Below are 72089 nucleotides of genomic sequence, written 5' to 3'. Positions count from 1 at the left end.
GAAAAATAAGGTAGCACCTATAAATCTTTTTTTTGTTGGACTAGATAATATAAAGTTCAAAAACGTCTGTTATGACATCAGACTGACACTGCAATATGTGTTTTGTTTCTATTAGGAATATTTGATATTTTAAAATAATCACACAAAACAGGTAATCACACATTACGAGATATGACCATTACATTACCATTACAGAAAGACCATTACCAGTTCATGTGTAAAATGACATTTAGACAAAATATTCTGTGTAATTTTTTTTGTCTGTTTTTCCTTTGCAAACGAAAATGGTTTTAAAGGAAGCCACAGCTGAATGAACTGCTCCTGAACGAATCAGTGTTTTTGAACGAATAGGTTGAGTGAATTAATCAGTGACTCACTCACTTAACTTGTCGCTATACCTGAACTTGTCGTAACTTTCAGAACGATGCACAGAAAAATACAAAACACTAATATAATATGTGTAAATCCTGATACCAACTGTCTCAGAACCCAATGAGATATTTTATTATTATCAGCAGAAAAAACCCTATAAAATTTATAAAAGCTAATACGACAGTGAAAAATCAATATAATATGAGTTATAATTCTGTACAGATAGAAATAAAGATTATTTGGAGAGATCAAATGAAGTTTACGGTCTCATCCTATGCTATCTGTTTGTGGTTTGAGCTGCACTGTATGAGTCTAGGCGCAAGGCATGGCATGAAGCCGAGATCTACCATGCTGCTTAAAGAGACTGTTTTCGGGGGATGGCCCGCCGCTCAGGGGCCTCCCTGTCTGAGAAAGCGGCTACGAGGCACCAGTCTCTGCAGGGGAGACATAAGCTCCAATCAAAACAGGATTATATAGACCCTAGTTTAAAAGAGAATAGTGCCCACACACAAAGACAGTTACACTGAGGCAGATGACATGTTGAGGACAGCTTTCCTTCACACCACACACTGGTTAAAGCTACAACAAACCAGTTTAGTCTCAGACTACCCCGGAAACGGCAAAGTCATTATACAAAATTTGTTCATTCTTAATCCTATTCCTCATTAACTAGCTCCCCAAACATTAGCATAACGTCCAATAAATACAAAGCAAAACTTCCCGCACCAACAAGTGACGCACTAACACTTATAAAGCAAAAAAAAAAAAAAAGGTGCGGAAGGCCATTTGAGACTTTTGTTAGTTAAACCACATCCCGCCAAAGTTTCTTCCCAGTGGCACGGTGCTGAATAAAACGACATTGTGACAGGACATGGGAACTCCGCCAACGCATCTGTAACACAGGAAGAAAATTCAACGGGAGCCTGCTGTAATTAGACTAATAAATGTTTTACCATGGATGTATTGGAAACAAAGCAGGGCTTATTGCAGCGTGCATGGCTTTCATTGCGAGACCTTGTAAGCGAATGATGTCTTCTACTCTGAGTCAAAGGGCGTCCTTAGTTTAGCAATGAAACAATTTAACGGGAGCTCAACCTCTTAACAATAAAAAGAAAAAGAAAAAGGTTTTGCTACTAAGTAAGGAGGAAATGTGGAACTGCTTTCCTTGTTGTATAATTGACGGATGTTTGACAATTTGTATGAGGATTTTGTTTAATTCAAACCCGTTTTATGAGCATATAAATCCCGATTAAAGATATGAATGAGGCCCTGAGTGAATGTCACTGCTAAAGCCTGTCGATTTGGCAATGTTATGATAATGTGTGAAACGTTGTGTGCCACGTCCATTAAAAACACGCCTGCTGCTGTTGAATAATCTGGTAGAGAAGGTGGTGTGTTTTTGGTTTGATGTGGTGCTGAGGAGTCTGGCTCATTATTGTATAGGACCGGTTTGGCCTTAACCACAGAATATGACCTTTTTAGACCCGATTAGCCCTCTTTAATGACCCAGGGGCCACCATCACATTCCCCCAACCTTTTATTTTATTTTATTAAAGATGTGGTTATTCAAAGAGTGTTGGGGAAATAAAAAGTGGCATAGACTGGGTCAGGAATTCATACACCACTGGTTGCTGGCAGACCAAATCATAGCCACATGAATGATGCTTACAGGTAGGTAGGCTGAAGTTCGGGTTAGGCCCCAGAAAGAGTGAATAAGATTAAATAGGAGAGCCAGACAGGTAACCTTGATGTTTGCATTAGCAGTGCATTATGGCCTCCATGTGTATACTGTACAGTATATCCAACCTCCTACTGAAGCGTACATTGCTCTGTAATTTGCACAAACTGTGTCCTGGGCTGGTTAATTAATCTCAGACCAAACCAGAAACGACTGCCTGGTGATTTTGATTGGGACGGTTATATTTAGCTGTCTGACATGCCACTCTGAGGTGGCTGAGAACCTTGGCCTGCTGGGTTACTGACGGTCAGTGCTGTAAAAATATCCATTTGTCAAGTGAAAATGCACGTGAGGTGATTCATATCTCTCCCAAAATTATTCTTCACTTAGACACAAACCATAATAAGCGCTGAATTGGACAATTTCCACTTATTAAAGACCTGTACAAAAAAAAAAAAAAAAAAAAAAAAAATTGGATAGCAATGTAACCTCCTAATACTGTCTGATATTTTTCAGGATTTCTCATTATTGCAAAGCCAAGCATCAGTAATGCATTAATGTGCTTTTTTTTAAGAGTTAACATTTTGTTATTTTTTAAATGTTTGCCATGACACTCTTTTATTCTATCTAAAACATGATTCTATATTCTGAATATATAACCAGCTAACTTAAAATGTCTGTATAATCATTAGCAGTTGATCCATCCTAAAACCTGTATGACTTTCTTACTTCTTTGGAACACAAAAGAATATATTTTTGGAGAAAAATATATTTATTTAATTTTTTACACATGCAATTAAAAGCCAATTGGTCCAGTCAGTGTTGTTTGGACCATCTGGCGTTCTTCACAATATCTTATTTTTGTTCGGAAGAAAGAAAGTGAGAATAAATATAGGTTTGGAATGAGGGTGAGTAAATGATGATAGAGTTTTTCATTTTTGGGTGAACTGTCCTTTACCATGCAATCACATTAACCATTTTTTAGACAGCAAATACAGTATTTCATCTTCACCTTTCATACAAGACCCCCCTCTAGCAAGCTTAAATAGACATACTGGAAATTTTGCATGTTTTATCCATCCTGCTTGACAACCAGCTTTCATAATTTAACATGGCACCTTTTACACATTGAGCATCTAATATATTTTCTCAGCTGGAAGTCTGGAATAGCATTGTGAGCTTTGTTGAAGTGTTGAGTTGCAGAGAATCCACATCCACCTCACAGGAGGGGGTCTCTGAATAATGAATCTATAGAGGAAATACATGTCCTGCCAATGAAACATTCACAAAAACCTAGACTTTGCCCTTCTAACCGTAGAGAAATATTCATTTTTAATGCTGGGGAAAGTAGGTCTGGACAGACGATTTCATCTCTTGGTTAGTGGAAACTCGACAGTCCATGGTCCCTCCAAAACGGAGCCACAGCTGTCAAATCAACCTGTCAGGAAATGCTAAGCAATTGCCAGAGATGAAACTATTTGCCAGGTTATACAGATGAAACCTGCTATACAAACACATTTAGGTGAAGGGACCTTTCAGCAGTAACATGTGCAGAGCAAACTTCTCTCCATGAATTGTGTCTTAAAATAATACCAATGTTGCACATCAGTATATTGATGATCCTATTCCCCAGTTTAAGTTTAAGGACAGCCTCATTTTTCTCACTCTAAACATAGTGGCTTTGGCTAAACTCAGAGGTTGTCAGGATATTTTTAATACGTTTAGCATACTGTTTTAGACATAAGTTAGATCTATAAATTTGTAAAGTTTTGAGAAAGTGCAACGCACAGTATGGCAGAATAAGTCCTTCTAAATAAAAGAGCCAATCAAACTGTGTTCTGAGGCACGTCTGTTTTAGGGCTTTGTCATAAATTGTTTGTGTGCTTCATTCATTAAATAATTGTGATGAATTTAATGCTTTGTAAGTTATCATTTTTACAGTTAACACCTTTAAATATGAAATAAATATATTCAATAGCTACGACAATTTTTTTTTGTTAAACTATAAATCAGCAGCAAAAAGTAATTCTTGAAAAAATCTGCACAGTAATTTGATAAAAATCTAAACATGATTTAAAAAACAAATGACAAATTACTATTAGTACTCTTATAAAATTCAAAATGTAAACATACATTTAACAATTTTATATTTATATATGAAAGTAAAGAATTATATATATATATTATATACTACACACAAATAATAAAATATGCTTACTTTAAATGTATTTAATAATCGCGGTTAGATCAAATAATCGCGATCAGACGGTTATTTAATTATCGCGACAGGCCACAGCATTAGAAACTGCATTTATGGGACAGTCCATGTCTGATTTTGTTGCTGATTTGAAATATGTTATTTAATCAGTGAGTTTGGCAAACAGTTTTTGAGATTCCAGGGGCCTCATTTATAACCGTTGCGTACGCACAAAACAGGCCCTGAAAGAGGCGCACGCCACTTCCGACGCATAAGTTGTGATTTATAAAAACAAACTTGACGGAAAAATGTGCGCACCTGCACGCAAACTCTTGACCCATGCGTACGAACGTTTTGGAGACGGAGCAGTTTGGCGACACCGATGGTGAGCTGGAGTTAAATGTCTTTTTGGTCACTTTTAGACAGAAAATCTAAAGAAAATTATACATAGGCTATACAGAAAGATAATACAAATATAATTTCACTCACCAAGCATATCACTTGAGGCAAATATTCATCCCTTCTTAAATGTCCGCGCCAGCGAGCGCATTGGGCCGTTTAGTGAAACTAACGCCTATCTAACGACAGAGTCCTAATCATAAAAACAGTGCATGTTCACAATAACAGTTTAAATAAATAAAAGAATGATTTAAACTGTTTTACTTCTGATATAAACATTTAGATTAAATATGCCATTGTCATTGATGGAGTTAAACACTTAAACATGAAATCATTACTGAGAAGTTACAACATTTTTTATATTTAATAAATATAAATATTTCTTGTGGATGCAATGCTTTTGAACACTTTTCCTCTGGCATGCTGTGTTTTAATATTTTAACTAAAGAGATAATTGCTTATAGCAGATTGTCTGAGAAAATAGTTTCGTGCAAATAATGCACAACAGTCTGTTTCCATTAAAAATATAAATCAATAAAAAATACTATTTGGTCAGTGGAAAAGATTGTGAAAACTTTCTCTGAAATGTATTTTACACTATTTGATTTATTTATTCAAAAACAAGGCAAGGATAGGCTACTAAATTATTTTTATTAATGTAGGCTAATGTGACGGCACATCCGTATTAGGCTATTTCATATTTTCCTAATGTCTATACCGTTAAACATGTTATCACGTGGATGAATAATCATATGCAAATGATATGCAGATGAGGATATGCATAGTGAAACTAGGCGTTGTAAGCTCATATATGGTTATGTCGGGGAGGAGACGCGTGTGCGCACAATCTTCCGCTGACTGAGATTTATCGGGATTTATAAAGTGAATTCTGCGCAGGTTCTGGCGTACGCACGGTTTTATAAATCTGAATATTTTTTTGCGTACGCCATTTTTGGCTTTCGGGCGCACGTACACTTTTAGTAAGGATCCTACGCACAGTTTTATAAATGAGGCCCCAGGAGATACAGAAACGTGTATTTGGCTGCGTTGTGAGTATTTGCACCGCATTTCTGTATTTAGTTGGGTTTTGAGTACTTGCAGCATGTGTTGTCAAACTGAAGAAGATGTTTTCCTAATTTGAATGTTTTATTTTATTAAGATTTGCATGTTTTCTTCAGTCGCAGTGAGTTGAGCCATCTTGCAGCGCAGTGAGCTCTCTTGGCCACCGTACAAATAGCTGCCCGGAGGTGTTGCAAATATGCAACATGACATCATGACTTTGCGTAAACATACACGCCACTTTCAAGTCAAGTGGCGTGTTATCTACACGCATTTTGAGCTATCCGCGTGTATGTCCACGCCGAAATCTTTTGCGTGTATGTCTACGCCATTAAACGTCCGAGTGATTCCGCGTGTATGTGTACGCCGTTAAATGTCCGAGCGAAACGAAGCAAAATCTAGATCTACATCTGTGGAGCGATATTTCTTTTCCTAGGATGGTAGGGGAAGACTCATAAATGGTATTAACCCCAGTGACGGGTAGGTTTAGGGACGGGGTTGGGGTAGGTCATATATTTATATATACATAATACAGTAATATAACGTTAAGTCAAAGGCGTTGATAAACACGCTGAAAAGCGATTATGCGTGTTGATAGCACGCCAAAAAATATGGCCGCAGAGTGAACAGACTTTTCTTGAGAACTAGAAATAAACAAACCTAAATCTCAATGCTAAAATAAAACAAACCTCACACGCACTGTGAGAAATGACTGTCAATTATAATGCAAATATTGACCAAAAACTACAATAATAAAAAAATCAAATAAATACTTTTATTTATAAAATGTAATTTTCCACCTGCGAGAAGTTTTTCTCTGAATTCTGTTACGTGGGTGGGTCACCAGAATTTTGAAACTCTAGAAAATGGGTTGTGTGCCAATTTAAAAAAAAAAAAACCCTGGACAAATGGCTTGCACAAGAGCATCTAGTATCCTACATGATATTAAGCACATTAAACAAGCTGACAGAAAGAAAGACAGTTAATGTAAATCATATTATATAACTGAACATCATAATTCTCTTTATGATAAAGCCTAACACATAAGCAGACGCATAATCATATTCACAGATCTTGCTCATTTAGAGAGTATGTCGTAACATGGTCAGGCTCCACCAAGTGCAAATTACTCCAAGTTATAGACTTTAAAGTGATCCCTTCCTTTTCTTCATTCATGGAGCTGAGAGGGGCCACGAACAGATGAACTTTGTATGTGTAGTGTTTCTTATATTTAAATGTTCAAGAGGACCACATTACCTTTTTTATGATTTTGATTGTAATAGGGTCTTATCAAAACCAGATGTATGCAGTAATAATAGGCAGCTGCATAACTCTGCCTCAGGGCTTTTCCTTACATTAAAAAAAAAAGAAAAGAAAAAATGAGCAAAAGGAAAACTTCCACATGCTAACATTTACACAGTGATTTCTTTTAATTGCACTCTGCTTTTTAATTTGCCTCGGACTAATGCTTTTAAAAATGTGCAGAAGGTATTTTATTGAAGTTTTGCCTAACGCTGGACCTTGTTTCCGTGCGTGTTCTTCTCTTTGGTGCATACCTGGCAACCTGCATTCCTTGTTTCATTCCCAGAGTCAAACGTGTCACACGGCATGTCGAATGAGCTGACTTCCATCAGTTCTTTGCTTCAAAGGTTTACTGTAAATTAACATTCCTTATGTTGGGCTGTATGGACAAGTCCCAGTGAAGCATGTTCGGGGCTCTGGTTGCAGCTTTGACCAAAAAACAGAGGTTTAAATCTACATGACTTGCTATTGCTTACTGAAAGGAGCATTGTGTGGAACGCAATGTTTCTATAAACTTCCAGTGATGATAAAGCTTCTGAAGCAAGTCTTCAGAAACTTGACAGCTTAAAAAAAGTTTTGATATGTATTTTGACTTTTTTGGATGACTTTTGTTACCTGGCTTGCAAAAGAAAGCGAGAGTTTTCATGGACCATGACCAGAATTGCATCGTCATCATCATGTTGTTATAGAGTCTTCAATTTTGGCTATTATAATAATTATTTTTATTAGGACCATCTGTTTGACATAGTTTATTTATACCATCATGGTGTAGTAGTCATTGATAAAATCTGGGAGGTAAAAGATTGTTCCAAATTTTGTACTTTCCTTGACAGAACACTGTAACCTCAACCTCTCTTGATTAAAAAAAAAAAAAAAAAATTGATGAGAAAAGCAACAACATAAATATTGTGGGAGTATTTATGGTTATGAGCTTCCAGTGGCAGTTCCTTCCAGATCTATATTTCTTGCTTTCAGCTTGTAGAAATGAGGGATTGAAGGCTTGAGGAAGAGCCCAGACCCCCGACCTGCAATAAAGCAGCTTTGCCGGATGACAGCCACGGCACCATCCACAGCCGTCCTCCTAAAGGAAAAAAGTGGACAGAGAAGTGTGTAGAGGGGAGATGTGCATGAGGAGAAGAAAACCCAAGCAAAACAAACATTTATCTGAAAAATTATGGTGCAGGTTTAATCTGAGAGTCACAGCGCTACTGTAGTTAGCCCTACTGAACCTCAACTTTCCATGTGAAGAAAGTGCTAGTCAGTGAATGGGTTTAAAGCACTTATTCTGATCATGCTTATAGGTGTTTGTATGAGAAATAAGCTTTAATTGGTACTCAAAATGACTTAAATAATTAAAAAACGAATAAAAAGTTATTCAAACTTAAACAATCACCATCATGTCGTTGCATATCGCATGACGCATATAGCTCTCAAAACTAATTTGCATGTAAACTTTTAAATCAAAAACAAGACTTTCCAAGTGATTGATGTGAAATGTAGCGCGGAAATGTCTAATTCGACATATCTCGTCAGTCTCGTGTTCTAGGTCTAGTTAATAAGTAGAAATGTAATGTTACACTCTAAAAAACGATTCGTTGGCTGAACAACCATTACTTATAAAAGTTATTAGATTTAACACAAAAAATTAAGTATTCATAACTTTTCAACCTCTACTTAACATATTTAGTGTGTGTAACACAAAAATATAAGTAACTAGGTGAACTTAAATGTATGCATAAATAAAATGAAAAAACATAAGTCATGTCAACTACTATAATAATTGCTTCAAAATTAAGTAAATCGAGCATAACATTTTAAGTAACTATACGAGCCACGTGATATGCAATTTCCCGTGATGCCTTTCCAGCCAAAAATTGGAGCCATTTTGTGAAGCACATATGTGAAGACGCTGAAAAGAGGTAAGCTTAACTTTTTTTAACTTAAGGTACACTCAATCGTTTATTGCATTTTAAACTGAATTTCAGAATTGCTACGAATTTTGCATCAACAATTAGAAACGTGGTATGAACACCTATGTAGTCTATAAGTTAATGTATGAAATGAGTGACTTTACACGAGAGTAGCCTATATTTGAATTATTAAGCGAGTGTGCTTCCATCGAATAGGCTATGTCAAGTGTTTATAGTAGTCAGAGTATTTATTGTGTTTTTCGAAATATATGACCATGACGTTGGCACGTATGCATTAATGGTGTGTTCACACCGAACGCGAATTTAATAATTTGCGCGAGTAGATTACAAAGTCAATGCAAAGACACGAATAGACGCATCATTCGCGCCGGGCGTCGCGAATGACGCGAATTGGGTGACGCGTTTGCCGCGAACGTCTTCCACGCAAGTTGAAAAATTTGAACTCGAGCAGATTCAAGCGTCTAACTAGACGCGATAGACGCGTATTTGACGCTCTATTCGCGTTCGGTTTGAACACACCATAAGAGGACAATTCGGACGGCGCTTTCCCCCACGGATAAATTCGTAGGCCTACTTATGTAGTTGTCATAAATGTAGTTGTCATTTATTATATGCAGGCTATGATTATTTTTTTTTTACTTTGCATATTTACAAATTCCCATTTATTCTGTTCTCTAATATCTATGGATCGCGGGAAAGGGGGGCGGCCAGGCCTTGGGCGCGGGTTAGCCTACTGGTAACGTTCGTTAACATACAAATATTAAATTCGAAAACACATTGGCTACAGCTCCGTGTGCACGATTTATCATTAAATAATGGCGATCTTGATTCAAACACAATATTATTCCTAAATGACAGCTGTCTATTAAACCTTCAAAATTATTATCAAAATAAGTAAATACCCTTTAAGCAAAAGTTTGGCTTCAAACAAAGATTGTAGATCTTTATTTACTGTTTGGCTATTCCAGTAGTGACTGACTGACTGACTGTTAAAATGTTTTGAAGAGATTCGTTCAAAACCTCTGGACAAAAGTCTTCATTAATTAACTTGTTTTGTTTAAATTAATAGATATTGTTTAATAGACTCATTTTTATATTTATAGGCATTTAATAATGGACTAATTTGTAACATTTAATTTTTTTTTTTTTTTTTTTTTTTAGATATATTTTTGATAACCAGAAAAAAATGTGTGTATATATACACACACAAGATTGTTTAATATTTTTAAAATAAGTCTCTTCTGCCCACCAAGCCTTCATTTATTTGATCCAAAATACAGCAAAAACTGTAATATTGTGATTATTATGATTATTATTTTTACAATTTAAAACAACTGTTTTCCATTTGAATATATTTTAAGATGCAATTTAAAAGTTTTGGGTCAATTAGAACTTATTTTTTTTAAAGAAATAAAATAAATGAATACTTTTATCCAGCAAGTATAAATTGATAAAAACGTGACAGTATAGACATTTATAATGTTGCAAATGTAAGAGGCTGTAAGAGATTTATTTTATTTTAAAATATAAAGGTACATTTCTTTCTCATTCTGTGTTTCAATGCAATTGATTTTTTGAAACAGTCTGAACAATAACAAGTGATGTTGCAAGTAAATGCAGATTTCCTGTTTTTTTTTAATGTTTTTTTTTATATACTCATAGGAACGAAGAGGAACTGGAACATCTCACATTGAGGATCATCACGAAAGGTGGCTCAGCAGATGATCCTTCACAGACTGGGGTAACGCTGGAAGGCATAGAGGTGATGAGTCACGAACGCTGTGCTAAGTGAGCTGGTCGATAGGAATTACGTTTGTGAAACTAATTACATGGAAATGCATGAATTATATCTGTTTATTAAAATAGTTTCTTCCGGAAACAACGGACCATATGAGATTCCAAGTCACAGTTCATCTCACTTAGCATGGCGTTCGTGGCTCGACTGGTCGAGACTGTTTTCCAAGATGGCTCCTGCCTGTATACGCATAATGTACTGTCTATATTAATTATCTTCTTATTAAACTGTTTGTACACTTACAAAGTTCTCAATGCTTCGGTTTGCATGTAGAGACCCTCATTATGCTACCGTGTTAGTGTGGGGCTATTTTGAGCCTTGTTAGTGGTATTAACTAGCGATTTTCTTTTGCTTATTCTATGCCCCATATACTAGCGTTATAAGCTAAACAGTTTTTAGAGATAAAACTCTACGTACATTCAATTATCATGAAAACGCATCCCAGAGAACAATCAACTCGGTAACCATGTGTTAATTACCCCTAGGTTCATTTTTCACCGGAATTGTCCTTTAAGAGGTTTTTTGTATGTTGCAAAAGTAAATATTGGAAAAATGTAAATCTTTTGAGAAGTGTTGCAAAGGTGTAAAAGTGACCTGTTAAAAGTGATTTTCCATTTGTCGATTTGCCACATTTTGTTACATTTCATGTGTGGTTTCAGGCTTTCAAGCCTTTGGCAAAAAATAAAAAATAATAAAGTTAAATGCTTTATTGTGTGTGATTTGCATGTTTAATTTATTTTAAGACATTGAATGTGGAGCAGTGCAGTTAGCAGACCAATAGCTGAAGATCTAAAATAAGTTAAAATGGTTGGTTCAGCTCATTTAATTGTCTTATTTTTATATACAAATGGGCTTAAATGTTAAGTTAACAGAACTAAGATTTGTTTTGATCTCACATGGCCTGCACTGTGTTGGATTTACTTAAAATGTATATGCACCATTTTTGCATCATACTTTTTAAGTAATCCCAACTTGGAATTATTTTACATAAAATAAACAAGAAAACCTTTGTTATATGTACTTAAATATTTGAGTTCACATAACATTCTTTACCTAAAAATATATGTAACGTGATGCATATATTTTTAAGTAAAGAATGTTGCGTGAACTCAAATATTTAAGTACATATAACAACGGTTTTCTTGTTAATTTTAAGTAAAATTATTCCAAGTTGGGATTACTTAAAAAGTATGATGCAAAAATGGTGCATATATATTTTAAGTAAATCCAACACATCATTTTTTAGAGTGTAGGCCTAATATGTATGTTTGTGAGAAAAAGGTGGATGTGTGCTGCCGGAAGAAGCAAGGTAAGAGTATGTTTTGCGATGACGTCAACAGAAGAAACTTTTAATATAGCCTACCAATAACAGAGATTCTGACAATTACTAGGCTACTAAAATATCCAGACTGTGACAGCTTTAACTGAACTCATATTTTCTTCATGGGGACGGCTGTTCAGATGTTTCTGTCAGTTGTTTTTTGTCTTGTTCTAAGATAATCACCTATAAATTGCCCCCTCATCATGACCGACTTTCATGAGGGCCTCATGAAAGAGAATCAAAGCTGATGTGTTTTAAGTCGCCTTTGCGTGTTCTCAACACTAGCATCATGGCCTCGTTTCATTCGTCTATCTTGTCAAACTAAACAGACAGCACCATCTAGTGGTGAAATGAGGTCAACCATTCTGCCAAGTGGAGAAACTCATTATTGATAAGCCTTCTCCAAATTTTTTTTTTTTGAGTGAGTGAGTGAGTTATTGAACTGCATTTTTACCTGGCAGATGATAATGTAAAGTAGCCAAAAAGTTCTATACAGACGTAGACGAGAATGGAAGACCATTTCCTCCACTCCACATACGGAAATAAACATGCCGTAAATCTTAATTAAAACTTAAGCCAAATTATGACACAAAAAGTCGAAGTTCTGACTTAAAAAGGCAGAATTATAACTTTATCACTTAGTTATGACATAAGTCGAAATTGACAAAATTGCATAATTTTGACTTTTATTTTCATAATTGACTGACTCACCCAGAACACATCTAGCAACACAAAAATCGAAACACCTTAACTTCCAAATAAAAACATGGCATCCAAAGAACTTTAGCGTCCAAAAAAACTCAAAACCTGTGTATCAGAGCGGTAAACAGCGGTATTTCATGGTTTAAAAATAGTAATAGAAGCCCGCGGTCACACATCTCAAGTATTTGTGAGTGAAAGCCTTGAATGTTCCGCAGATGGACACCTTTATTCTCTCGCAGTCTGAGCTGGAGCGTCGTCGTTGGACTGTGGTCCTGCTAAAATTCACGGTGGTTAATTAGTGTCCTGTGGGAGCCTGGCAAATCCTCTGTTTAATGAAACCTCTTCAACCAAAGCCACAGTGTCTCCACCGCATTAGAGCTTCAGTAGCAGACTCACAATAACATCTCAACGTTATTATGCCTTCTCAGTAAGTAGAAAACCACATTGCTGTCTCTCACTGGTCGGTCAAACACAGGACCCTCTGTCATTGCCAACCTAAGGGAGAGACAGCTGCCTAGTCATAGTAACTGCAGTATCCAGGGATTACACCCAGACTGCTCCTCACACAATGGTGGGCTTCTTCTGGCTTAATGAAGCAGATGATGTTTAATCCGGAGGTGGATGTGGAAAGTTTCATCACAGAGCTCTTACGTATGGAAGCCCATTTCCGCCACATAAGAAAAGAAAATCATGCTTTGGTAAATCTTAATTGAGATAAAAAGTCATAATTATGAGATAATAGGTTGAAATTATGACATACTAAGTCATAATTATGACATACCAAGTCATTTTGATGACATAAAAAGTCATTTTGATGACATAAAAAGTCATTATGGCATACTAAGTCATGGGCCTAATAATGACATAATTAGTGACTTAGTATGTCATAATTATGACTTTATTTTGGTGTATAAGTCATAATTATGCAGTCATAATTATGCGATTAAAAGTAAAAATTAAGACAGTCTACCAAGTCATATTTATGAGATTAAAAAGTCAAAATATGTGTCTACTTTAAAACAGTATCGCGAAGTACAACATCACTTTTAGGAATACTGCAGTGTGACATTTCTGAAATGTAACTGTTTTGTCATCTTTTTTTGTTGCCATTTATTTCCAACAGAAATATGTATTTCCTGCATGTGTACCCGGTCCTATTCGACCCGCTTCGAGCGGGATTTGAACAGGTGTCTCCGGCATGGGAGGCCGTCTAGCATCAATAGTGTGCCTCTTGAGACCAGGGTAGTGAGGTTTACACAGCTCTTATTAGCTTGCTTCCGTTACACTCACCCCCCTAAACCTCATTCCAATCTGGGTCACGGCACCAAATGTAACTCCTCCGGTCCTACACGACCCTCTCTGAGCGGCATTTGAACCGGAGTCTCTGGCATGGGAGACGGGTGCGCTAACAAGGATGCTAAAGACTGCAGTCTCTAGCATCTGTCGCTAGTGCGCCTCTTCAGATCAGGGGAGTGAGGTTTACCTGCACAGCTCTTACTAGCTCACCTCATTTACTCACGCAACCTCAAACAATGAACACAGCTGGAGACGTGCTGTCCGAATCGTGAACAATGTTTCGTTTTTTTTTTTTTTTTTTTTTTTTACAAGGCAGTCAAAAAGATTCACAAAACAGCCTAGAACATGTTCGTGATTTAGCGGTTTGAATCAAACTCACTGTATCATCGTTCTAAACCAAGAGACGTTTCTCCGTTATGTCTGATATCTATTTACTGACTCGCTCGTTGTTCATACTGTATGACATTAAAGATACATATTCACAACATAGTTTTATAATAGTAATAGATTAGCAATGTTTTTCTTAAAAAGCATTCAAATAGTTTACAAGGTTGACAAAATACCATTGATTAATTATTGTTTAGATCCATTTGTAAGGGAAAGATTGTTTGGGTGACCTGTTGAAAGCATTAATCCACTCAATGTTTTTTTTTTTTTTCAAACAGAAATATCCTTTCAAAACGTTAAATTGTTGTGTATTGAAATGTCCATTCATTTCAGCAGTTGTGATATTTGACTTTTTAGCTGAATTGGAAACCATGCACTCACTGAAACACTTCTGAACAACCATTTTTATCAGGCAATTATATATTTTTTTTTACAAGCGTGTTTTAGAGTTGAGTTCTAAATGACGCACTATGCACTTGTATCCTATTTTATGGAAACTTATTTCCGCCACTGAATAAAACAAAAGGACAATTATCTGACTTTTTTCTCAGAAATGCATTATATAAACTCGCAATTGCGAGTTATAAAGTCAGAATTCCATGATATAAACTCGCAATTGCGACTTATAAAGTCATTCATGAGTTTGCACTTGCATCAAATTAAACAGAGTAAAGATTATGCATAGTTGGCGTGCTATCCTGGGGAGGAATTTTGGCCCAAACCCAGTGTATTTCCCCGTTTTAGTAGTTAGGACTATAGAAGTGAGGAGATGGGGTGGTGGAGGGATGCTGTTAAACTGTCAACGAACGGAAGTAAGTCTGCTGTATATATATACCTCTTAACTCGTTGATTGGGTTGATAAACGGAATATGCTCCACTCTTGTTTAATTAGGTTTAATTATCTGAACGTGCTCCTTCCGAACTTTGTTAATAAATCATCATGAAGTGTGAGATATAAACTCGCAATTGTGAGTTATAAAATCAGAATTGTGTGATACACTCACCTAAAGGATTATTAGGAACACCATACTAATACTGTGTTCGACCCCTTTTCGCCTTCAGAACTGCCTTAATTCTACATGGCATTGATTCAACAAGGTGCTGAAAGCATTCTTTAGAAATGTTGGCCCATATTGATAGGATAGCATCTTGCAGTTGATGGAGATTTGTGGGATGCACATCCAGGGCACGAAGCTCCCGTTCCACCACATCCCAAAGATGCTCTATTGGGTTGAGATCTGGTGACTGTGGGGGCCATTTTAGTACAGTGAACTCATTGTCATGTTCAAGAAACCAATTTGAAATGATTCGAGCTTTGTGACATGGTGCATTATCCTGCTGGAAGTAGCCATCAGAGGATGGTTATAATTCAAGGTTAATGTAAATCAGGGGGAGTTCATTTAGCATTTTCCTTACTGCCAGGTTTCCATTGGAGCATTATATAAAATGCGGTTTGGTTCGTGTTACTGTTCTATAAAATTATGTCAGACCCAACACAAGTTTAAAAATGAAACACTCCATTTGAGCTTGATAAAATAAGATCTCGAATGCTAATTGAGTGTTTGAGGTGAAAGTAATTTCTTATGTTGTCGGTCAGTGGTTGTGGCAAAGCAGTTTGTCTATTTTTCATGTTCAAGCATGCTTACTAAAGTCAGATGGCTGAGGAACCCCGTCATCACCACCATCAATAACATCCACAAGTTTTGTGTTCGAATCATTTATAATAACGAAATGTCAGACAGGTTTGTGAGCACATTAGCGAGCTTGATAAATGGGCAGGCAGGTCTGGTTATGCTCAAGACAATTTAAAATGATTGAATTTACAGCTCCATTGAAGTATATGATTGTGTCATGATCAATCAGGAAAATAAATAATACATATTCCAACTAATTAGAAATGAGGATCACAAAAATAAAAAAAGACTATATTTAAACATCTCACAAGTGAGCATTTTTCTTGGGACCCCTAGAAAATGTGTACATTAAATACAAAGAATTGAGAGTTGTTTTTAAATGTTCCAGTGCACAGGTGTAGGCTATGAACACTATAAATTCTCAACTTCTTCTTCATAAAAAAGGATAGTAGTGCTCATTGGTTTGGCAGCCACTAGAGAGCGCCATGGATCTTGTATCCTTGTTGTCTTTATTGATTGCACAGCATTTTACTTCCGGGGTTATTTCGTCATGTCGTTAAATTCTGCTTTTTATCATAGAAATGAAACACTAACCCGACGTGAGGATGATCCTTCTAAAGAGTTAGTTACATAATCTTAACACCAAAACATACAGCATTCTTGATTCCTCAGGTGCCTAAATTAATCCCAAAGGATGATTTAAAAGAATATTATTAGGCTATTTTAAAAATAGGTGATATTCATGAGGATAGACAAAAAAAGAAATAAAATAAAAAATTGCAACTCACCTATACATGGAAAAAAAACAAGAAACTAAAAGTAACGGTCAAACCAGTGAACATGAACTTCACAACATATTTCAATGTAGTATGACAAAATATTGAAGAGTCTGTTTCAATGAGAATTAATGAGGTTACATTATTAATGCAAGGGTCTGTCACCTGTCTTGTTCTTTATGCTGCCTCTATTGGAAATGTCCTGCTTCCCACTTCTGAAGTTGTGATTACGACCTTGTCACATTCAAGTGCTTTGTTGTCGGAAAGAACAGGAATGATGGAGGACACCTGGTTTATTCTTGCCTATTTATGGGGAAAATCTTATTAGAGCCAAAAAATGACATTTAGAGTCCAATTCACTGACAACCGTATAAACATTAACTTGCTGACTATTCTGGAATTTTGGTCAAATACAGGCAATTTTGTGTATAAAACATACAATACATTTCAAAAAGATTATTTATATATGTAAATATGCACTACTTTAACGACAAGTCAAGGCAATGTAGCTGTTGTAGAAAAAAACTAACAAAGGATACAAGTCACAGCAGCAATCGTTCTCCCCTCTGCCGTGTTTAAAGTTTATGCCACGCCTAACTCGAGACTTGCATGGGTATCAAAATTATCCTGAGCTTCCCAGTGGGAAATACAACTGCAGAGGGTGTTCATGTCCAATTTTTAATAATTTCGAAAGCAGCGTTAGTTTGGTGACAGGATCCTGACACTAATGTGTTTGGCTTGTTCTTGTGTGAGCGTATGGCTTTGGGGGTGTTCACTGGGTTCTGCACTCTTATGTCTGTGTTTTGAGTGTTTGGGGAATGGTGTCTGGATCCTGATACATCGGTCTAGTCTTGGTTCAGTTTCGGGGTCCTGACATCCATGCTCCATGCATTTCTGTCTGTCTTGTGTCTTGTTTTCTGTTTGGGCACACGGCAGATGAGAGTGTCTGTCATGAGCTCTTCTGTCGTTTTCTGTTGGAGCACATGACTTGTAGTACCGTTGGTTTGTCATGTGCTCTTCTGTCCTGTATGTTGTTTTCTGTTGGAGCACATGACTTGTAGTACCGTTGGTTTGTCATGTGCTCTTCTGTCCTGTATGTTGTTTTCTGTTGGAGCACATGACTTGTAGTACCGTTGGTTTGTCATGTGCTCTTCTGTCCTGTATGTTGTTTTCTGTTGGAGCACATGACTTGTAATGCCGTTGGTTTGTCATGTGCTCTTCTGTCTTGTCTCAGCTTTTGTTTGTTTCTGTATGTGTGCCATGTGCTTTTCTGTGTCTCTAGTCTTGGCGCCACTCTCTTCTTACCTGATTATTGGTTTATTTGCCCCACCCGCTCTCCCTTGTTACCCTCCTGATTTCCTTCCGTGTTTATTCTCCCTTTGTCCTCTGTCCTGTGCTAGTTTGTTGTGGACGTTTCCCCATTAGGTGTTGCTGTCCAGCCCTACCTTACTGGGGCCTGTACCATGATGGTAGTTGAACAAACTCAGGGTTGCTGGATTAGTTTCGAGTTGACAAACCCAAACCAATCCAACCAGGCTTTGTTGGTACCATGATGCTGATCATCAACTTTCTCTGTCAACTCAGGCTTTGATCTTGAGTTTAGGAGTTTAGGTGTGACATCAGTAGCGATTTCACTTACTAAATAAAAATATTAAAATATTAAGAATTTAAACAAATTTACACAGCAAGAAGAAAATAGCTGTCTATGAAAGATGACAACTAAAATAAAAAAGTCTCGCTGCTGTATATCAGTGCAAGTAAAAGTTGTGAAGTTAGTTTAGTTGATAAAGGTATAGAGAGAATTGAACATTTAAGCTCACATGTAGTCATTTTATAGCTTCATCTATTGATTCTAAAGTGTATTTATATTACCTTTATATATTTATTCATTTAAAATCAGTGTAATAATAATTGATTAACTAAAATTGTACATGTGTGATCGATTAAGGGTATAATAATTACATAAGCATTACTAGAAGCCAGACGATTTTGTCTTTAAAAATCATTTGCTATGTAGTGACCTTTAATTTGGAGTAGAAACAGGTGGAGTGACTTTATCGCGCCAGACATGTGTCACTTTGCTCACAGCTGATTGGTCCAAGTTCGTTTTGCAACCTCTTACCTGGAACATAACCTGCCCAGGTTAGCCGTGGAGCGCAAGTTTCTATGGCGATGAACACTGCTAAAAGCCAAACCACTTTCATGGTGCCTAAAACCCAGGGTTGGCGCAAACTAAACTGAAACATATCGGGCTAGCCACCTAAATCGGCTTTCCCCCACAGGGTTGTTTTTGTTATGTTTTAATTTATTAGTAATAAAAAGCCCATTGAAAACTCAAGAGCAGAGTCCTCACCTGACAATTAAAGTACTTTATTTCGATTTTGACTTCATAGATGAACGATCTTAACAGAACTTTAACAAAAAGAGGAGTAATAACTTTTATAATTTTTCACACACTTTATTCAACACACATTAACATACAATAACTTCCATAACATACAATAAAGAAAATGAATTTATAAATAAATCCAAAGAGGTAGTTTTTTTTCTTCTATAGGAATGAAGCATTGAAAACATGATTTCAAATATCATTTCACAAGCTCACACTTACATACAATTAGAGGGAGTAAAGTATAATGCGTATTTGGTGTGCTGTCCAGGGGGAGGGCTCCGAGCTCGGAGTTTGCCCGAACCCAGAGTACTCCCCCCATATGTCAATGGTTAACGTGTGGAGAAGGGGTCAAGTCAAGTCATCTTCATTTATATAGCGCTTTTAACAATGGATTGTTTCAAAGCAGCTTTACAGAGATAAACATATAATTTAAGGTAACAGATTGTTTTGGCTTTATAGCGGTTCTTGAATAATGTTACTTCCAGCTAAAGTTAACTTCGATTGATTCACCTCCGTCGAAATGATCAGACTTTAAACGCGAGCCTGTGATTAACGCTGACGGCGTTCACATGCTCATTCAGAATTCTATAGTTATGTGCTTTTTAAAATATGTGCGCAGGTTTGTAATTCAAACAAACTACTTTTCTTGCCTATAATACATGGTCGTCATAGCGACGCCACAGGAAACTTCCGTGATTCTCGCTGCTCTCGCTGGATCCTCTCTTCGGCAACCAAACAAAGGAAAGTCTGCACCTCCTCGTTTGACCACGGAGTATTCTTACGAGTTGCCATAATAGTAGTATATCATGCAATCTCTGGTCAAACTATTCAAAAATGGCGGGGTTATTCAGGATTCTCCGTCTGGCGCGTGCAATGATGACACAGTGAATAGTGACGATTCTCTCTGACCAATCAGCAGTCGGCAGTGTTTTTACATCACATTTTAGTATAGAGGGTATGCGCATGACGTCACCGTCGGCCGGAGTGAATGCGGTCACGCCCACAAGTGGCAAAAAGACTGAGCGGCAGCATTTGTTTTCAGCGTGAATGCCGTGAAAAAACACACAAAACACATCCAAAACGGGAAAGAGCTTTGCGATTGACTGTACAACTAGATTTGACCAGAAATCTGAGGTACTGTATATTTTTACAGACTGCAAAAAGCTACAGAACAGACTATATTCTGCATAATTGGATGTTTTTAAATAAACACTGACAAAAAACTATACAAGTTTTAGGGCTGGACGATATGATGATATACAGTATAACATTAATGTAAGTGATCACTCGGATTTAGACATATCTATATTGTATTTATATAAAAGGTTTACAGGCAAATTTTCTTAATTTATTTCCCCGGCGTCGAAATCAGGCACATATAAATGTCAGGAAACACGATTCCTGGCTGCATGTCAATATCCATGGATCACTGGATCTTTGATAAGATGTAAGGAACACTATATCGAGTCCAACTTTTAGTTTAAACTGATAATAGTTTGTTTTACTCCCGTTTTCGCAGTTTCCCCTATTAGCTCCAGTCACGAAGCAGCTCTTTTGCCACTCAGTCCGGCTGAGGGGGGCGTGTTCCGGCGGGAAAGTGACGTTAATGCATTCCCTCTATTGCCTCAGCTCGCTCAGAACCTCGCCAGAGGTGATACAAAAAAAGCAGTGACGTGCGGTCTGGTTAGGCAAACTAGGCACTGCCTACCCTGCCAAAATTCAAAAATAAAAATGTTTATTAAATAATAAACTTGTATTTGTATTTTTACTGTTTATTCTTGTGATTTATATATGCAATATGGGTGTTATTCCAATTGTTTAGACGTTACGATGACAAATGTAGCAGTTACGCATAATCAAATAAAAAACAAATGGTAGAATAAGCAGTGCTTTTACGATCCATTCATTGCAGACGACAAGCGAAAAACCCATGTTGCGCATGCGCACTTCAGTCCTGTATTCTTTAACATGTACGGCGAAAAGCACAACTCTGCTGTGCCTTTGGACGTAAATATGCTATGCCCGTAACCATCTACGTTACATATCGGACATGGACCAATTAAAATCGAGATATTACTGGGCATTTGCGTAGCTAACGTCATTACACCACAGCTAGCCTATGCCTAATCCCCGCCAAATTCAAAGACAAAATGACAGCACCGGCCATGATCATAGAGTTAAGACATTTTTCCAAGCTCGATTTTAATTCCAAATCTGAGTTAATAGCAAGAGGGAGGTCTACGCCAGCCTTAGATGGACTAGTGCAGCAACTGAAGGCCCGTAAAGACGAGTTTTACAAAGTTGTGATCGACGTCTTTACGAGGAAAGAGCGGCGGATGGATTTTAGGCAAAAACTATTTTGGGCTTAATATTGAATTGATAAATGTGGTTGAATTAATGCAAGCCATTTGCCTTCATATTCAATTGAGCAGTGTGTGATTTTACTTTTGCTGACAGACATAATTAACCGCTGTGCAAAAATTAAGGATTAAGAATGGTTGCATTCTGATGCTGGAGTGGACATACTGGTGTGTGGCTGTGCCGCGCTTGCGTGCGTGCGTGTATGTGAGCCCGCTCTCATCCCAAGGCTTCATAAACTGACGCTTTTGACATTTCGTCTAAATCCAACGCACATGGCACCCTTTAGCGTCAATATGAGACGCAGATATATATGGGCCAGAAGGCACCTCCTAGTGGTCTAACCCTAACCCAGACCTAAACCTACCCATAACTATATTGACGCTAAAGGGTGCCATGTGCATTGGATTTAGACTAAATGTCAAAAGCGTCAGTTTATGACGCCTTGGGATGAGAATGCGTTGTGTATGTATGTATGTCTGTGTGTGTGTGTGTGTGTGTGTGCGAGAGAGAGACTGTGAGAGTACACGATATACATCCTGATTTGTACATTTCTTGTTAATACCATTTTCTTCATAAATGCTGCGCTTGTGCGTAACGTTTACTGTTATTACGTATTATTAGCCTAAACAACAAATCAGGTAATCTGGCTTTCATAACTCAGTGCCTAGCCTCTTTAAGACATCACTGCACGTCACTGGAAAAAAGTACCCGAAAGCAGGTACAGGTACAACTTTTACACAGTGGAAATCCAAACAAAGGCGAGTCGAGTCGAGCCGGTACTGTGTAGTGGAAAAGCACCGTAAGTGACTACTTCGTTTAGAGATGCAGTTTTCAAAAGATGTTGATGCTGAAACCTTTGTCCTTGCATTTGTCTCTCTTTGACCATCTACCAGCTTAGCAAGCAAGTTTCTATAAAACCAACATGCAATTCCTGTGCTCCTCCCAGTGGTCTTCTTCAGCACGAGCTCTATCGACTGTCGGCATCCTGTGCGCAGAGCTTTGTTTGACTTCTACTGAGCACTGCCCCATGTACTCTGGTTTACCATCACACAAACACTTCAGGCAAAGTCTTGCAATCCAAATGCTTGGTGACAATCAAGTTCTTGCCTTGATGTGGCATTTTCAGCAAAGAGTCTTTTGAGAGCTTCTTGTTGCTTTGGAACACATTCCTTAAACAAACCTGTGGTAAACATGTATTTGGTAAATACCTTAAAAATACATGCCTCAAAGACAAAGTATATACTTTATATAGGCTATTAAATTAATAAATTACTTACATAGCTTAAGCAAAGCATCAGGAGTGCCACACCGAGGACTGTGACGGCCACGACTACATAAATTGTATCACTTTTATTAAATTCCATTTGCTCAACTGTAAGATGCTCTAAAAATACAAAACACATCAACATCAGATTGTTAGTTTGCCCACTTTTATCATTCATTTGCTATTGCTGTTATTATTGCTTTTAGATGAATTACAGCATTAATTAATGTGCTAGATCACCCCAGGGAACTTAATTTTGATTAAAAAAGCAACAAATTTGTGTTTTTAAGCTTAAGAGTATAAATTTATTTTTGTGGCCATTCAAAATCCCCACACTTACCATAGACCTTCAGAACGATTTCGCCTTCCTGGTTCTGATGGCCAAGAGGAGCAGACAGAAAGCAGTTGTATATCCCACTGTCTTGTGCAGTTACATTAGACAGAAGAAGGCTCTGTGTTCTCTCAAGCAGGTCAACCTCTCGTTCGACACCATTGTATTTCTCCACTTTGCCATTGTTTTCAGTTAGTCTTACAAGACCAGTTATCGTTCGGGGAGGCCCTTCAACAATCTGTAAAACAGAAGTTTAATTCATTAAGTTAAACGACATCTTCATTTAAAACAACACTGAACATCTCGCTATAACATTAGGGACTAGCCTAATTTGTATGAAGTACCCTGACAAAAATGTAAAAGCAACAAGTAGGCTACTGAATTACTTTCATTGCACCTTGAATAGGCCTACCTGCCTACATATCACATTGACCTTTATTTGGCAGAAAATTTAAATATTAATATTAATCTGCTTCACTGTTTAATACTTTTTAAAAATGTCAAATTAAATGTAGGCTACTTAGACATTTTTTTTAATATCTGAATAGATCGTTTTAGTGGTTATTGAAGCAAAACGAACATCTAGTAAAGAAAAGATGATAGGGAAAAAACACAAGGTTCTCAGTAAAGTATACAAATGTTGAACTTTACCTTGTACCATGTCACCGAGCGGTACCGGATACCCGCCTTTGATTTCGCAGCACAAGGCAACTCGACGTCCTCGCCAATGACAGTGCGAATCTCATGCCTTACACCCTCCGCCACAGCTGCAAATAAAACACCTCATGTCAACCTGGATCAACAGAGTCTGCGTGAAAATACTCGCAGGAATACGGGTGGAGTCTTACCTAAAGTTACAAGACAAACGATGAATTCCGAGAAGTAATGCATGGTTCTGGCTATCTTGGTCGGTGTCGACATGGTTTATATATCATCGCGCTTGCTCACTTGGCTTTTGGGGAAGTTGGAAAATCCCACACGCGAGTGACTGAACTGAAGAGAAAGTATAGGTATAACCCGGAACCGGTGTGATGGTGTGATGTGATAGTAGTTTACTTTCATTGTTGCAGTGACACCTGATAGGGACTCAAACAAGCGATGAGTTGGATCAAAGAAGTTTTCGTGGGTTTGATATCGCTATCGTTCTTTTGTTGGCCTGGTAAGATCTAATTCAAATACAAAAAGCCATCGCTTCACATTCATTCTCGATAAAATTGCTGAGGCTTGAAGTTATGCAAAACATAGTGCGATGCATGACGTCCGCAGCGTTTAATTAACGTTACAGTCCGTTGCAGTCAGCCTGATAGGCACGAACGGACAATGCTTGGTGTTATTCATATTTTATTATTATTATTATTATTATTATTATACTTGCACGCGTAATGTTTTCTGAATTGTAGCCTATGTGCTTTGCGGCAGTTCTGTGAGAAACGCTGGATAAGCTTCTTCAAAAGGTTTATTTAACAATGCATCTTAATCTTGTTAAAAATGTGTGTTTATATATATGCAGTTAATAAAAAAAATTTAAAAAAGGTTTGCGAGATTTAAAGATTCACTTGGAAAATCCCCCTGGGATTCCCCCCATATTACGCAATTACGCACGCGGCAGTTTCAAATCAGCCCTCACTGCCACTCTCAATCAAGTAAACGTGGTAGCCTACTGTACACCACAGAAACGTATTTCACATATAAGAATAAGTTGATTCGGTTTAAATGTCTATCTATCTATCTATCTTTAGTCTGGACTATAGTCACAGAGACAACACAAAGGTACACCTGCACGGAAGATTTACACCATGCAGAATCTGAATATGCGATGAAGCACCCAGACTGTGATCAGTATTGGTCTGCACAGGAACTTGTGAGTATAATAAAGAATTGATTGAAGTTAAGTAATAGATTCTATATATAGAATACTTAGAATACTCTGCAACTTACTGACTTTCATGCTGTTTACCTTAGTCCATTGGAACGTTTTTGAGATTCACCCCGGAGTGTCACAGTCCATGCAAAGAGTTGTTCGTTGGTAGGATCACATTGACTGAATGTGTCAATATCACCCTGGCTGTAGTATGCACACAAGTGAGTCATTTTCTGTGCACTACAGGGCATGTATTTTAAGAATCCGCATTTGAATAGCACATTAACCTGCATCTGTCTCTTTAAATTGTAAAGGATGATTTGTCTGAACACCGTGTGCATTTCTATGGTAAGTTTATGTTCTACCAATAATATATTGTTATAACAAGTATATGACAAGTTAATGCTTTTACACATTTGTCGTTGTTGTTTCGTTTTAGGCAAAAGGGTCCCTCAATCACTGCACAAACCTGCGAAGAGAGGTCGCATTGGTAAGAAAAAACAAAATGTGTGTGTGGGTGGAGGGGTACTACAATCAATAGTTCTGTTAAGTACAGAAATATTTTTGGTTTCATTTCAGAGGATTTCTCTGTTTGTTTATCTCTTCTTTTTTTTTTAGGTATTTTCCTGTCCATTGCCTTGCTGGTCATAACCATTGCATGTCTACTGCTGAATGCAATCAAGCCACTCGCTAAGATATTGGAGGAAGAGAGCCTTCAATAGAGATTCACATTTTTACAGTTTTTACATTTTATTTTTGTTAGCTTCATCACTTATAGCATAGGAATTAGAGATGCACCGACCAATACTAAATTTCCTCTACCGATTATTCAGAATGATATCTGCCAATACGGATATAGTTTTATTTTCTATAGGAAAGAAATTATCTCCCAAATAATAATGTAAACTGTACAGGGAACCCTCTCATTTGGGACATTAATATAATACTAGAGGTTAGAATTTACAACAGAGCTATTATATTCAACAGCTATTTATTTTCAGATATAATAGTTACACTCAATTAAAAACTGAAATGTTTGTATAACACATTTGCACATAAGGTATAAACACTTGTCCTAATGGCATAAACACTTGTCCTAACGGCAAATTTATTCAAACATGCATAAATAATTAACAGTAAATAAGCTTCTCTCCCAATTATTTTTTTTATTATTCATTGCTTACTAACAAACTGTAATCACAGTAACTTTAATAACTTTCCTAAGGTAAATGCAACGTTAAGTGACATTTTACTCACATGCTGGTTTATTGAAGTCTTTCCGTGGTTGAAACACAGATTGAGTGATGACATTTCAACAATGAAGCCGTGAACTTCACATACTTTTTAAAATCCAGAATTTAGTGGATCCTGGAAAGCGCTCATTGTCACAATTGTAAACACCATGGCGTTCTTCTTCCATGAGGGGTTTTGGCATTACAGCATGTTTTTTTTTACACATTTTTTTTTTTTTACATCATTTCAGCTAGTTGCCTAGGCTTCATTTCTCATTTTCATTTAGTTTAACTTGAGGTACTAAAATAAAATTATAAAAAACTAGACATATTTAAAAAAAAATTTTTTTTTATAAAACTTTAAAATAAAAATTTAAATAAACACTGATTCAAAATATTTATAAAGCCATTATCTAGGCAATAGTTAGATATGTGTACATAAAAGTTTAAGTGTAAATGGAGAGACATGAAAACACTTCACTTGTGTTTGATGTCTCCCCAAGGTGCAAAATTATATATTATGCTGCCCATAAAAAAATGACAGTATAGTAGCCTGCAGTATTAATATAACTAAATACTTTATGTACTATTTTTTTTTGTACACATAGCTGTGTAAATGGCGACATGAAAACACTTCATTTGGGTTTGATGTCTCCCCAAGGAGCAAAATTATATATTATGCTGCCCATAAAAAAATGACACAGCATTATATATATATATATAATATTGTTAATTCAACTATTTTTGGATTTTCTTTGCTTCATATCTACCTCTGACGATTGTATGTTTTACTGCTAGTACTGTTTTTTTTAAATAAATGCTGCTTGTTTTAAAAACGTTTAAAACTGAAAATTCATTTAAATGTTTTTAATTGTGTTTAAAGTGTACAAATCATATTTAAGGCCACTGTAGTAAAAACAAGACCTTAAGAACCAAATCAAACACAATGGTAAGTTACATGTAGCAATACTACTTTAATGTATGTTTAGGAATTTAAAACGCCCCTTTTTACATTGAACATTATAGAATTTGCAGGTTATTAAATGTTTAGTGATGTGAAAATACATTATTGCCCTGTTATAAGCAAATGCATTCACATAAGATAAAGCATTTTCCTAAATAGATTTTACAGTCATTCAAAAATGTTTGATAATGACCTGAACACAGATCAGAAAATGTTGTGGTTACGCTGTAGTCATGACACACAATCATACACAGTTTACAAAAAAATTGTCTTTAATTCAACTTAATGCATCAAAAGGGAAATACATATTTCCCTGAAACTACTGGGCAAAAGAACTGCATTGTCTCTAAATAATTTAAGACTTGTTTTTAGAGAAAATAAAACATGATATTTCAGGACACAGTAGATGTATATTTAAGATGCTTTACAAAATTATTTACATGTCTGTACTGTATACATGAAACCAAAACATTGTTGATGAATGAAAGCAAAAGTGCTGGCAGTATTCATTTGTGTAGTTTCATTTGACGCCTTCAAAGAATCAAACTAGTAAAACAAAACCCGTAGAGACTTGGGGCCTCATTTATAAAGTGTGCGTACGCACAGATTTGATCTTCGAGTGCGTGTACGCTAAAATCCACGCCAACGTTCAGAAGAAACAGTCTTTGACGTGGAAAAGTGCTTAGCGCTACGTCAGGGTCTGAGCAGACGTCAGAGAACTCTTTGGCCTCGTTTACACTGCAGGTCTTGATGCCCAATTCTGATTTGTTGCCTATATCCTATTTTTTTGACCGTCCGTTTACACATTCTTTAAATTGTGACCCATATCCGAGTCATGTGTTTACACTTGACATAGATCCGAAACATCGCGCATGTTTAAAGGGGTCTTCTTGCACAGATGGACGAACGCGCAGCGAGATCTCAGGACTGGTGAGAACATAGCCTACAACACGATCTCATGAAAGTGAGTGTCTATAGCACGAATTTGATTTCACGTGCCATTTATACGCCAAAAATAGTTTTTGCTTGCATATGACACGCACTGTATACGTGTGTATTAAACGCCATAAAGTGCGTATCATACACGCAAAAACTATTTTTGTCGTAAATGGCACGTGAAAAGAAAAAAATCCGTGCAATAAACGCACTTTCATGAGATCGTGGCAGGCTTTAACGAGGAGCAGTGGGTCCGAAATTTTAGGATGAGCAAGCCAACCTTTGATATGTTGTGTCAACGTGTGTCCACATTCCTCTCCTATACGACGACACAATGTTTCGTCGGGCCATCCGTCCCTTCGCAGATGCGAGTCGGGGTTTCTCTCGTCATTAAACCGCGGAGACGAAGCCTAATGCCTCAGAAAATCCGATCTGCCTGTTTACATGACAGTCGCACTGGCACATATCTGATTTATTTCCACATATGAACGAGGCCTGAAACCGATCTCAAAATATCCGAATGCATGCGTTTTTTTCCTGTTTACACTGTCATAGAACACATCCGATCTGTGTCGCATATGAGTAAAAAATCGGAATTGGGTCACATTTCACTGACAGTGTAAACGAGGCCTTTGTCTAAATCACACGTACGCACATTTGAGAAATGATCGTAAGATCAAATGTAGGATGGTTTCTACGCAACAATTTATAAATGAGACTCTTGATCTCCAGGTTTTGACTCCAGTCTGTCTTGATTCCAGTCTGCACCCAACAGCACAATATTCATGGTCTCTGCTAGAAAGGCCCTTCTGTCCCAGGTCAATCACAATCCTCCCTGTTCTCAGGCCTGGCTGAGGGGGCCTTTGACCAATCCCATCTCTTTGCGCACTACAGGTGCATGAATGCTGCAGTCTCGCGCCTCGCACACACCAGGTATTCCTGCACCACCAGCCATGCCAGGCTGACCCACACGCCCAGGAAACCCACGAGGTCCCTGTGGGCCCTCAATGCCATCTTTAGGTTCTGCTGGATGGCCTGGCAGTCCTGTTTGGGGAAATACACCAGAGTTACTGTAACTACATCTAATCCACAGTTATTGAGGGAGATTTCAGACCTGTAGATCGTTTATGGAACAATGTTTCAGTTCACTTTTACAAGGCAACATTGCAAAGAGTACCAGAGTGTACATACGTACACCAATGAGCCAAAGCATTATGACCACCTGTCTAATGCTGCTGGTCCTTCGTGTGCCAACAGAACATAGCAGACTCGCCAAACCATGGATTCAACTAGACCTCTGAAGGTGTCCTGTGGTATCTGGCATCAAGACATTAGCAACAGATCCTTCAAGTCCCGTAAGTTGTGAGGTGGAGTTGCAGTGGATCGGACTTGTTGAGATCAGATTTAGATCTGGGGAATTTGGAGGCCAGGGAAACACCTTGAACTCATGTTCCTCAAGCCATTCCTGTACAATGTGGAAGGGTGCATTATTCTGCTGAAAGAGGCTATTGCAATCATCAGGGAATACCATTGCCATAAAGGAGTGCACCTAAGTTAGCAATGTTCAGATAAGTGGCAAGTGTCAAATTGATGTCCACATGAATGGCCGGACCCACGGTTACCTGGCAGAACATTGCCCAGAGCATCACACTTCACCCACCAACTGTCATCTTCCCGCATCTTGTCCAGTTCCAACACTTGTGTACCCATTGTAGGGGCTTTCAACAGTGGACAGTGGTCATCCCTTATACCGGTCTGCTGCTACGCAGCACCATATGCAACAGTGCGATGAGATGTGATGTGATGTGACACATTCCTCCCATAAGCATCATTAAAATGTAGTGTGACTTGTGCCACAGTAGACCTTCAGCTGGTTCAGACCAGACAGGATAGCCTTTGTTGCCCTCACATCAATGAGCCTTGGGCGCCCAACACCCTGTTGCCGGTTTGTGGTTTGTCCCTCTGGACCACTGTTGGTAAATTCTCACCACTGCTAACCAGGAGCAACCCACAAGCCTTGGCGTTTCAGATATGCTCTGACGGATTCGTCTGGCCATAACATTGTGGCCCTTGTCAAAGTCTCTCAGGTCTTTACTCCTGCCCATTTCTCCTGTCTCCATCACATTGACTACGAGAACTGATTGTTTGCTTACCATCTAATCAACCCAGACCTTGACATGTCACATTGTTAGGGTATGATCAGCATTTTTCATGACACTTGTTTTGCCCCCAGTTTGGTTAGTCTTTTATGAACATATCAATCACACTCAAATCAACACCAACAGTTCTGAGATCCCCTGAACAAGGTGGTCTAAACCTGCCTTATTTGGTGCGGATCCGAGCGTGATTGCCGTATTCATATAAGCCTAAATGAACTGAACCAAGGGTGAAAACGCCAGTCTCCAAAACAAACCTTCTAAGTGAACCAGGTGTGAAAACGCCCCAAAATTACCTCTGAGGCCTTGGTGACCATCATGCCCAGGAAGACCTTTGCCAGCATCACCTCTCTGTCCTTTCTGACCTTTTGTACCTTTAGAAAAACACAGTGAGCTCATCTGTATGCATAAACAGCTTTTTTGTTTAGTTAAAACTTTTAATAGTGATGTCGGCACAGTACCTCTGTCCCCTGGAGCTCCTTTCTGGCCCTCTAGACCTTTCATGCCTTGGGGGCCTCTTTCTCCTTTAGCACCTGCCTTTCCTGCTTTACCCTGAATGAAATACAATGTGTTAAAAAAAGTAAGAGTGCTGTTATATGACAGATTTGTGTCAACTCATATTTCAGCTCACTGTTTTTCCTGAACTTCCTGGGGGTCCTGTGACACCTGGGGGTCCGATGAGGGTACGGTTGTTGATGGGACAGCCCTGTACGCATTTGGCACGTATAGATGCAGCATACTGGGAGATCTGAGCAGTGACCACACCTTGACACAGCTGCAATATCTGGTCATCCGTCAGTCCTGGACCCTGCACAGAGCGAGTTGTACAAATGTTTTCTGCGTTCTGGCCTAAAATTCTTTCATACACCCAAAATTAATTTATTTCTCATAATAATCATGATGATACTCACATGTGCACCTGGCTCTCCTTTCGGGCCACTCTGTCCTTTCCCTCCCAGGTCTCCGCTAGGTCCTCCTTCTCCTCTGGGACCTGGAAGACCTGGAGGTCCAATAGGACCAACAAGCCCATCGCGGCCAAAACGACCCTTCACTCCACGCTACACATAAAAATAAACTTTTACTTGTGATAAACAACAGGATTTATTTTGTACTTTTTACTACAATAAATTGATCAAAAGTGACAATAAAAGTTTTTAAATTGTGACAAAAAAATCAATTTAAAATAAGTTTTGAACTTTCTATTCATCGAAGAATCCTGAATTTTTTTTATTATGTTTCCGCAAAAAAATATTAAGCTACTGTTTTTAACATTGATATAATAGGAAATGTTTCTTTAGCACCAAATCAGCATATTAGAATGATTTCTGAAGGATCATGTGACACTGAAGACTGGAGTAATGATGCTGAAAATTCAGCTTTGATCACAGGAATAAATTACATTTAGAAAACAGTTATTTTAAATTCTAATACTATTTCACACTATTACTGTTTTATAAGAAAATTTCAAAAACATTATATAAAATTATATTATTGTTATTGGAATTTTTGTCTTTTATTTAAATAGGACAATGAAAAGTGAGAAGAAATACTATGGAGAAACAGTGTAGTCCGGATTCAAACCTGCATCCTTGTACGTCATGAGCTTGTGGACTACCACTGTTCCACGGCTCTGACGTAAAATAGTTTCACTCAATGATGACAAACCTGGCCTTTGTCACCACGAGATCCAGCGTCTCCCTAAAACAATGACGAAATTGTGGTTAAAATAAAAAACTGTGGCTAGTGTAATGGAAACAGGAAGAGAAACTGTGATGGCTGGTACCTTATCTGCTTTAGCACCCTTCCCTCCTTTTCGTCCTTGTGTCCCCTGAGAGAGTCATGAATTCAATTAAATCAATTCATATATCCAAATAGATCATTTTAATGGTGACACCATAATTTTATCTAATGCCTATAAAAAGTTTGGGGCTAATATTATACTGATGTTAAATGCTTTTTATATTACCTTCTCACCATCTGGGCCTGTTTCCCCTTTGGCACCCTGTACATCAGAACAACAAATAGTGAAACTAAGCATTTGATTAATAGACAGGTGGTTAATCAATCAGAAACTAAAATTAGTTGCATACTGTGGGCCCAGGCAAGCCTTTTGGCCCAGGTTTCCCTGGAACTCCTGCATCCCCACTGTCTCCTTGTGGACCCTATGGAAAGAAAATAAAGAAAAAGTCAAATAAAATCTCAAGCTTGCTCTTTTTATTATGGGGGGAAAAATCAAGGTGGATGTTCTTGATATTGCAAAACAGTATTGAACAATGTTAACAGTTCTGCTTGAAGAATAATTGTGTTAGTCACATATACTGTAAATGAGTAATCGTTTATTGCCTTTTATGATGTAGAATAAACTACATGTTTAGACTACACTATGCATAGTACTGTACAGTCTCATTTCCTTTTGGGGGAAACATTTAAGGGGAAATCCGGATAATCTGCACGCCTACACTGCAAAGTTACATGTAATGAAACTGCTGAAGGTAAAAATAGAACCTAGTTTCACTTTCAGTCTCGGGACTGTCTGGTGAATCCCCCACCATTCAGGGGCATTCCTCTGGATTACCAACAGTAACAAGATAATATATCAGATTTCTGGTGATTTCCAACTTCCAAAAATATGGTGCACTCCCACAGAATAATAATGTGGCTTTTGTTTTAATCTAGAAGAGATCACATGTCAGTCAACAGATTAACCCTGTGTGGTTTCTGATTGTGTCACGCACATTTGAAATATTTGAGAAGTGTAATATCGCCACAAAGGGCCAAAATCTTACCACACTTCCTACTCTTCCAGATGGCCCCCTCAGACCACGATCACCTTTCAAACCCTGAGGAAAAGAGGAAGACGGAAATTTACAAACTTTTTTGCAAACTCAAAATTTTGGAAAAAGAATTCCTTATTCTTTACAAAGAAATGGCAAGTGGATAGTGGAAACTGAATTATGACATTTTTAAGTAGAAAAATGAAATAGTATTTTCTACTCCTATAATCTTTGATTTATTTACAACTATATATAAATGTGTGTGTGTGTGTGTGTGTGTGTGTGTATTGTATTTTCTCTGACCTTGGGTCCAAAAAACCCAGGCACCCCCTCAACTCCTGGAACACCCAGAGGACCCTGGAAGATATATTATTATTATTATTATTAGGAGCCAAGTACTGAAGGTGCTATTGTATCTGTTGGCATTCTTCTTCATCTTCCGTTTCTTCTTCTTCCGCTCTGGAAGTCTATGGCAGCCCATAGAACGGTATGGTAAATACCGGTTTCGGTTTTGAAATTTTTGCACACTGATAGAGGACAGTCAGTCTGAACTGTCACCATGGTCTTTAACTCAAACCTTCAAGCGCCACCAACTTTCCAAATTTTCACTTGTGTTTATGCAAATAACTTTTTAACCGTAAGGGCTAGAAACATTTCCTCTGATTCTGTGTCTCACAAATATTCGATGCAATTGATTGCAACTAGGGTTGTAACGGTATGAGATTTTCACAGCATGATAATCGTCTCATAAAATATCACGGTTTCACGGTATACGGTATTAAACAATCATTATTATTATAATCATCAGCTACAATGACCCTTAAATGAATGAAAACATCTCGGTTACATATGGTAACCCTCGTTCCCTGAAGGAGGGAACGGAGACGCCACGTCAAGACCGACGAATAGGAATCTCGCTAAAGAGGCCAATCTACTTTGAGTGAAACTAAACAAGCCAATATACATTGGTGTGCAAACATTTGCATAAGCTGTGCAGCCTCGCAGCGCAGGTATCTAACGAGCAGCTGGTTTGATTGCACTTCAGTTTTTTGCTGAGGAGCCAAGCCTGAAAAAGCTGGCCGCCCTGGCGGACAGCAGCAGATGTGGCGACAGGACTTGGCGTCTCCGTTCCCTCCTTCAGGGAACGAGGTTTACCATATGTAACCGAGACGTTCCTCTTCAGTCGGTCAGTCGACGCCACGTCGAGACCGACGAATAGGAATCCCTACCAAAGGGCCACAGCTGCTTCACCCCATTCAGCGCCATGTGCAAGCCTCTACCCCTTCTTGCCTGGAAGGACGATAGGAGGAGGCTTACACAGAGTGTACCTGTCACTGTTGTTCCGTGAAATAGTGAGTGACTTAGCCCAAGGGAAAGACACGGGCTTCCATTAGGAGCAGCCGTGGAGAATATACACATATGGGATCCCCGTAGGGTCACACATATGGAACCCAGCCTTGATTCGGTTCTCAAGGATTCAGCGGATAAAGGCCTGGCGCCGGACTATCCGCCATGTCCGGGCCGAGGGTGTTTGGAGGACTCAACAGGTTTTTCACTCTGGAGCAATAAGAGGGCACAGTAGGGTGCAGCAAGCCGACAGAGCGGGGCCTCTCAGTGTTTCTACCCGTCTAGGATGAGAACACAGGAGGAGACCGGCTCTAAACGTAGGCTACAGTATCTAGCGAACGTGTTAGGTGTTGCCCAGCCCGCAGCTCTACAGTTATCTGTTAGCGGGGAGCCACGTGCCAGTGCCCAAGAGGATGCAACGCCTCTCGTGGAGTGTGCATGCAACCTGAGCGGGCAGGGCACGCCTTGTGCTTGGTAAGCCAAGTTCTGTCCACGTACATATGCAGAGCGCGAATGGGACAGAGCAAAGCCAGGGCTGGGTCTGCCTCCTCCAGGGGCAGCGCTTGCAGGTTCACTACCTGGTCCCTGAACAGAGTGGTAGGAACCTTGGGCACATAGCCAGGCCGGGGTCTCAGTACCACGTGGTTGTCACCTGGCCCGAACTCTAGGCACGATTCGTCGGCCGGAAATGCCTGCAGGTCCCCTACCCTCTTGATAGAGGCCAGTGCAACCAGCAGCAAAGTCTTCATGGAAAGAAGCTTTAAGTCTGCTGATTGCAAAGGCTCAAAGGGAGCATCCTGAAGTGCTCGAAGCACCAGGGAAAGGTCCCAAAAGGGTATGGAGGGGGGTCGAGGAGGATTTAATCATCTCACCCCCCTAAGAAACCTGACAACCAGGTCGTGCTTTCCAACTATGTGGTTGTGATATGCTGAAATAGCTGCAGCATGTACTTTGAGGGTGGAGGGCTCCAACCCTTGCTGCAAGAAGGAAAGCACAGACCCTATCGAACATCTTCGGGGGTCTTCTCAGTGAGAAGAACACCACTCGACGAACAGGTTCCACTTCAGGGTGTAAACACATCTCGTGGATGGCGCCAGTGCTGAAGTGATGGTGTTAAGTACCTCTGGGGGAAAGTCACCTAGAACCTCAGCGTCCCGTCCAGGGACCAGACATGGAGTTTCCAGAGGTCTGGACGTGGGTGCCATAGGGTGCCCCCTCTCTGAGTCAGAAGATCCTTCCTTAGAGGAATGGGCCAGGGAGGGACTGTCATGAGGAGCATGAGTTCTGGGAACCAAGTCTGGGTGGGCCAATAGGGAGCCACTAGAAGGACCTGCTCCTCGTTCTCCCTGAGTCAAGTCAAGTCAAGTCACCTTTATTTATATAGCGCTTTTTACAATACAGATTGTATCAAAGCGCTTCACAGTGATAACATAACATGAAAACAATATAACAAAGCTTGTTTCTAAAAGAAAATTGCGTCAGCGTCCACCTTAAGTAAGGCAGATCAATAACATTATTGAATATTAAATGTCCCCAACTAAGCAAGCCAAAAGCCAAGGCAACAGTGGCAAGGAACCAAAACTCCATCAGGTGACAGAATGGAGAAAAAAACCTTGGGAGAAACCAGACTCAGTCGGGGGGCCAGTTCTCCTCTGGCCAATGAAGGAACAGTGCATGATTCGGGCAGCATTACAAGTCAGATTGGATCGGAACATTTAGAGTATTTATCCATTTCCATCTTTTGGAAGTCCAAGTAATCACGCCGGTATTAAGACGAGTTGTTGAGGATCAGTGCCGTCCACCATAGAGAGTCCATATCGCCGGTGTTGAGTCGTCTCTTCACAGGCTTTGTGATTGGAGCATCTGAAGTCTCCGTGAGAGGCTGGATACAAACTGGAGCTGACGAACGCCATTTTCTCGGGACTCGCGTCCCGAGATAACAGCAGAAAAGCAAAAAGGGAAAATAATTAGCGTAGCTGCTGTTCATAATGATGATTTCCATAACACAGGCGTAAATGATAAAACATGAAGACAGTGACTCTTGCGTCCCAAAATCACCCCCCTCCGTCCCCCACTCAACTCAGCCTTGCTTACTGACCTCTACGTCCCTCCTGCTGCTGAGACCTAACCACAATCTCACAATCTCTCCGCAACCCAACCATACGCGCCAACCCTGTTGACTAAGGCTGTCGAGCCCCACTGGTGCGTTAATATGCAGTTTCAGTGGACAACGGTTCCGTATGGCATACCACCTACCGCAAAACACAATATCTGCCCAACCACCCGTCATTCACGCAATATACACAGGAACGTAATGACTGTAAATACTATGCAACCTATAAAAATAACCTACAGTCTCTTCAAGTTTTATAGTATTAAATGCATTTGATCTGATTCAGCAGTGGTATAAAAGGTAAGCATTATGTAAATGCTTGGCTAAAGAGATGCGTCTTTAATCTAGTTTTAAACTGGGACAGCGAGTCAGAGCCTCGAACAATATCAGGAAGGCTATTCCAGAGTTTAGGAGCTAAATGTGAGAACGCCCTCCCTCCTTTAGTGGACTTAGATATCCTAGGAATGACCAGAAGCCTCGAATTTAGTGATCTTAAAGAACGCGATGGATTGAAGGTCCATTAAATACACAGGAGCTAAACCATTTAGGGCTTTATAGGTCAGTAATAGTACTTTGTAATTGATACAGAACTTGATAGGTAACCAGTGTAGAGATGATAAAATTGGTGTTATATGATCATATTTTCTTGACCTAGTAAGAACTCTAGCGGCTGCATTTTGCACTAACTGTAGCTTGTTTATTGAGGATGCAGGACAACCAGCTAATAAAGCATTACAGTAATCTAGTCTCGAGGTCATGAATGCATGAACTAACTTTTCTGCATCAGAAACAGATAGCATGTTACGTAATTTAGCAATGTTTCTAAGGTGGAAAAAGGCTGTTCTTGTAACATATGAAATATGATTTTCGAAAGACAAGTTGCGGTCTAGTATAACTCCCAGGTCTTTTACCGTAGAGGATAAAGTAACAGGACATCCTTCTATATTAAAGTTGTATTGTAAGTGGTTTTGTGGGTAGTAGTTTTTTGGACCAATAATACCTCCGTTTTATCTGGATTTAGTAGCAGGAAATTACGCGTCATCCAGCATTTTATATCTTTAAGACACTCTGTCAATTTTGATGAGTTAGTGTTTTCATCTGGCCGTGATGAAATATATAATTGAGTGTCATCAGCATAACAGTGGAAATTAATTCCATGTTTTCTTATAATATTACCAAGTGGCAGCATATATATTGAGAATAGCAGAGGGCCTAACACCGATCCTTGCGGCACTCCATATTCTACTGACGTTATCTTCGATTTTTCCCCATTTAAACAAACAAAATGGTAACGGTCCGATAAGTACGATCTGAACCAGCTTAATGCCTGTCCCTGAACTTTGCAGTGTCTGCGCAAGTAGGCTCACTGAGGGAAACGCATATTTGAAAATTTTGAAGTATATTCCTGGCACGGCGGGATGATTGCCACCCAGTGAGTGCCGTGATGCCACACCCATCTCGGGACTCGGCCGTGAAGCCAGTGCTGAAGCGGTCTCATATGAAGCAGGCCGAGCGGGGTTACCACTGCAGCCGCTGCCAAATGCCCCAGGAGCCTCTGAAAGAATTTCAGTGGGACCGCCGTCCTGCCTTTGAACGTGTTCAAGCAGTTCAGCACCGACTGAGCGCGTTCCTCTATGAGGCGTGCTGTCTGTGCGACCGAATCCAACTCCATACCGAGAAAAGAGATCCTCTGCACAGGGGAGAATTTGCTCTTTTCCCAGTTGACCCGAAGACCCAACTGGCTGAGGTGCCTGAGCACGAGGTCCCTGTGTTCGCATAGCTGATCTCGAGAGTGTGCTAGTTTGTGTCAGTCACAGAGATAGTTGAGGATGCGGACGCCCTGTTCTCTCATGGGAACAAGGGCCCCCTCCGTGACTTTCGTGAAGACACAGGGAGACAGGGACAGCACGAAGGGCAGGACCTTGTACTGATTAGCGGAGAAACGGCCTGTGTCGAGGAAGAATCGAGACATGAAAGTACGCGTCCTTCAGGTCGATTGCTGCAAATCAATCTCGGGGACGGATGCATTCGAAAATGCGTCTCTCCGTGAGCATTTTGAACGGTAGCTTGTGGAGGCTCCGATTCAAAACTCGCAGATCCAAGATCGGTCGTAACCCACCACCTTTCTTGGGTACAATGAAGTAGGGACTGTAGTGCCCTGACCTCATATCAGTTGGAGGGACCGGCTCTATCGCGTCCTTCACCAGTAGGACTGCGATCTCCGCACGCAAGACATGGGCATCGGCTGCTCTCACTGTAGTGGAATGGATGGCCCAAAACTTGGGGGGACGCCGGGCGAACTGAATCGCATAGCCGAGCCTGATGGTCCGAATAAGCCAGCGAGATGGACTGGGGAGGGCTAACCAGGCTCGCAGAGACCATACAAGCGGGACCAAAGGGACCTTCTGTACAGCCGAGAACTGCTGGGCAAAGTTCTCGACTGCATCGCCGAAGAGGCCGGTCTGGGACACGGGGGAGTTAAGGAACTGGAGCTTGTCGGTCTCCTGCATGTCGAACAGACACAGTTCATCGCACCACCCACTGACCGCGAAGTTCCTGGAGAACTTGTGGATCATGGCCACCCTCGTGCAGGTCCTTCAGTGCCTTGGCCTGATGGACTTGCAGCAACGCCATAGCGTGCATGGTAGAGGCAGCTTCCCCAAAGGCCTTGTAAGCCTTGCCGAATAGGTCCGACGAGTTCCTACAGGCCCGGGAAGGAAGACACGGTTCTCCACGCCAAGTGGAGTTAGGGCACAGTTGCATTGCAACGGCCTGCTCATCTGGCGGGATGTGCGTGTATACCTTAGCTGCCCCGCCATCAAGGGTGGTGTGGGAGGAGGAGCCACCGAGACGGTTTCTGGCAGTAAAAGGTGCCGTCCACGTCCCTGTGAGCTCCTCATGCACCTCTGAGAAGAAATGCACTGGGGTGGGTTGCTGAGAACCAGCGCGCGCCACCCCGAGATACCAGTCATCCAGCCTCGAGAGCTCGGGACACGGTGGAGGGTTCCACACGAGCCCGATCCTGTTGGCGGCCCGGGAAAGCATGGCCATCATCCCCGAAGGAGACAGCGGAGCCGAGTCGTCGTCCACGGAGAGGTCTGACCCACCCTCCGATGCAGCAATCGACATCTGGTCGTCGCAGGGAGCACCAAAGGAAACGACTGGTACACACCTCGAGGATGGTCCAGCACACTCCATTGGTGGCTCAACTGGCTGCGGAGCATGAGAGGAATGAGGGTTCCAAGGGGGTTGGTTCCCCAAAGGAAGCGCGCTCACCGTGATCCTCAGGTCTCCAGTCTCTCTGCCCGAAGCAATCCTCTGAGGAGGACTGGGTCGAGGCAGATGCACGGGGACTCCGCCCCTTTGCAGGAACGAGAGTCTCGACCGCAGCTCCGAGATGGTCATCTTCCAACAATGGGTACATGACTCATCCACGAACGCTGCCTCAGCGTGTTCGAGGCAGCGATCGTGACCATCCCGTGACCCCAGGTAACGACCACATCCAGAAACACATGGATAGAAAGTCATCTTGAAAAAGACGGTTTCTATCGGTGTAAGTTCTTTTAGGGACTACTCTCACTGGTGCTGAAACAAGCAGGGGAACAGTCACTGCGAACACAGACAGGAATGTGTACCTGTCTGTGCGCTGTCTCTCTCTCGCTGGCAGGTCTTACCAGCTGTGAAAACAGCCTTTGAGCGCTCTGAGGCGCACCTTACCAGCTGTTAAAACAGCTTTTTTATTTGCTCAGTATTTAAAACAAAAAAGACAGAAGAGAGAGAAAGAAAAAAGACTTTTTTGTCGAAAAGGTTTTTTGGTTGAACATATGGTTTATTAAAACAAACATTTTCAATGGACAAAAAAAACTTTTTATGGAAGTATGGACTGTCCGATTTTCATGCAAATCAAATCAGATCATCGTCAGAACATGCGGGCAAAAAGTTATTAAAAGCTTTTTGATAAACCCAACCGTTTTCGAATAACACGCAAATTAAATTAATGTGTAGAGCACCCCAAATTTGGCACAAGGCTATATCTCCGCAACGCTTTAGCGTTACAGACTTGAGGGTACATGCTGCGTTTCGGCACAGTGCCACCTACTGGTCAGGATATATGAGAAAACTAACTTTTTTGCTTATTACTTCCGAACAGTTTGCCCAAAAATAAAAGTTGTCTCGATCGATTCGAAGTACCTGTACAAATGTCAAAATGTTTATAGTAACTTAGTGACAAAAATGCAATCAAAGTCTAGTGTTGGTCATTTTTTATGTGCTCATAAATATAAATGTCTATAACTCCTAAACGAAATGAGATATTTTCATCACGTGACACGCTTATGTATAGAGGCACTCTTGGTGGCACTATAATTGAACAAAACATGAAATTGGCTCTAACTACAGTACCGTTGGTCTGATTGACATGCAGTGTCTTTGTCTCAGTTGCTATCATAGTCCATTATGACATTGGTGTACCAATGTGAAAAACTTGGCCGTCATTTTAATTACAAAATGACAAAAAAAGATCCAAAGCAGTAACTGCTGTAATGGTTTTGCATATTGATGTATTTTACGGACGTATTGGCATATCATTATGAAACTTTATGAAACTCGTTATGTCTTAGGCACCATGCCCTGAAAGTACTCAAAAGTACAAAAAAATTTGGAATGCTATTATATTATAAGCAATTGTATCTCATTACAACTTAATGTATTTATGGGTTTTCAACCTTTTTTGCTTAAAATGGTCTCCATGTCTTTATTTACTCCTTTTTGCAGTTGGTCTGCTGTTAGCTTCCTTGTTTGCTTCTGTTGTTCTTGACTGCTATAATTTCTATAATTGCTGCTTGCAGTTATATTTATTAATATTAGTTCAGAAAATGAATACTTCAGGAAGTTTTTTTTCCATATTGACAATGGCACTTGCATCAGTAACAATTTGCTACTCACATCCTCTCCTGGCTCCCCATCACTTCCTGGCAAGCCACCTGTACCTTTAGCACCCTAAAGATGATTGCAGATGGAAAGAGAAATTCACCTACTGTAATACCAAAAGTCAGTCACCAAGTGCTGATTCAAGGAAAACCTTTTAGTTGGAATTGTCAAATTAGGAAGTGTTTACTTATAGAACATTTTGAGTATATATACAAACCTAGACAAGACAAGTGGTAATTCCACTGAGCTAATCTCTCTCATAGTTACTGTATAACCATCATAAGCCTTTTTATGAAAACAAACCTTTGGTCCAGTCACCCCACGGTCTCCGGGAACTCCTGTATAACCCTTATAACATGATGAAAAATAGTGGTATATTGAGATTACAACAGGGATTTTTTGAACTGTGAGAAAGAGAAAGGTTGTGAGTATTTTGTCACCAAGTAACCCTGCTCTCCACGGTCTCCTGAGAATCCAGGTGCTCCAATCTGACCCTGATGATGCAAAGAGGAAATGAAGGTTTAGTCACCAGCAGTAATTATAGGTGTAATAAAGTGTCAAACTAATGACTAGTCTATGACTTAGATATGCCCATAAGTCTTGGTATCAACCTTCTGTCCCTGTCGTCCCTCAGGACCCAGTTTTCCTGTTTTACCAATGGAACCCTGTTGAGAGATGGAGAGACTCAATACAAGTCTGGACAGATCAAAACTCAACTGGACATTTATTAGTTCTGTTACATGAGAAGCTGACAATAAAGATGGACTTGTTGTATTAAATATCAATGTTTTTAAATCAGGGGTGCCAAACTCAGTTCCTGGAGAGCCACAGCAGTCCTGTTGAGTTTAGTCCTAACTCTGCTCCAACACACATACCTGTAGTTTTCAAATAATCATGAAGGACTTGATTAGCTGGATCAGTTGCATTTGATCAGGGTTGAAGCTGAGTTTTGTACACCAGTATAGCATTACAAACTGCAAGGCCCTACTGTGTTTGCTTGAAAGGTCATGTCAACTACCCACATATAGTTCCACAGTTGATATATCAATTGCAAAAAATAAAACCACAGACAAACAAACCGAACAGAAAAACTCCCCCCACACACCCCATGGGAAATGAAACTTGTGACATATGACATTTAACCAGAATAGGGAAGCACATAAATTTGACTATTAACAGCATATAAAAATAAGTTCACTTAGACATGTACCATAACCTTTTTGAAGGGACTGTCCCCATAGAACAGTGGTGCATTTTTTACAAAGACAAAGTTTTTCTAACCCTATTAAATGTAGCATGTTTTGTCAAATTCTGAAATTCTGAAATTTAATTATTAATATAATAAATAAAGCAATAAATTAAACTAAATCAATCATTTCAATCAAATTAAGTGCCATCTTTGCACTGCAGTGGCACAGGCTGCATCTAGATGCATTTACACATTGTTTAATGCCCTTAATAGGGCACAATCCCACCACCCCATTATCATTAACAATGAAACAGTAGGGATAGTTGACCATTTCAAATATCTTGGACTCATAATTGACAATAACCTCACCTTTGAACACCACACAACAGAGATACAGAAAAAAGGGACCCAAAGATTGTCAGCGGTGCGCAAACTAAAAGGACTTCATGTTGCCCCCCATTTACTCTTACTATTGTATATTAGCATTGCTCAACCTATCCTACTATACTGTTCCACCTGCTTTTTCAATATGCTTACTGTAAAAAACCGAAATAAACTTACCCAGATAACCAATATCGCCACCAAAATAATAGGTCTGCCCACTCCAAATCTACATGAACTAAACACCAAAGCCATCACACGTATCGCTCATGAAATATCCCTGGACATTACTCACCCACTAAATCGATACTTCTCACTCCTACCCTCTGGCAGGAGGTTCAGAAGCATAAGATGCAATAAGACTCGCTTCAGCAGAAGCCTAATTCCTTCAGCTATCCAAATACTCAATAAGGTCAAAACCACACAGATAAAATAAATCTTATACAGTGCAATGATATATGTTTCTCCCATATATGGCTATGTCAAATGTCTACTGTGTATGAAATATGTATGTTAATATGTGCCGTGAATATATATATATGTATGAGGCAAAACGTTTTCTGGAAATGTGAAAAAGAATTTCCCTAAAGGGACAATAAATATATACTACTACTATTTGAGAGGACAGCCATTTGTAGAGGTGTCCAAAACCATAGTGGACGTTATCAAGTGCACTCAATCAATTCCACAATGCACCGCAATAACGAGTGTACATATATGCTCAACGGTCAAAGAATACCCACAATGCACTGTGAAAGATGGCATCTGCAGCTTAATCATCCATCCATTTTCCAAACCGCTGGTCCAAGGTGGCTACAGCGCAACATCATACAGGTATAACTTCCTTTTTAATTGATTATTAAATTGTTTAATTAAGGTTTATACATAGTTTGTTCAATATAAATCTTTTCATCTTACTACTGGAGCTGCCAGTTTGCCAAGTTTTAAATGATTATTAAACAGCAAGCAGAAACTATGCAAAAGTGGCAGCCCTTCCGGCACACTCAGTGTCCAAATTCACTCACTCATTTTCTTTCACTCCTTCAAGTGAACTATATTAGTGGACTAATGTAGGGAATAGGGAATGAGGGTGTATAGGGGGCGATTTCAGACACAGCCACTGTCTTAATGAGTAAGTCATCGAGTCATTCATTCAGTAACGAAGCAAGTGGCTATATTTATGAATGGGTCATTGAATCATTGACCCGATTCATTCCAACCCGCATATTCATTCTCTAATGAAACACTGCTGTGTGTTGGAGATAGTTCTGCTGTGGCTTTCATTGGAACTATTATTTCATTGCAAATAGAGCAAACAATATTGACAATACTGTTTACAATGTACGTCACTTAATATTACATTGTTGTTCGTTGAAATGTATAAAATCAATGTCACATTTGCAATTGTGTGGATATTTGGGAAAACATTTATTTATGCTTGTATAATATATTATCAACATTATAAAAACAAGAATTCACACAGGTACGGTTTTCTATCAAAGAGAGTTTGAGCCTTAAGTCTTGAAAGCAAAATATGAGGTAATTTGATTGGATGTCATGTATTTGACCTTTTACGGTACTACCATTTACCCACTTTTACACTAGATGTGGCATTTTGCATGTTAGAAATACATGCTTGGTTTTAATGTTATTTTAAGGTTGGGCAGAATTAAATGAACGGAAAAACTCAGCATTTTGTTCGTGTACCCCTTCTGTCACCTCATGTGCCCTAGTTTGGAAACAGCTGCCCTGAACAACTTTCATTTCCTTTTCATTTTTCTTTCATTTACTCTTATTTGTAGCTTGAAATCATGATCAAATAATCAAAATAAATAAATACAAAAAGTGAAAAATGGTGCTAAATATGCTGATCTTTCTGCAGAGTTCTGAAGATACAAATTCCATGTGGACCCGTTGATATGCTTCTTACAGGCCTTGAACCAGCAACCTTCTGGTCACTACATTTCAGCAAGTACCCCATATAACATTTGTAAAAGAGTGAAGTGACCTACCTTAACACCTTTACCACCTGGTTTTCCAGATTTACCTTTTGGGCCAACAGGACCCTGTAGTCAGTCAGAAAAATATTATCTCTGATTAATTTCATGGAGAAATCTGGGATTTTGTTAGGAATCTACTATATGATAACAAGATGTGCTAGCTTTGTGTTAGCTGTGCTTTGACTTATAAAATGGAGGACTAGACCATCTCAGCGGTGTGATCTCCCTATATATTCAGTTGTTATCATTATCAGCTATGTGATGATCACTGACTGAAATGAAAAATATTTGAAGTAATCTGGAGAGGAAACCCTGGTTGTGATGTGTTACTGAAGATGCTATGTTGCTCACAGTCTTTCCAGAGAGACCCACTCCTCCACGAGGACCCTCTATTCCGAAATTACCCTGGAAGGCATAAATAAACTCAATTTCAAGCTCAATTTCAATCATAAGTCATAATATCTAAATAATATAATAATGTATATCATAACTAAATGATATAAGAATTTAAATAAGAATAAAAAGCAAACCTAAATTGGCCTAACTTGAATATAAATAATATTAAATTGCATTGAATATCATTCTGGATAAACCTTGTATACATATAATAGAACAGTATAGCTCTGCTATATAACTAAGAATTATAACTCTTTTTTGTTAAGTGAGATCTAACAAATGTTCTAACTAACACTTTTTAGTTTACTATACTTGTCTTAATTGTAACTTAATTGTAAAAATTTAGATTGTAAATTGTAACATTTGCATACTATGCCTCTGTTACTCAGAAAACCCATGTTAAGATACATTTCATAGTCAAGATACATACAAGTCATCTTGAATGTTGTTAAATTGTCAATACAACTGAACATTTTGAGAGAACATCACAGAAGTTGACTTCAATGATGTTGATTCACTAAAATGGTTTTAAAGTCAGCATTATGGAACTTCTTTTAATTTGCCATACTTCTCTTCTCATCAGTTCAATGGTATTACAAGAAATCACAATTATTTGTGCTTTCAAAGAAAAGTTTTTTTTAAAGGGATCTAACTTCAATATAAACTAAACATCATACCATGTTGGAACATGAAACTATTGATAGGGTAAATATAATTAAATATTGCATTAATGCCCCTCTTGTGGCATCAATGCAAAACACAACAATGGTGACAATTAGATTCATTTTGATAAGATTCTAAACATTAAAAAACAGTTTTATTTGCTAATACAGACAACAAAGACAGCTAATTAAATAGTCAAATTAAGCCTGGGCAATTTCTTAAAGTGCCACTGTGGTGAAAATCAAGCTTTTAATGTTGTTTATATTGCTATGTGTTCTAGTTTCTGACGTCACAAACTACCTTGTATCCAATGACGTCAACGTGTGATCGTCAACGAGTGGATCTCTGATCTGGGGTGAATGAGTGGAGGCGGGGCTAATTTGCATATTCATAGAATCGCATATACTAAATGAGGCAAGGGTGTAGAGTTACATTTAAGCTATTTTTAGCCATGAATAATTTTTTATAAGGAAAAAACATTTAAATAATATCATTTTGGTGATCAGAGATGAATTTTAAGGGATAAAATTATAGACTGCATGGGGACTATAATTTATTCACGCCGCAATGCACTCCGGGAGTCAGCATAATACTGAAATTTCTGCTTCTGAAATTTGAGAAAATGCATTTCCATTTTTAAGTAATCTCAGGTTTTTAAGGAATCTCAACTTATTCCTTTTTACAGTGCATTACCTTGAATCCAGATAGTCCAGTTTCACCTGGGTCCCCTGGTAACCCGGGAAGGCCCTATGAAGAAGAGCAAGAAAACTACATATAGAGACTCTTCCGTATTAGCAATTAAACACAAAATAATGTAGGTAATAGTAAAGTTTTCCAAAAGTCTTGGCTTACAATTGCACCAAAGAAACCAGATGCACCATCCTCTCCATCAGGCCCAGAGTCACCCTAAACATAAGGCAAATAACATTAAGGTGAGCCAGTTCTTTGAAAACCTTCTGGTATGAACAGGATGCAGATTCAACAAGTGTTCCCTGTGTCACTCACCTCAGGACCAGTGTCTCCTCCTTTTCCTCTTACTCCTTTGGTTCCTTTGTAACCCTAACAAGATGACATCCAGTTTGGTCGCTTACACTTTACACTAGTTACATAACACTACAAACATTAAAATATGATGTTTTGCTCTTACCTCCCTTCCCTGGACCCCAGGTAACCCCTGTTTGCCTTGAAGACCCCTAGAACCCTGTAAGCAAACATAATCAAATTGAAGAATGCATTATACTTTAAAAGACAGCAAACTATAACATTTAAAGCCATGGCAATAATCAACCTTGGGTCCAGCGAAGCCTCCAAATCCCGGCTCTCCTGCTTCACAGTCGCATTCAGTGGGTCTCTCCTGCCCCAGCTCAGCGTCTCCTCCATATGGCACCTGTGCTATTAAGGTTTTATCCTCTTTGGCATAATCGAAAGATTCCACGACTGTGGCATACGGGTATGTTTCCTCAGTGATCATGGTGACCATGGTGGCTGCAGGCGCATAGGGGTCGAAGCCAGATGCCGAGTGCTCACCTTCACTGCTGCGTTTGGACTCTGCAGGATACTTGACTGAGGAAGCAGATAAAAGACACTGAGGCACTCATTGCTCCTGACTGCAGTCTGCTGGAAATATTGATATAAAACACATTATGGTGACTAAGTCTAAATTGTATATAGATGTACTGCTCATTGTTAGTTAATGATAGTTAATACTATCATTAACTAATGGACCTTATTGTAAAGTGTTACCATTATATACACTACATTATTAATATAATACACTCTAAAAAATGCTAGGTTGTTTATTATATTATAATATAATATAATATAATATAATATTTCAGAATACAAAATATTTCATTGTTGAAATTGTAGGTTAACTACAAGAGAAAAATGTATATAAATTAAAGAGAAAAATGTGTGTATAAATGTGAGAATCTATTGTGGAAATGTCCAAGTATATGTTGCTAAATAAAAAGACAAATAATTTATAATAAATTATATTGTATCTTATTTAAATTATATTTATATTGCATAAAGTAAATGAAGCATATTTTTTTTTGTCTTATAAAACATACAACTATGATGTACCAGTTTGAGAGATTTGTGAATTGTGACCAATTAATAAATTTGTATTTTATTGCAAACACCAGTAATTAATGTTCAACTTACAGATGAGGGTTGAACGTTGTTGAAATGTAAATATCTGTATATAATATACAGCACAGCTACTGAGGTTTCATCATGAGGGGTTCTTTTTTTTTGTAGTATGAACAGTAACATCTTATTTACCACTGTCAGTGAATCCAGAATGTCCGTCATATCGATCGACTAATGAGCCTTCATACATGTGTTCTTCTCCTGTGATTGTAAAAGAGAGAGAAAATAATCTGCCATTTTAATGTTTTATTGTCTATTTATACATAGTTATACAGATGTAAGCATGTTGGTAGTGATGTTGTCTCACCTGATTGTAAACCAGAATAATCTTGCTGGGCCTGAGTGTGCAGGACACACAACAGGAACACAGCCAATACCTGACAATACACCAACAAATCAAACAGATGCATAGGAACAGGTTACAGTAACACATCATGGTGGCAAAATCTAAATATGTCAAAGTTGATATAATATGATTTACTGAAAAAATATAATAACATAATGTATTAAATGTAGTGTTACAAAAGGATTTACAAACTTCATTAGAAATACTGATAATATTTACATATAGAACAATGATCTGTCTTTTTACTTTTCCAGTGCAAGGCGATCTCTCCTTGATGATGTGGTTTCACAAAAGGTTTCTTCATTAAACTGGGGGTTTTCATTGCCACTATCACCTTATTTACAAGTGGTGTTTCCACTTTGCTAATAGGAATTTTAATTTACATTACTTCAGTTCACTTTTGTCCTTTTGCTGGAACAAATGGATATATGCAACTGAAGCTGATCTTAAATTAACCCTCTTCCTGTTTTGCACTTCCTCATGTGATTAGCTCAAATGTCACCAATGAGGTCATGGAACATAATTAAAAACAATAAATAATAATAATAATAAATGATTTAATGATTTTAAATAAATCATGACCAACTTCTCAACTATGCATAGAAAACAAACAAACAGTTATCAGTTGTTTAAAATTACACCAAATTATTTTTTCTTATCTTTTTTCCCCAAATAATCATAGTAATTAAACCATGCAGACAGAATCGTTTACAAAAACAAACAAAAAAATGGAGGAAAATGGCTAAAGATGGATGTGAGATCCCTCAAATAAACGAACAACAACTGGGTATATTTTAGTAAGAGCTCAAATGATGTTGTATATTTTAACTCCCTCTAGTGGTCATTGTTAAACAGAGTTGCACATGTTCAAAACTCCCGAAAATCACCTCACAAAAATACCCGAGAAGTAAACACGAAATTGATATCTAGATTTGTATCACATGTAAGACCTGTAAGTATCAGTTTAAACGGTATTTTTGTCAGTTCCATGCTCAAGTAATAGCAGTTTATAGAGTAAAATATTTAGCCAAGAACATACCATACAGTAGCCTACATGTAAATGTAAAATTGTTGGTCTGTGTGTGATTTCAATCAGGTCCTCTAGAATGCTGCTCTCACATTCCAGACTAGATTGTTGAAAGGCCCGTTTTCTTTTCAACCAGTCTGTAAAATCTCTCTCTCTCTCTGCAGTACTGCATGCTCATCTCAAGGCATACTGTACACAGCATGTGACCTTTGACCTTTCCAACAAATACAAAATGCTTATGTAAAAAGTCAACTGACTTTTTTCAGGTCACTTGTTAAATGGCAGATAGCCAACAAGATTAAGTTACAGGCAATTGGAAAATTTATAGCATAATTATACACAACCTTTTAAAAGTTTGGTTTTCAGTTTATTTATTTTTTTATTCAGCAAGGACACATGAAATTTATCAAAATTAACAGTAAATATACATTTAATATTTTTAAAAGAATTTTTTTCCTAATAAATGCTGTTCTTTTTAACCTTCTAATCATCAAATAATACTGTAAAAAGCAATATCATATTAAGCTGCACAACTGTTTTCAACATTGATAATGATAAAAAAATAAAATAAAATAGTTTCTTGAGCACCAAATCAGCATATTAGAATGGATTATTTTTAATGGTAGTGTGTATTCAACTTATATGACCTCACATTAACCCAGGGACTAAATGCAATATTTTTTTTTCTTTTGAGAATTACAATATTTTTTCTATTACAGAAAAAAATGCTCACCAGTTTTAAAAAGATGCATTTTCGGTCTATTTTGTATATCGGTCTAATTTCTTCAAAATCTCCAAAACCTGAAAGAGTGACGTAGCAGAGCTAATGGCTCATAGGGCTGAAACATTGGGTTCCTCACCAACCCACAGGCCCTCTGGGACAGTGAGGTGCTGTACGGGTAATACGCACACGTTTTCATCAGCCCCACAAGCTTAAAATCTGGAACTGGCCTTTAACTACTACTACATAATTGTACTAAAATCAGAGTATTAATGTAACATGATTTATACTGGTCTAATTGGCCATGTAACCAAAATAATAGGTTGTTCATGGCACACATTATGAATATAAAACAAACTATACATTTCGTAAAGACCCAAAGATGTCAAACTATTTCTGTAGCCTGTGACATCTCCATTCACTTGATACCATTTGACAGTTTTAGATAAACATAAGCACACTATGCCTGATAGTTAGATTATAACAAAAAACTTAAAATGGACTTATCAACAGTCCATAGGATGAAAGCATCGTCAAAATGAATTCTCCTCAGCGACCCACAATTTGTTTGCCTTTTCTAAAACTGTCCTTGAAACCAACCAATATGAACCCTGACAACAAAACTACCAATGAATATGATCTGAACATCTGAATAAGCATAAAGAAAGCTTATGTGAAATCTGCTTTGCATATCTCAAACGAGTATTCCACTCTGAATCCCCCCAACATTTTAATACCCCATCCAGCATCTTACCTTCACCCTGGAGGCTCCCATGGTTTCCAGGTGCTTTACGGACACGCTCTGATCCCTTGGATTAGCTCAGTCAAGGGGTTTTTAGAGAAGGCAGAGAGCACGGTTTCAATGAGGAGCTGCAGTGGTCCTCAAAGCATTCTCCCTCCTTGCATGCGATGCTGAGACAGACGAAAAGACCTCCTGGTCCCTCACCAGAATCTCCCAGGCTCCCAACTCTCCTCATCTGGGTGAGAAATACCTGAGCCTTCCCCAAACAAACACACTCCTCCACTACACAAGAGAGTAGTGAGGAATAAAGGCACTGTAAAAAGAATACTCCTATCAGAGAGACATCACTATTCTTCACTCTATGACATTAATTATTTAGAATTTATTACATTCAATTTTGATGTAGTATACATGTTCACTAATATAATCAGTAAAGCTGAATTGCAAGATGTGACTTTGTGATTTTCAATGACCTTTTGACCTCCTTGGAAAAATGTGCCATTGGTGTAACAGATTTCTCAATATCCACATCAGGTGGTTATTCTCTCTTAGCAATAGATAGTGGGGCTGGAAATATCCAATGAACAGCTAAAGGCTGAATAAAAAGCAGGTTAATACAAATTATGAAGATCGTGTGCACCAACTTAGTAAAAATGCAGAGCTCTCTCGAATTACACAGCTATATCACTCACATTTTTCTATTCATCAAAGAATCCTGAAAAACATGCATCACAGTTCCCACAAAATATTAAGGTTTCTTGAGCACCAAATCAACATAGTCAAATCATTTCTAAAGGATGGGGTGAAACTAAAGACTGGAGTAATAGCTTTGCCATCACAGGAATAAACGATATTTTAAAATATATTAAAAGAGACATTTTAATTTTAATAATATTTTACAATATTACGGTTTTGCTGGATTTTTTATCAAATTAAAGCAGCATTGGTGAATTTTAATAACCATTGAAATCATTAAACAAAAAGAAACCTTTTGTACGGTAGTGTTTATGAAGATTTATCATGGCATGGATGTTAAAAATGCAAGAAATGCACAAAAACAAATATTTGAAACATTTTTATTCACATTTTATTGTAGCATATCATCCAACTAAAAACATTCAAGGGAACAATACTGATATGAAAATAACTCCAATTTCAAGACTTCTTTTTCTTCTTCTTTTTCTTGTGATGTCTCTCCACATCTGGAGAGTGTGAATCTCTGAGGACAAAACAAAAGGAGAGAATAATATAGTCAGTCCATCACAAACTTTGAGTGTAAAATAGCGAAATTACACTATGATGGATTGTTCACGCTGAACTTTGAAAATGCACAACAAGAATTTTAAGAATGATGGACTGATAGATAAGTTAAGTTCTGATTATAGTTAAAATACTTTCATGTTGTTTAGGTCAGTGTTAGTGTTAACCTTACCTCTTACTCTTGTGTTTTCTCTCTCGACTGTGCTTGCGACTGCGTTTGCGGTGCTGTTTATGCCCATGCTCATTTCGGGAGCTGATACGAGACTCACATGACTCAACAGATGCGGAGCGGCCTTTCTCATATGACCCTCTGTAACCAAAAACCAACATAAAAAATCAATATCAGTGAATCTGTGCTACTTCTGTCAGGGAGGAAAGAGATTCGCTGTACTGAAATCAGACATGTGACCTGTGGGATGACTGCTGTGATGCTTTGGACTCCTCATCCTTCACTTCCTGCCAAATCCTGCCTAGTTCTTCAGAGTGGATGTCAATAACCTCACGGATCACCTGGAAAAGGTAGGAAAGGGCATACAATTATGCAGAATATTCTCTATGGCTCTCAAGCCATTCACTGTGTGAAGACCAGTGATGGGAATAACGGCATTATAAATAAACTGCGTTACTAGCGGCGTTATCGAGTAATCAAACGAATTACTGTTTCCCCTGTTACAATGCTGTTACCGTTACTGACAATAAAATGCGGCATAACTATAATAAGCGTTTTTTTTATCCGAGTAGGCTCTCTCTCAGCCATAGGACCAGCAAAGATTTTTCTCTGGTGTGTGTGTGTTTATGAAGCGCCGGTCTGGACAAAAGCGAACCGAACGCCGCGAGCGCACTCGACAATGCACGAGAGAGACCGAGGTTATCCGAGAATTATATAGTTTGTTTATAAATAAATTACTAATTTCAGCATTAGAATAATCTCTGTAGCCTATTGGTATCATCTGCAACGTTTTAATTAATTTACATGGTCATAAAAATAAAATCTAAAAATAACCTGCAGGGAACGTTCTGTTTAGGTTATAAAAATAAAACCTAAAAATAACAGGGAACGTTCTCTTTAGGTTATAAAATAAAACCAGAAATAAACCTGCAGGGAACCTTTCCCAGAAATAGGGCTGGGGCGGTATGGATTTTTTCTAACCGCGGTTGAAAAGCAAGATATTCCCGCGGTATAGCGGTATAAAAAAACGAGCACAATTTGAAAGAGTCCGATTTTCATTAAGCTGTAATTTGGCATGAACCAATCACTGAATAGATTTCCTAATTTAAGAATATTCTCAGATACATTCGCATTGAATTCATCATTTTCAGGAGAATACATTATGATGTTGAACGAAATGAAAGATGAACAGCTTTTCCAACATGTCTTAATTACAAAAATGATATTCCATATTTATGTTAACATAATATAATGTTATTTTTTATTTAATCTATGTCGATTATATGAAAAGTGAACACCATGAGTAAGATAGGATCATAAGATGGGTCAGACATGATTTTGACCACTTTATTAAGTTTTGTTTTGTAGAAAGCCTTTCTTTAAATTAAATTTCGTTTTGTATAAATTGTATCTTAATTTTAATCACTGTTTCATTAACTAATTGCCTGGAATTATACAAATATAGCAGACATATAACCAGGACGATGTGGAAGCGACGGTGCGATCTCTTGCGCGTGAACTGGAGCTCGTCTCATAAATGAACCGAAACTCGTGCGCCCATCGGAGACGGAGTTCACTGCTGATATTCTGAGGATACAACATAGCCAATAGGCTATACTATGGACTTTAGCCTTTAGATATCTTTGCTGCATGCATAGTCTCCTTTCTAGAACAGCCAAGAGCTTTCTAGCCTCGCGGCAGCAGCGCCGCTTTTATAGACCTTAAAACTGATTTTAAAAAATCAAAAAACGAAAATTGATCAAAAAACGTTGGTGCGGATGGATGGCGGACAGATGATGCGTTTTGTGCTGCGGTTCCGTTGCGGATGAAATAATAATAGCCCATCCGCGCATCTCTAATACGAATGTAATGCTATGTGTCATGGAACATTGCGCTCCCCAACTCGCGAAAGGGATTTGCTCCATCTTTTGATAAGTTTTGTTTAGAAAACCTTGAATCCATGTAAGACACACTATCATTAGAAATAATCCATGTCATTAGAATCAATGAATCCATATCATTAGACACAACGTGCACACATGTGCAGGCCAATGTGTTTTTTTTTTTTTTGTTTTTTTTTGCGGTGATGACGGTGACGAGCTCAGACCCGCGGTTGGAGTCACGTGACCGCGGTATTGCGGTAATGCGGTAACCGTCCCAGCCCTACCCAGAAAACCTCTTTGTTTGACTGGTTGTGAACACGTGCGGCAAACACGCCTAGAATTTGGCTTAAATTACCTCTGACAATGACGTTCTCTGTAGGTTATAAAATAAAAACCCAAAAATATTATATTTTATTAGTATTATTTATTTTTGGTACATTGTTCAGAATTATATTGAAAGCACTTCTTGTCACTGTTTACTTTTGTGAGGAAGAAAATACTTCAAGTAGGCTATACAGTATGTCTACCAGTTGTGAAGTTGTGTGCATAGGCGGAAATCGCGAGGGGGGGGGGTCGGGGGGTCAGGACCCCCCTATCTGAGGGTTGTCCCCCCTAAAATATCATTAAAATATGTGTGTTGTAAATAAAATAATGATATATTATTAAAATAATTGTTTAAGAAATAAAATAATACAAATGCAAACGGGGCAACAACAAAAAAACGTTTTAAACATTTTGAGTCCCCCTCCCTTGCCTCACAGTGCTTTGGTCCACTGCCTCCGCCCCTTTTACCTCACCACCGAGCACCGAAACACACACATTCCGGTGGCGAGAGAGATGAACTATGTTTTTGAGTAGTTGTGGAACTCCAGTAAGTCAATGTTATTTTATTCACTTTAAACATCGGATGAAGTGATTATTTTCTCTTTAATATAGATGATGCAGAGTCATTAATAAATCATGTAAAAAAAAAAATATATGATTGTGTACTAATGTACTTTTGTCACTGATGTAATCTGCTATGTTAGCGATTATAACGTCTAACGTTACCCTTGTTTAATACAGTCTGCGTTTACCTAGCTTGTTTAATACAGTATATCCCCACACACACACCCGCACCCATAGAGTGTACGCATACACTGCGTGATGTAATGTTAGTCTTGTAGATTAGACTAGTCCGGGTGCGTATTTAGATTTTAACGCTTTCACTGTGATTTAGTCGGTTTATATCATTTAATTAGTGTTGTGCCTGAACGCGTTCATTGAACTATAGTTCATGAACTCGTTCAAATTTTGGGCGAACGTGAACTGAACGTGCTGTATTACTGCCTGATGAACGTTACTTTGAACGCGTTCATTCTGGTGTCTGTGAACGCACGCTCTCTCTGTTTAACTCCGTTCAATAGGGTGCGCCAGATTTCTACAGAGCCTTCCAGGCGAAAACCTGGCTAAAAATTCTTCAAAACCATACATTTTTTGTAAATAAGTTGTTTACACAAAACAACTTATTTACAAAAAAAAAAATGGTTTTGAAGAATTTTTTTGGTCAATTTAGTCAGCTTTTTTATTAAACCAGAAAGAAACTTTGAGAAGAAGGATAATGGAACGCTCTCCATGCTACACTAATAATAGTAGTAAGACTTTCCTCGGTGTACACGTATCCTTGCAAGTACAATTTTGCCTGTATTATTGGTGTCCCCTTCAAAAATTGCTCTTGAGAATTGTTATGTTTATTGTCCCCCCCCCAACATTTTGATGAAATTTTCGCCCCTGAACTTGTGTGACAGTGTATGTATATTTTTTATTATTATTTATTCATTTTTGGTACATTTCTTAAGCAGCATCATTTATTTTTAGACTTATTTGTTGGCCAGTTGTTGTCTGTGCAATATTAAATATTATCGTTCTAAACCATCTATTGTGTTTTATTGTTCTACTATAGTAATGATAATATTTAATATAATATATTGAATTTAATAGGCATCTCTTACAGTGTCCCACAGCAACATTAAAATAATGTAAATTAGTGTAAAATGTTTTATAATAATAATTTATTCTATTTAGTGTCATTTCATTCATTTAACATTTAATATTGGGGGCATCCAAGTTTTTTGACATATTTGAACTTTTTTTTTTTTTTTTTTTAAGTAACGCAATAGTTACTTTCCCTGGTAATTAGTTACTTTTATAATAATGTAACTCAGTTACTATTTATGAGAAGTAACTAGTAACAAATTACTTTTTTTTAAGTAACATGCCCAACACTGGTGAAGACAATTTAAATTCAAAATGAAGGCAATCTACAGTGAGAACATACACTATTAGACTAAATAGTGTTTTGTGGGTAAGTAGATTAACATCCCCCAAGAGCAAACACAAACTCAAATCACAGACCTCTGTGTAAGACTTCTTGGTGATGTGAACGTTTTTCGCTCTGTAAGACTGTCTGCGCCTCCTGTAGTCCCTCATCTCAGCCAAGACCTCCAGATGAGACTTCGGCCCACTCTGTTTATCTCCTATAGAATGGATTTCAGACAAAACATCATTCTTTAATTTATCAACCAGATATGATCAAGTAATTGGTACTCAGTATAGTGTGAAATTATATATGGACTTGGTACTAAAGCCTTTAAAAGTGGAGGCAATTATGAGATTTTCTCCAAGTTTGGAGCAACTTAGGTCTTATACGAATCAGCTGTGATGCAGCTCCACCTCAGGGCTCAGTGGGCTTCATGGTGTAGCTCTGCCTTAGGGCTGAGTAGGTCTTGTGGTGCAGCTCCAACTCTGGGTTCAGTGAGCCCCAGCCCAATATTACTCTGTTATGACATCTTTACAGATACAATGTATTTGCTGGCTGTCGTTTTACTGGTAACTGCAATAATTACTCTACAGATCTTTATATATATATATACAGGGCCGTAGCTAGAGGATTCGGGGCCCCCTGAAAAAATATTGATGTGGGCCCCCACCACCCTCCACCAATATCATACTGTACAATAGATGAACATGGAGGCCCACATAACAGAAGATGGTGATGTTGTTGTAAAACCTTTATTTTAAAAGTTAAATGTTTATATAAAAATTACAACTAATAAAAACTAACAAAAAAGCAAGAAATTGTTAAATAATAATAAAACCAATTTTTAAAAAGTAATACATTTTTTCCCCATCAGTCTGTTATAATTCATAAATCAAAAAGTAAACATTTAAAAAATTGACAAGAATGCAGTCTAATTAAAAAAATAAAAGCATTCATTGTCTTATTTTTTAATAAAGATAATATGGAACTGGTATTATTAAATAAAGCGAATACATTTATTCATCCAAGTGCAGTGTGTTGTATTCGTGTTTTCTCGATGTTTTAAATATCATCAGCCGGCAGGTCAGATGCATAATGCAATGCGTCGTGACTCGTGTAATTTTTTTAAAAACTCTAGTTACAATAGTGTAAAAAGACCGGAATTTAGACCACGTAATCATTCGGTCGATTGCGGCGCGCACCGATAATAAAAAATGACTGTACACGGCAGACTGTAGACGGAAGTTTTCTAATTCCCAGCGAAATAACAATATATAACCGGTCTTTAAGAACGTCTTGATCGACTGGGATACAACCACTCTCCTTGCCTCCATCTCCGTCTTTTCCTGGCATTTCTGGTACCTGATTTGTTTTCTTTTCCCCGACATTTTTCAGTCAGTTAGTCTCCTGCTCTTCCACCAACTTCATCGTTAACTTCAGGCTGCCGCCTCAACTCTGATTGGTTCTGTTCACGAGCTGGGGCGGGACTTACAATTTTATCGGGTCCATCTGATGTTTGTCACTGACTCTGACTGAATAATTAATACATACTTTAGGTCGGACTAAACCATTTTTATGGAGGTAAGAGAAGCAGATATTTGGAAAAATATTTACCCAAATTGCACGTTTTTGTGGTTTTCATTTAAATCTCAGGCATACAACTAATATAAATATTAGAATTATTCATACTACAGGGGCCTAAATAGTATAACTGCTGGATTTTGTGGGGCCCCCTGGGCAGCGGGGGCCCCTATAATTGTCACCACCTTTCACCCCACTAGCGACGGCCCTGTATATATATATATATATATATGTATATTCATTTGTGTTCTGAAGATGAATGAAAGTGTTATGGGTTTGAAATGAAATGAGGATGATGATAGAACTTTCATTTATTAAGTGAATTAACCCTTTCAAATAAATGTGTAATTATAAATGTGAAATTGTAACCTTGAATATGTGAAAAATGAAGCTCAGAGACAAATATTTCCCCTTAATTTGACTCAGGATCAATGGTGATATAATAGGTCTGTGAATTCAAGTACCTTTTTTAAGCTTTGCAACAAGGTCTACATAAAGATCCTCGTTGTTGGATTCTCTCTTCGCACTCTGCTGACTGGCTTCTTGTAACACATGACCATGGACGGCCAATCGTTCTGCCACAGTGAGGTCACATAATGCGCGCTTATGATTCTGAGGTATGTTAGGGAGATCTGTAGATGTGTCCCCTGCAAAAAAATAAAATAAAAACAGATTTTACACAAAAATCACAATAATTAGTAAATGGTTAAAAAAAATAACATATTGATTCTGAAGATTCATTATCAAAGTGTGTTTATTTCAGGGACGTGTTTCCGAATAACATTTTAAATGACCAGTCTGCTAAAAGTAAATCCAGTGCAGAAATAGCAAGTCAGAAAAACACTCCCAACACGTAATGGGACAACTGGAACAATAGATTTCTGCATTTTTTGGTCTTATGTCATTTATGAATGTTTAACTAATGTGTACCTGGGTGAAATAAATTAAAATCTTCTATCAAGCTATATTAAGGACCAAGTCTTTAAAAGGATATTGAGACAAAGGATACAGCAAGTATGAGTGGAAAATTGTCTAGACCAGACTTCCTTTAATACTCACCGCTGTTAATGGGGAAAAAAAACAAAGAACACAGATAAATGTTGAAAATATTTGAAAAAATAAATAAAGACATGGATATCATTAATACACTCATTCTGTCACACACAATTTTAAATGTGCCATATTGCTTGTTATCCTGATAAGTGCTGAAATTACCAAATCACTGTCTAGAGAAAGGAGCTGGCTATCTAAGCACTTACTTTTTGAGTGGATTCCTGTCGAGCTCACGCGAGGAGCATTTTCCCGGGTCTGCAGAATTACTTGGTGAAATGTGTCAACGTCTGAAAGTGATATCAGTCAACATCACAGAACTTCACAGCCTTGCAAAGCTCTTTAAAAACCTTAAAATGGAATAGTATGTCTTTCACAAAGTCAAAAAACTCACCCATGGTAATGGACGGAATGTTAGCTTTCTCATAGTACACTGAAGGATCAAACATTTCAGCCTGAAAACAAATGACAGAAGAAAAAAAAACACCTTCAAATTTCATGTTCATATTTTCCGAGATTAAGTCAATCACAAGACGTTTTGCTGACCAGGTACTTTATGTGGTTCATTATTCACCTGCTCTTCTTTAGAGTATCCCAGCTGACTGAGCTGACAGGCAGCTTTGTGTTTCTCCATCCTGCCCCGCGGTACAGTGTGGTTTGGATCGCATGGACACACTTCCATCTGGTAATCAGAAGACAATACAGGTATTTAAAAAAATATTTAAGCCCAAGAGAGATAAAGCAGGTGCCAAATAGTTTACAGATTTACCCGTACAAAATGTTACCATACTCTCCATCTGTATTAAACTATATGAAGTATGACATGGATAGTTCACCCAAACATGTAAATTCTGTCATTATTTACTCACCCTCAAGTTGTTCAAAATCTATGAATTTCTTTCTTCTGCTGAACACAAAAGAAGATATTTTGAATGTCGGTAACCAAACACTTGATGGGGCCCATTGAGTCTTTTTTCTTCTTCCATACTATGTAAGGTAAATGGGGCCGCCCATCAACTGTTTAGTTATCTTTCCATCTTCTTCAAAATATCTTCTTTTGTCTTCAGCGGAAGAAAGTAATTCATACATGTTTGGAACAATTTGAGGGTTAGTAAATGATGGCAGAATTTACATTTTTGGGTAAACTATCCCTCTAAGAATGAAGATTGTTTAAATTAGTAGCAAGTGATTATGTAATAATATTAAGATTTAACGTTAGATAAAAATAAAGACTTCCTAATAGTTTATAGTTAATTTGCATGAATAGAAATGACAGTAGTGTGTGATATTTTTGGTACTATGGTGGTAAGTGGATAAACTAGATCCAGGGTCATTAAAACAAGGGCTACAAAGTAACACATATCCATTCACTGCATGCATTCTCTTTATAATTTTGTGTTTGGCTGTTAACGTTAACGTTACCTGAACTGCATGTGTATCTAATTCCTGACTCCATTCCAGCGAGTCAAACAAATCCCTGAGCTCGGCTTGACAACTCTCTGTGAAGTCTGTGAGCTCCTGCAAACGCTGCATGCGCTCCTGGAGACCCAACGAAAAAGTTGTTTCACCCATTTTACATCAGGAACGTTTTTACATCAGCAAAACAAGCCTCTTGCCTTACGATTGTTGTCTACGCGAGTGTTCGTTGGCGCTTGAAAATGACGTATGCACGACGTAGACTCGACCTGTGGTTGCCACGGGTTGCCACAACCTTGAAAAACAAACTGCCCGTTTCGTGCAAAAAAATATTACAGGTATTTAGAAGACGTTAATTAAAAACGATTGACTGTTGGGTGGGAAATGTCTTTTTCTAAACAAGTTACCTAAATATGATTATAAAAAAATACGTTGTATTTAACACCGATCGTACCAAATTTGATGAAATTTATAAAAAATCTGAAATGTTTGAAAAAACTTTTTCGATGAGTTTTGGGAGAATAGTTTTGAAAATTCAGCACTTGCTTGTGGAAATAGTAACGAGGTGAACATTACATAGCTTGCAGATTATGATGCCATAAATTCCATTAAGTCTCACCTTAGGCCTACAGAAAATATGTTCTTGGTGTGTGTGTGTGTGTGTGTGTGTGTGTACAGGTTTATATTACAAGGATAGTAAAACCTGAGATCACCTACATTGTGAGGACCAGTCAACGGTTTCCACAAGGGAAATGTAGCCTATTAATAAAAATACTATTATTATGTTTTTAATGTGAAAATGCAGAAAGTTTTATGTGATGGGTATAGGTTTAGGGGTAGGGTTATAAAAGAATAGAAAATACAGTTTGTACAGTATAAAAATTATTACGCCTTTATAAAACGGTTAGTTCCAATCCTTGATTCTGATTGGTCAATAGCTGTGCTTTATTCACGATAAAACACGGCTATGACCGCTTCACCCAACGGTTCTATGTATCACTACACAACACCCCTAGCAACCACTCTTAGCAACTTAAACAGATGTTTCATCTCATTGATATTGTTCATTTAAAGCTAGAGCAGAGCATTGTGAGAGATCGAGTAAGCGAGTGTACCTGCATTTACAGTAGACGTAGCATTTTCCTTCAGGTCAGTCCTATATTCATAATAAAAAAATGCGTTTGAATGTCCGCTGCATATTTTGTCCTTTTAACAGTCATGGGGTTTTCCGTGCATAACGTTAGTCATCTGTCAGTTGCGTCTGTCTTCTCCGTGATCACAAGTTCGAGTCCTTTCAAAAGCCTTCTCTACAGACTCACTCACTCACTCACTCATAAAGACAGTCTTTGCCGCCATCTATTGGCGAAATAATATATGTAACTTCTGTTGCTGTTCACGTTCCGGGACTATTTTTTCCAGCGGAAGGCAGGCTTTTAGTGATTTTACTTCATGAAAGTTGCATAGATACATATTTTTCGGCTTTAATATTTTTATTGTGTGGCAACCGTTTTATAAAAGCAATAAGGTACTCGAGGCAAGTGCTGTATCGTGAATAAGTAACGGCTGAAGGGGTTGCAGGCACTCCGCTTCGCGTCGTGCCTAACAACGCCCTCCAGCCGTTACTTATTCACGATACAGCACAGCCTCTCGTACCTTATTGCTTACATATGGAGTCCCCACAAAGATATAGCGAAACCGAGTAGGCTAGCCTCTGTGTCCGTGTGTGTGTGTGTGTGTGTGTGTGTGTGTGCATGGTACGGCCAAATGTTCCCACAAACACAAGGGCCAGTAAATTTTGACCTAAATGAGGCAATTTTTGGTTACATTGAGGAAAACAGCTTATAAATCGTACTAAATGGTGCTTATTTGAAAATGTAAACATGCAGAAGGTTGTCTGTGATGGGTAGGTTTAAGGTTAGGGTATACAGTTTGTACAGTATAAAAAAACTATTACATCTACTGAAAGTCCCCACAAAGATACCAAAACCTGACATGTTTTGGTCCCCATGACCATGAGTAAAACACCTTATAAATAATACTAAGTGATGTTTTTTGAAAATGTAAAAATGCAGAAAGTTTTATGTGATAGGTAGGGTTAGGGGTACACCAGAGGTAGGCTTCAGGTTGCATACAATGATTGTATGAGGATTATATAAAAAAAACCGAGGTGGAGCAGTGTAAGTAATCTATGTTGTATGTCAAGAAGTAAAAACCTTTATGGATTTATGTATACATTTATTTGTCGGCTGGATAATTCACAGAATGCTATTATTATGCTGTTGTCAAACCCAGTCACCTATGAACCAGTCACCTATGAGAGAGTATTGGCATAATTGTCTGTATGACAATTGTATGTTATTTTTTGTTGGTTGTTGTATGTTTTCTTGCTAATGGACCTTGAGTCTGGAAATCAAGTTAAAAAGAATTGAATTAAGAGGATAGACATTATAGGATATTGGCAGTATAACAATCATCATGTGTGTGTGTGTGTTCATTCTGTTTCAATTTCCTTCTGTTCAATTTCATTCTGAACCACCAGATGGCAGCACATCTTCATTTAGTGAACAAACACGCTCCACGTTATTTTACCACGTTATATTGGAGACAGGCTCAATTATCAAAATGATCAGACTGCCTACGGGTTTAGTCCAAAATAACTCTCGATAAAGTCTTTTGTTTTATGACTCACTTTATAAAGTAAGCAAAAAGCCTGGCATCAACGCATTCTTCATTCTGAGAATATGTGACAGTGAATCACAGGTTTCCTCTATTCACTGGATGTTTTACCTTTGAAGGACTTCAAATCCAACAGCATTTCAACTTAATTATGCCAAACTGAATGAATCACTGTTTTTTTTTTTATATATATATATATATATATATATATATATATAAACCTTGAGACCAACATGCATGTGACAATTAAAAGTAACTTGAAAGATTTCTAATTCATTCAGTCAGTCAGATGCTTGACATGTTTTAGACATTAGCATACAATGTCACAATGCATGTGACAATTAAAAGTAACTTGAAAGATTTCTAATTCAGTCAGTCAGTCAGTCAGATGCTTGACATGTTTTAGACATTAGCATTCAATGTCTAGGCAAACCTGACTGCATTTAAACAATGATGAGCCAAAAAAACCATTAAAAAGTGAAAAGTTCCTTTGTTTTTTTCTATAGGCTATATAGAGATGTTGGCATGGTAATAATGGTATGCTCTCATTTTACGGGCCATCTGTGGATGAGTTTTTCTGTTTCTATATTCACTTCATAACCAGTGGGCGTTCTGCCCTGATGCCATGCTAACGCATAATTGACGATACTAGTAGAGTTTCGCTGCTCCCACGCAGAACCAGGTTATCTCTGACGTCTGCTGGCTGAGCGCTAACACCTGCATTAATAATACCCGGGGAGGAAAAGATAATTGGTAGGCTATCTTGAAAAATTCAAATATCTAAAATACAGTGTAGAACATTGAGTCTCTGTTGGCAGAAATACGTCTGAAAAACATGTTTTAAATGTCACATTGCAATGTTTCCAATGATATGCTTTATTTAGCCTTTTTAAAACACATTTGTCTTCTTTTCTATTTTCAGGCACATTTGTAAGTCTTGCATCTATGATGCACTGTATGTTGACATAAAATGAAAATTTTGACCATGCTTCAATATTCGACGCTTTAGGCACCCTTTAACGTCAGTTACATGACGCGATCCTAGGGCGTCATCTTACTGACGCTTTACCTTTAGCGTCAGTAGGATGACCCGGGTAGGTTTAGGTCTGGGGTAGGGTTAGGATTAGATAGCGTCATCTAACTGAAGTTAAAGGTAAAGCGTCAGTGAGATGACGCCCTAGGATCGCGTCATGTAACTGACGCTAAAGGGTGCCTAAAGCGTCAAATATTGAAGCATGGTCAAAATGATTCCCAAGGCGTCAGTTTCATGACGCCTAGGGATGAGAATGCGTTGCAACGTGTGTAGGGCGTTCTACACTGTAAAAAAAAAAAAAAAAAAAAAAATTAACACTCATTAAGTCATGACAACTTATGTTTTTACATTACTTTAACTCAATCCAAACTGGAAGATTCACTCAAAGTCAGTTACAAATAAAGTCTGATCTTGTATTTTGCCACTTTATTACCCCAGAAGTTATGTTAAATTGCTAATAATCACTACATTTGTTCTCTCAATGCCCCCCGGTTTCAGACAGCTTCAGCCTAGTCCCAGACTAAAATACATGTTGAGCTGTTTTAACTGAAAGCAACTTGCACTGACTATCTTAAAATATGTCAGTGCCATTGTTTGTCTCAAGATTCAAACCATAATGTTTTTTTTTTTCTAAGGCACATTTATAAAAGCAAATTTCCAATTGAACTAAGGCTTAATCATGACTTAATCTAAGCCCTGTCTGTGAAACCAGGCCTGAATTTGGAATCACTTTATTTTGATGGTCCCTTTTGAACATTTTGAACATTTGAACATAAGTAACTTTGCAGCTACAAGTCTTATTAGAGTATTGTCTGCTTAATATATGCTAACTCTTTATTGTGATGCTCCTCCAACAGACATTCTACTGACTATAAGTAATTTTGCAACAAGATGTCAACTTATTCTAACCCTACCAGTCTATTAATACTCTACTAACACTCCAATAAGAGTTACATGTAGGTGCAGCCTTACTTATATTTAACAGAATGTGTTAAAGGGACCATCAAAATAAAGTGAAACCCTAGCTGAATCTTTTCAACGTTTAAGCTTTGAGCCCAAACTTGTACATGTTTTTGTTTCTGTAGCAACACTTCTGACAGCCCTTTATTTAGAAGCAATCAAGTTTGTCATGAAAAAGGAAGCAATTTTCTCAGCCCAGACACTGCAGACAGACATCACTGGACAGCAGCGGTCGAAGCGGAAAAGATTTGTGGTAATAAAAACCATGTCCCACTCAGAGACCCTTACAGTTCACTCGATTTTCTCTTTCACACAGATGCCCTATTGCTTTTCCCCCTTCTAGGTCTCTGTGTCTCACTCAGCAGACTCTGCTATTGAATGTATTTCACTCTGAAAGCACAAAAGAATGCCCTCTCCGATTACCTCCAGCCCTTGAACTATCAAAATTACCACCTCGCGGATGAAAGTGATCACAAAAACAGCACTGGGGTGGAAAAAAAAAACAGTGTCTTGGGACTTCACTCGAACGTTTCAGTACGTTCGGCTCACGTCTGCAGTATGGAGCTCATACTCGGCTGGATTAGCACTGGCGCTGTTGGAAATGAACGTGTGGCCTGTGGCATACCAAACGCGGCCTATTAGTGTGCAGCCCACGTGGGCAACTACACTCTCAAGCGCTCCCTCTCCCTCGCTCTCTGCCCTCACCCCTCCCGTGCTGTCTCTCTCTCGCTTGTGTCTCCTCTGGCTCAGTGGTGTGTTTCTAAGAGATAAGACCCTTGCTCATTTCACACATGAACAGAATGGGGGTGCTGGTGGGGGAAGAGAAAACAGGACTCTGATTGCGGAAGAAATGGCTCACTCGGTAACTCCGCCCCCAGCTGCAGGGCTGGATTGGTCTGTCCCAAAAGTGGGCGTGTTTACAAAACGTAAGAACGGAGTAGTTGCAGAACTTCCACAGAGGCCACGTTTAATGTGTCGGTCGCATGGGGGTCTCTTGTGTAAATAAAACATTTATTGTGAAGTCAAATTAGGTCAAATACATTTTTGTTCAGTTTTTTTTTTTTTATCACTACAGGCCAAATGTAAGAAAAAGAATGAGACTATAATACTTCCAGAACCTCAGCGCAAAGTGTAGCAAAATAAGTGACAATTTCAGTTATATATTAAACAATATGCAAATAAACGCAACAAGGAATAAAAGAGAAAAAACAAACAAACACAAATTAGTCATGTTTCCTCCTGGGAGTGGTTCTAAAACTTTTTTTGTATACACAATAAAAAAAGTCAAACAGTCTTTGAATAATAAAAGTTACATATAGGGATGTTTCTCAGAAAATATTTATGTATGTTATTCATTTGAATAATCAGTATGTCTGTCATGAACTGCTCGGTGGAAACAGACAGTGGTGATCCAAATGCAGGCTTTATTGAGAGGACAATCCAGAAACAGGTACGAGACAACAGGCAGATGTCAAAACCAGGTGAGCAGTCCAGATCAGCAAACATATAATGCAAGGATGAGGCAAACGGGAAGACCAGAAACAGGCAGGGGGTCCAGGAACCGTGAAACTAGGAAACACTAAGGAACTAGGAAAACGCTTAGGATGCAGTGAGACACATACAATACTGAGCCCTCAACCAAGGGAAAACTCAGGCTTAAGACAGGTGCGCTAAACAAGATAATCAAACACAGGTGAATGAAATCAACCAAAATCAGTCCAGGGTGAAACCTAAAGGAAACAATAAACTAGGAAGGAGTGCCCCCCAGAGGCTCAAGCGGGCACTCCAGCCGCAGATCGTCACATAACCCCCCCTCAAAGGAGCGGCTTCCAGACGCTCCTAAGAGCTCCGGAGGGAGGTCGACGGGGGATGGGATGGAGGGCCAGGCCCGTGGAGAGGCAGGGGGCCAGGCCCATGGAGAGACCTGGGGCCTGGAGACCAGAGCAGGGCAAGAGACCATGGGTGAGCACACTTGGAAGGGGACCAGGACGGAGCAGACTCGGACGGAGACGAGGGAGGAGCAGACTCAGACGAGGGCAGAGCAGACTCGGAGGGAGACGAGGGCGGAGCAGACTCAGACGAGGGCGGAGCAGACTCGGAGGGAGACGAGGGCGGAGCAGACTCAGATGAGGTCCATGTCAGCGTCACCTCCATGGCCCTCACAGAGTACCTACTGCCCCCCCCAAAAAAATACTTGGGGAAATTCACAGGTTCAGGAAAGCCCTCCCGGAGCTTGAAGGGCGCAGGCAGGGCGAGGCGCAGAGGCGGAGCCGGCAGGGCGAGGCGCAGAGGCGGGGCCGGCAGGGCGAGGCGCAGAGGCGGGGCCGGCAGGGCGAGGCGCAGAGGTGGGGCCGGCAGGGCGAGGCGCAGAGGCGGGGCCGGCAGGGCGAGGCGCAGAGGCGGGGCCGGCAGGGCGAGGCGCAGAGGCGGGGCCGGCAGGGCGAGGCGCAGAGGCGGGGCCGGCAGGGCGAGGCGTCTGGGAACGCCCTCCGGAGCCTGGCGAGCCAAACGAGTCCTCCTCCTCCTGCGACGGCGCTTCACTGGGCTTGAAACTTTCACTTGGCTGGATTCACTTGACTTGGAACTTGACTCACTTGACTTGGAACTTGACTCACTTGACTCACTTGACTCACTTGACTCACTTGACTCACTTGACTCACTTGACTCACTTGAAGACTCAGAAGACGATGCACTTGACTCACTGGAAGACTCAGAAGACGATGCACTTGACTCACTGGAAGACTCAGAAGACGATGCACTTGACTCACTGGAAGACTCAGAAGATTCGGCTGGCACGCGCTTAGACTCAGTAGAAAACTCTTGAGGCAGGAATATAACGGAGCTTACGTGAAGTGTTAGAACGTCGGGATTCACATGTTGCGTGGATACGGCGGACCCTTTACGAAGCGCTGGTTCAAGTGGGCTTTCATGTAGCGCAAACTCGGCGGAGCACGTGTGAAGCGCTGATTCACCGGGAGACACTTGATGCGTGGATTCAGTGGGTACCTTGTACAATGGCGAATCGTCGGATCTTTTGTGAAGGAAAAGTTCCAAAAAATCCACAGTAAAAAGCGAACCGCTCATGGAAAAGGCCAGGTCAATATATTGAGTAAGAGTCCAGCTTGAACTCGGAAACGGTATAGCAGAGCCGAGTGGTTCAGACAGTCCTCCCCGAAAGAACATCATCAAACAGAAATCATTCAAGTACACTCTAAAAACTGCTGGGTTGTTTTAACCCAACGTTGGGTCAAATATGGACAAACCCAGCCGTTGGGTTATATTTTTAAATGAAAGTTTTTAACCCAACGTTTGGGTTTATCCATGTTTGACTCAAAATTGGGTTAAAACAACCCAGCATTTTTAGAGTGTAGGACTGACGAGCGAGCTTCAAAAAATCTGTCACAAAAACCTTGAGAGGACGTTCTCCTTGACGGAGGCTTACGATCTGCGCTGTGGGATCCATATCGAGGTCCGTGTTCCTCTCAGCCGCTGGATCAGTAGAGGCTCAGTATTCTGTCATGAACTGCTCGGTGGAAACAGACAGTGGTGATCCAAATGCAGGCTTTATTGAGAGGACAATCCAGAAACAGGTACGAGACAACAGGCAGATGTCAAAACCAGGTGAGCAGTCCAGATCAGCAAACATATAATGCAAGGATGAGGCAAACGGGAAGACCAGAAACAGGCAGGGAGTCCAGGAACCGTGAAACTAGGAAACACTAAGGAACTAGGAAAACGCTTAGGATGCAGTGAGACACATACAATACTGAGCCCTCAACCAAGGGAAAACTCAGGCTTAAGACAGGTGCGCTAAACAAGATAATCAAACACAGGTGAATGAAATCAACCAAAATCAGTCCAGGGTGAAACCTAAAGGAAACAATAAACTAGGAAGGAGTGCCCCCCAGAGGCTCAAGCGGGCACTCCAGCCGCAGATCGTCACAATGTCGTGCAATTATTAATATTATTATTTGATCACTTTTATTTTTTTTTTTTTTTGCTTTACATCATTCATACAGTATTTGAAAAGCCTTTGACAGTTGTTATATAAATCATTTTGTGTTATTTTAATATGTTTATATTAAGCAATCTTGCCAATTTAAAGGCCATTCCTCGAGGAGACCCCCCTTCTGATGTCTCAGTGGCTTTATGAGAAGTAATTGTGAGGAATGAACTGCCTACAGTCTGTTGGCCTTGTGACAATCAGACGACACATGAAACGAGTTAGTCATGCAAATTCAAATTAATGAAGTGTTTTTAGTCCCTTAAGAAGGACGTTTTTGGGTGCCTTTGTCTCTATTGAACACCATGTTCGTAGCACTGGTTGCCGGCAGGAAAAGAAACTCAATTTGAGCTGCATTCGAACATTAAAAGCCTACATAAAAAGAGTTGCTGAGCTTTGCCCGCAAATTAAACCACACAAATAACGTTGTATTTCCACCACAGAACCAACACTCTAAATTCATGTTTACTCGCAAAAGCTGGAATAAATTTTATCTGGCATTGAGCACACTGCGTGTTAGTTATTCCCCGAGATGAATGAAGTAGAAATATTGATGACATCTGAAGAGCTGTAGCTCTTGAAAACTCGCTCAGTGCACTTAAATTGCATCTGAAGCCTGTGTATTTCTTTAATTCATTTCTCAAAATCATTGATGACTTTATTACAGAGTGTGAACAGCTAGTGTTGACAGAAAACCGTCTTCAGTCTGTTGCATAGAGTTTCCTTCTTTCCCTGTTCAACATCCCCAGTGGTAAATCAACAGGGTCGAGGTCGATATGCCTGCAGCACATCACTGGGTTCAATGCAAAATTGCATTGTTGCCACTCTCTCAGTGGAGCAACGACAGACAACGCATTCTCACCCCAAGGCGTCACTAAAATGACAATTTTGACCATGCTTCAATATTCGACGCTTTAGGCACCCTTTAGCGTCAGTTACATGACGCGATCCTAGGGCGTCATCTTACTGACGCTTTACCTAAGCGTCAGTTAGATGACGCAGGTAGGTTTAGGTCTGGGGTAGGGTTAGGATTAGATAGCGTCATCTAACTGACGTTAAAGGTAAAGCGTCAGTAAGATGACGCCCTAGGATCGCGTCATGTAACTGACGCTAAAGGGTGCCTAAAGCGTCGAATATTGAAGCATGGTCAAAATGATTCCCAAGGCGTCAGTTTCATGACGCCTAGGGATGAGAATGGGCTGCGACAGAATGTACAGTGAAGTGAACATCAGCCAGTTCATCAGAAGTGAAAAAACTGTTCTGATGCCAATTAAAAGGTGCACAGACATAAATATTATGCTGGAGCACAGTATAGGGAAGGAATCATAATTAAAGTTACAGAACCACTTGGAGCACTTGCTCAATGGCAACGCATTCTCATCCCAAGGCGTCACTAAAATGACAATTTTGACCATGCTTCAATATTCGACGCTTTAGGCACCCTTTAGCGTCAGTTACATGACGCGATCGTAGCGCGTCATCTTACTGACGCTTTACCTTTAACGTCAGTTAGATGACGCTATCTAATCCTAACCCTACCCCAGACCTAAACCTACCCGCGTCATCTAACTGACGCTAAAGGTAAAGCATCATTAAGATGACGCCCTATAGGATCGCGTCATGTAACTGACGCTAAAGGGTGCCTAAAGCGTCAAATATTGAAGCATGGTCAAAATGATTCCCAAGGCGTCAGTTTCATCATGTCGACAACTGGAGCGCAACTGATTTTAGTGGCCAAGAACAGCCTGGTTATCAACTACATGTTGTCTTCCGCATCATCAGCAGGTTTGGATTTCATGACACCTGGTTTTAATACCAACTGTAAAGAAATATTTAATTGCATTTTACTCTCTTGCTCAAATCAAGAATCAATTCTTTTTTGCAGATTTGAATTAAAAATGTATGATATTTTGTAAAGGTTGGAAAACACTTTTAAAACCTGAATAGACTTTAAAACTAAACGCAAAAAAAAAACACACATACGTACAAACAAACTCAAACAGAAACATGTGCCTCGTTAGTTGTAGATGCATGAAAAATGAAAACAATATGTGTTCTAAAATCGCTGTTGTCCTCCGACTGGATGGGCTCTGAAGCTAAAAATATAAAATAAATCTGCCTGTGAAATCTGTCAACTCCAACAGCCTAAAATCTACAGACTGGCTATGAGTTTTGACAATTAGTGCACTGTAAAAAAAACAACAACAAAAAATGAAAGGGATAGTTTACCCCAAAATGAAAATTCTGTCAGTAATTACTCATCCTCAAGTTGTTCCAATCCCATAAGACTATTAAGATATTTTTTGATTAAATCTGAGAGCTGGATCACTCCTCCATAGGCTTCTAAAGGGATCGAAACTGGCCGGCCCAGAAAAGTTAAAGACATCGTTAAAATAGTCCAAGTGACTACAGTGGCTCAATCTTAAGTTTATCAAGGGACGAGAATACTTTTTGTGCGCAAAAAACAACAACAAAAATAACAACTTTATTCAACTATTAATTTCATTCTCTGTGGGCCTCGAGATAGTTCACGTAGTGAAACTGCACAACGCTTCTGTGTTGTACGTCACGGGTTTGGAACAACATGAGGTTGAGTAATTACTGACAAAGTTTTCATTTTGGGGTGAACTA

At 38.9% G+C, this 72089-nt stretch overlaps 3 protein-coding genes across 3 annotated transcripts; all 3 read right to left on the bottom strand.

Moving 5' to 3' along the window:
* Window positions 1-22616: 22616 nt before the first annotated feature.
* On the bottom strand, window positions 22617-24156 carry cd83 (CD83 molecule). Its single transcript, XM_056244007.1, has 5 exons — window positions 24046-24156; window positions 23849-23964; window positions 23207-23435; window positions 22880-22986; window positions 22617-22782 (listed from the first exon to the last, which is right to left on the bottom strand). Exons 1-5 carry the CDS (start codon window positions 24116-24118, stop codon window positions 22648-22650), a joined length of 660 nt encoding a protein of 219 aa, XP_056099982.1. The 5' UTR covers window positions 24119-24156; the 3' UTR covers window positions 22617-22647.
* Window positions 24157-28826: 4670 nt separating this feature from the next.
* On the bottom strand, window positions 28827-51874 carry zgc:113232 (uncharacterized protein LOC541546 homolog). Its single transcript, XM_056244008.1, has 25 exons — window positions 51141-51874; window positions 48600-48669; window positions 48425-48493; window positions 47427-47701; window positions 47286-47339; window positions 47144-47197; window positions 46991-47044; window positions 46832-46885; window positions 45431-45484; window positions 45092-45145; window positions 42121-42174; window positions 41950-42003; window positions 41813-41857; window positions 41525-41578; window positions 33424-33477; window positions 33133-33186; window positions 32437-32508; window positions 32313-32348; window positions 32130-32174; window positions 32012-32044; window positions 31258-31404; window positions 30978-31154; window positions 30808-30898; window positions 30643-30720; window positions 28827-29234 (listed from the first exon to the last, which is right to left on the bottom strand). Exons 1-25 carry the CDS (start codon window positions 51159-51161, stop codon window positions 29032-29034), a joined length of 1956 nt encoding a protein of 651 aa, XP_056099983.1. The 5' UTR covers window positions 51162-51874; the 3' UTR covers window positions 28827-29031.
* A 318-nt stretch (window positions 51875-52192) lies between these two features.
* Window positions 52193-60951, bottom strand: snrnp48 (small nuclear ribonucleoprotein 48 (U11/U12)). Its single transcript, XM_056244009.1, has 9 exons — window positions 60793-60951; window positions 59945-60052; window positions 59765-59825; window positions 59580-59660; window positions 58785-58967; window positions 56835-56956; window positions 52798-52898; window positions 52561-52698; window positions 52193-52347 (listed from the first exon to the last, which is right to left on the bottom strand). The coding sequence occupies exons 1-9, from the start codon at window positions 60940-60942 to the stop codon at window positions 52284-52286; spliced, it is 1008 nt and encodes a 335-aa protein (XP_056099984.1). The 5' UTR covers window positions 60943-60951; the 3' UTR covers window positions 52193-52283.
* Between the last annotated feature and the right edge of the window lie 11138 nt (window positions 60952-72089).

The sequence above is a fragment of the Rhinichthys klamathensis genome, unplaced genomic scaffold, assembly GCF_029890125.1.
Source record: "Rhinichthys klamathensis goyatoka isolate OS25496 unplaced genomic scaffold, OSU_Roscu_1.1 h1tg000896l_1, whole genome shotgun sequence".
NCBI classification, from domain to species: domain Eukaryota; kingdom Metazoa; phylum Chordata; class Actinopteri; order Cypriniformes; family Leuciscidae; genus Rhinichthys; species Rhinichthys klamathensis.
Note: the sequence above shows the minus strand (reverse complement) of the source record. Positions and strands in the feature narration are given on the sequence as shown.

Bases quoted from the DNA above. Each gene is read 5' to 3' on its own strand.
- zgc:113232 (XM_056244008.1), bottom strand. From the start codon at position 51,161: ATGGGAGCCTCCAGGGTGAAG. The intron at 33,478-41,524 runs GTGAGTAGCAAA...TATATCTTCCAG, and splicing joins ATGGGGAGCCAGGAGAGGAT to GGTCCTCTGGGTGTTCCAGG. The intron at 32,045-32,129 runs GTACCAGCCATC...TCATTGTTTTAG, and splicing joins AGGGTGCTAAAGCAGATAAG to GGAGACGCTGGATCTCGTGG.
- snrnp48 (XM_056244009.1), bottom strand. From the start codon at position 60,942: ATGGGTGAAACAACTTTTTCGTTGGGTCTCCAGGAGCGCATGCAGCGT. The intron at 59,826-59,944 runs GTGAATAATGAA...ATTTGTTTTCAG, and splicing joins GATACTCTAAAGAAGAGCAG to GCTGAAATGTTTGATCCTTC. The intron at 59,661-59,764 runs GTGAGTTTTTTG...TATCACTTTCAG, and splicing joins CATTCCGTCCATTACCATGG to ACGTTGACACATTTCACCAA.
- cd83 (XM_056244007.1), bottom strand. From the start codon at position 24,118: ATGTCGACACCGACCAAGATAGCCAGAACCATGCATTACTTCTCGGAA. The intron at 23,436-23,848 runs GTAAAGTTCAAC...TCTGTTTTACAG, and splicing joins GCTCGGTGACATGGTACAAG to ATTGTTGAAGGGCCTCCCCG. The intron at 22,987-23,206 runs GTAAGTGTGGGG...TTGTATTTTTAG, and splicing joins AATCGTTCTGAAGGTCTATG to AGCATCTTACAGTTGAGCAA.